General features: G+C 38.7%; 1 protein-coding gene across 1 annotated transcript; it reads right to left on the bottom strand.

Annotated features, from left to right (window-relative positions):
- Positions 1–24731: 24731 nt before the first annotated feature.
- LOC130636083 (selenoprotein S B-like) lies at positions 24732–52141 on the bottom strand. The gene is made up of 8 exons (XM_057445682.1): positions 52060–52141; positions 48907–49001; positions 47145–47288; positions 38014–38120; positions 32522–32608; positions 27795–27861; positions 27613–27672; positions 24732–27058 (listed from the first exon to the last, which is right to left on the bottom strand). Exons 2-8 carry the CDS (start codon positions 48965–48967, stop codon positions 27039–27041), a joined length of 546 nt encoding a protein of 181 aa, XP_057301665.1. The 5' UTR covers positions 48968–49001; positions 52060–52141; the 3' UTR covers positions 24732–27038.
- Between the last annotated feature and the right edge of the window lie 19948 nt (positions 52142–72089).

The following is a 72089-nucleotide window of genomic DNA, read 5'->3' as shown; positions in this document are numbered from 1 at the left end:
ACGGTTATTTTCGCAATCGTCAAAGGGTTTTAGGCAGATATGGCATTTCGATGCCTCGTCATGCTCTCTTTTTAGGACCTCTGTTAGAGGCATCATGGGATGCTGCGGGTAGGTATTGTAGAGACGTTTCACCTAATCCTCCAGATTGTTAACGAAACGGGTGAGGCATTTCTCACCCCTGTAGACTTTTAGGGGATCTGGTACATCCACATAGGCACGGATGGTACTTGCTTGCTCAGCCTTTTCGTCTTTGTGTCCCTGGCATCCTCTACCGGGACTAGCAGACTCTCGAAATCCGCATAGATGGCAAAGGGTACCTTGAATTGTTGCTGGCCATCCCTATAATATAACCATTTTTCGGCCTCTGTTGGCATTGTGATCTAGACTGCCTCATGGTCCCTGCAGTACCTATAATGCTTGTCCCTCGATTCAATTGTGAGAAAACCCTGTAGACAGTTTAGGCAGAAGTGCATTGGGTTCCTATTCTTCGAAGTCTCCTTGCCCAGGAGCCTCGATAGACTTTTGACCGCCGTATATTGGGTCTTTTTATAATCGGTGATAAGCAATAGAGTCACCACCTTGGTACGCCCGTTGTGCACCGATTGACGTAGGATATTGATCCTCTTTCCCGTTATATACAGAACATTCACCGCAATGTCGGGGTTATTCGCCTCAAATTTGTATATACTTTTGATACTTGTTGGGAACTCTATTCCGTCCCAGTTATAAAGGTCCACGTAGGGTTTCATCTGAGATATTCGATTCAGGTTCCTCCCTATCTCCTCATGATGTAAAGATGCTATAACAGCCTATTTGAAACACTCCTCATCCCCATTCACCGGGTTAATAATTGCCTTTTTGGAGGCTATCCATGTGAGTAGTTTGATGTATGATGAGCCTCTTGTTAATCTCAATTTGTGAAAATCTGCATCGAGGTATAGGATTTGAGAGATCGTAAAGCCACTCTGAGGTAGTGCCGGATTTTCCACACCTGTTTTGATTTGGACAAACATCCTACCCAACACATCATCTACATCGCTGCCTTGGAATACCGAGGCCATATTACTGTGAAAGACCTTCTTCACCTCAATGTACTTATCGTTAGCCCCCTCTATATTTGAAGGCTTCTTCCACATAATCCATAGTGACAGCTGTACCTTTGCCGACCCCATATCTTCTACCTGGTCCCCAACCAAGGTTTTCACGTTTGATCGCACCATCCCTATATACCCGTCAACGTCGCCACCCCCCATGCCAGGAATGCAGAAACTTCGGAAGGTCCTGTGGAGTGCATGCTTATGTTCCTGTGGTGTAAAACAAATGATAGTCTTCCCCGGACTCTTCTTCTACCTCATCATTGAGTGTGGGCCTCGTATTGGCTGTCCCATTATAGAAACCCCTAACCCCGCGTTTGAATGCTGCATAGGTGCTCTTGACCCCCTCTTTTATAGGTTTGGGGACAGCATCCACAAGCCAATTATAAAATCCATGCATCTTATAACGGAACGTTTTTTCGACAGTTCCTGTTTCTCGAAGACGTCCATCTTAGATGGGGGCAATACCCAGTTGTACCATTCCCTGATTTTACCCCCGATGGTTGGACGGATCTTGACCATCTCCTGTCTCTGGAAGACGTCCATATCCTCCGATGTTATAGGCCTGACCGGTTTCTGTTGTACATTCTCTAATAGGGCAACCAATTCGGCCTTGTGTAGCCTATAGTATCTGGTTAAGCCACGGGTTTTTGCAATATCGCGTAATTGTTTAACGGTGCGTGTGTTCATTCTTTATTGTACAGATTTTTACTTTCTCGGAGGATTCCATTCTCCTCGACTAACACAGTTATTTTCCTCTTGAATACGATCAGGGAATTCCCTCCTTTCTACTCATTCATGTATGATATGCGTTGATTATTAGGGAATTGTGCTAGAAATTTTTGGACCTCTTATTCTGCCTACTTTGATGACGTCATCACTTATTAGGGACTACCCTTACTCATTGCTGTATAATAAGAAATAACCATGGATATGCATGGCATGGTATTGAATGGTGCTGGATTTGTTGTGACGTCACTGTTGTACACGCACGCGACTGTGCCAGAAGTAACATCTCTCTATCTCTTTTCGATTGACCACTTAATATAATTTTTTGTAACATGTTTTCTTCTAATATTTTTGTGTGTTTATGGTAGGCATCCTTAATATATTATTGTAACTTTTATTTAAAAAAAAACATGATCTGCTTAATTTAACTTTTTTTTTGCATGTCCCATCTTGCTCCGATTGTGGGACAAGATGGGACAACAGCTCCCCTTTAACCCTATTCGGTCCGGGGTTTTTCGAACATACTATGACCGGGGGCGGAATCCGCCCCCCCCCCCACCCCCTCAATAACTTTTCATAGAGTTGTTTAAATTGAATCAAACTTGGCACACTTACAGTACGTAATAAAAGGAACAAAATGGCAGCAATAAATTTTTGCTTGCGTCAGCACATTTTCTGTCACGTCATCAGAAGCTTGAAGTTTGTTAACAATGCCACTATTTGCTTAAAATTTAATTACTTTTGTTCCAGAGCGAATTTTTGCATTCTTTTTGAAGTTTCTGAGTGCTAAATAAAAGTTATTTAACATATTTTCCGGTTTTAACGTGGATCGCATGAAAAATAGCCAAAAATTGCCCGAAAATCCGTTTTTTCCGATTTTCGGGTAAAATCCGACAAAATCACGTGTCCTAATTATGCAAAATGATTCTTCTTAATAAAAGAAAGTTGTGTTGCAAGTTTCAAGTTCTAAGAATAATCCTAACAGGAGTTATTAAATTTTCCCCATTATAAGGACTTCATAGAGATATTTAGGGGTAGTTTTGAGTAATGGCCAATATCAAAGCCTCTGAAAGGTATGGGACCTAAAAATTTGGCATGCAGGTGTGTAATAGATAAATATTGAAACTCAGAAAGTTTCATAACCGTATAACGCATCAATAAAGGGTTATTAAAAAAAACCTTCGGATTCCGCCCACCACGGGCCGAATAGGGCTAAGTCATTTTTCCCAAATTTGATGATAGTTTTTTTGCTGACTATTTTGTGGCACATAAATTGTAATAGGTATAGGTTTATTTCAGGTAAAATTCTAAACTTCTTCGTGTTAACAGCAGGTGTTATTTAGGAAAATATCCTAAGTGTCCCATCTTGCCCTGTATTACGCTAAACCACGTGAATAAAATTACACCAATTGACCATCGCAACGACAACGCCTTTCGTTAATGTGCCGAATTTTAAATGTAAATTAAAAGTCAATAAAAATGTTCAACCAATTCAACAACGACTTAGACGTCAACCATACCAACTTTGTGATGCTATCAAAGCAAAAATTTGTTCTATGGAGAAGAAGGTCTTATTAGTAAAGTCGATTCACCTCAAGAACGGCTTAGTAATATACTTTTTACTTCAAAACCCAAAGGTGATGTTAGGATATGTCTCGACGAGAGATAGCGAAATGTAAGTTCTAGCACAGTCGCGTGCGCATAATATTATATTGAGCTATGGAATTCAAGGAGTTATCCCTAATAATCAGTACAATGGCGTGACGTCATCAAAAATCATACAAATGGGAGTCCAAAATTTTCTAGCACAATTCCCTAAAAGTCTACGCATATCAAGGGTAAGTCCCTATCATACAAAAATGAGTAGAAAGGGGGAATTCCCTAAAAATCAACGCATGCGCAGTAAAGAGGGGAATAACTGTGTTAGTTTTGAGAAGAATGAAATCTTCCGACGACGTTAAAATTCATACAATAAATAAATGGATGCATACACCGTGAAACAATTACGTGATATCGCAAAAGGTCGTGGTTTATGTAGGGGTGTTTGCGGGATGCGGGACATCATAAAACATATTCAAAATGATATTGCCCTTCAGGACATGTGCAATAAGGCTGTTGAAAAGCATACCCAACATATTCTGGTTTATCCCGGACCAGTTCAAGACGCGGGACATGTGTCCAATATGTAGGTGAAATCTTCGGGCCTTGTTGAAATCTGTATATATAAATGAGTTGCTTTAAGACGCAAGACATGTGCAACAGGGCTATTGAAAAGGAGGCCTGGCTGCTGAAGAATGTGCCGGACCGGCTCAAGACGCGAGACATGTGTAACAAAGTTGTTGAGAAAGATCCCTGGATGCTCATGTATATACCGGACCGATTCAAAACGCAGGAAATGTGTAATGAGGTTGTTGAAAAGAATCCTCGCATGCTCGAATATATACCGGATCGGTTCAAGACGCAGGACATGTGTAATAAAGCTGTTGAAAAGAATCCCCCGGTGTACTTTTTTAGGGTTGGTTTGAGACGTTATCTTACAACAAGATTATAACTACTAATAAAATGTGCGTCAACTGTCAATCAAAATTCGATATCATCGAAACTGCGGCATTAATGACCTTTATGGCCAGTATCAGCATCTCCCTAGCCCTCATGGCTCTGGCATTAGTACAGGAATCGAAGAGGGAGAAGGAGAATGAACGGGGGATTTAAGCCCTAGATCATCGTCTTAAAGACTATAGAGTAAATGGAGCATTGTAAGGACTGTGAAAGGGTACTTGACGAGTATGACAGATGTACCTGCGGACGTAGGTTCGTGTTAAATGGTAAAATGTTGTGCTGGTACTGTTATCACGAATATATAACATACAACGGAGGTGGTTGCGTATGTCCAATGACATGCAATTCTCTGAAGTCGTTTGAAAACAATAAAGAAGATGGGAAAGTTGAAGAGGAAATTGTCAACCCTAAACTTTTCTACAACTTTTCTACTACCTTTACAGATATCAACGATATCAATTTAGACTACCTGACAGTGTCGGATCCCATTCCCGCTAATAGGGGTAAGGATCAACGGTATATAGTAGGATACCATACGCGAGACCTTGTGGTAGCCCTCAGGGTAAAAACACCAAAAATCTGGTCCCCACATGGGTCACCCGGTATAACGCCAGTGCAGTACCTGCAATGAGTCTTTATTTTAAAGAGTACCCCGATTGGATTGAGAAGTATCGTCAAATATAGTCCAGGATTGAAGAGCTGATATCTGAGCAATTGACGACAGAGCCTGTGAAAAATGATCGTTATGTGAACGTTAAACTTAAATACTACAAGGACGCGATCACAACTAAACTCTACGGTATGCCAGTACCCTATGTTGAACCCTGGCAAGCCAGTGCCATCCTAGTGTATGTGCAAGGCAAAAACTACTACCCTCATGTACATATTACGGAATGTCGGTATAAAGACTTTAAAAAGGAATGGTTGTTAGGTGAGGATTAGAAACCATATATTTTATAGGCCTTGTGGACTATAAAATATACTAAATTAAGGCCTATACTCAGGTGGAGACTCTAGGTAGCGCTTGCATACTGCACAGACTGAAGTTTTTTTTAAAACATATTTTCTTCCCTCTTCCCTACCCTTACCAACTAGCTGGGCTCTCTCTTGTTCATTGATGGCATTCACGATTCTACTAAACCGTTGTCGCATCTGTTCCTTTAGCAGCATATACCTTTCCTTTTCCCTACTAATCAAGCTGTACTCGTAGTCACTAATCACACCGTTTACCATTGCCTTTGAAAAAAGATCAATACTGGAATTCAGTTTCGATTCCACGAGTAGCCTGATACCCTCATGCTTCTTGCTCTTAACCCCAAGCCTTTTTGAAGCGTTTCTAAGCCCCCCCCCCCCATAGCAATGGCCAGGGGGACTGCTAGACCCGAGGCTATGACCCCAATTCCCAGCCCCGACGTAATCACGCTTATACCAAGCAGCCCATGGTCATAGAAACGTACCCACGTATTATGCATTTTAAACTTCTTGGCAAGCCTATTCCGCTCCTTGATTTCATTTCGTAGATATTGCTCTATTTCCTCAATCTTTTTAAGCCTAAAGACCTGTCCTTCATCCTGCATATTGGAGCCCTGCGCAGGTACACTCGGTAAATTTGGGTACAGCTTAGCTATATCGCTCATCTTTGAGGATCATTCTATGAGGATCTACATCGTGAGGCTAGTGAACGTGACGTTCTTCTCATGATGGTAGACGTCTGTTAACATAAACTCTAGACGGTTCCTAAAGCCCTTCAGCGGAAGGTAAACAGGGGTGTCAAAATCCCATGTCAGCATGTCCTCCAAGCGTTTAGCTCCTTAGTGGGAAGCAATGCCAAAATTTTAGACTTTTTGCCATCAAGCAGGCAGTCGTCCTCATCCAATTGCGGACAAACGAGTTTCAATCTATGGTAAACATCGGTTCTATAGTAGGCATCATGGTCACCACTCGTGTAGTACTTTTTTACAGGGTCCTATGGCAGGTCCAATAGCTCCTGTAGGGTTCTGTTAATCACCACCGTATAGCCATCGCTGACACGGAGCCTACAGAGTCCATTTTTCAGGACAAAAAGCTTAATCTTGTCTTCTGCCTGGCTGTTGACAATAGTCGCGATATCCTCTATCCTGTATAAACCATTCATGATCTCGATCCGATTCACCCTCTGGCTGGGTCCTACCTTGCGAATGGTAAAGTCGTTGTTACTATACAGGTTCAGCCATGCAGGTAGAATACTTATCGATTTCAGAGCTATCCTCGTATCTTGTGCCAGGTGGTCCGCAAATATAGTAGGTTTTTGATATCGGTGATGTACAGTTGTTTCATGCTTTGTTTTAAGAAAGGGTGAACATAAACTCATACAACCCCAAGGCAAAGTACAAAAGTAACAGTGGTGAATGGCCGCTTGGCGTAACCAATTTGGAGCATCAGGGTCTGTACGTGAGTACAGACTCGCAAATTGAGGTGGCATTCCCCGAATTCACGAAATATGCCATTAAGATACCAACCAATCTGCTGAGTGATCCTGTTAGTGTGGGTTGGACAGGGCAGGCGTTGGACTACTGGAATATCCAGGTTAATTTTGCCGCCCATTGCGCATCAACAGCCCTAGGCATATCCGCCAAACATCTGACGGGTTCTGTTCCCCTTGTCAACTCAATCTATAAATTTCATGTCTATTACCACATGCGTCGCATTCTGGCAAGAATTAAGGTCCTCATGACCTATGATGACGGTTTTACTTAGTACAAAAACCCCTACTCAACCTCCGGATACGCCCAAGTATATCGCTAGTATGGTGCGGACGCTAATGCCTTTTACAAATTCAATGCCGTCATGTCGTCATTGACAAATGGGGAATGGTGGCCCCAAGTTGACGGCGATTGGGCGAAGTTTATTATATCGACAAGTCAGGACCTAACATCGGAGGGCCTGACCAAGCTGAGTGAGAGTATCCTGGTTTACGTTGTCCTATTGCTAGGATCTCAAGCAGGGGCTAAAGCATCTCTTTTAGGGTCCGGTTCCGACAACTACACAGCAAGGCAAATCCTATTGCAATAATTCGGAGCCATGGTCCAACGTCAAGAGAACGTAAGCCATGACATTACGGAATTTCAGAAGGTGTTGCAATATGATCGAACTCCAGTAAGTTTTGCTGTCATGCCCGGCGTGTACATGTTACCTTCCGATATGAACCTGCGTATAGGAAAAATTGTAGGGTATAACAACAACATTTTGATCGCACCCGCCAATGTAAATGCAGGTGTACAGGTCGATGTGAATAACAACTCTATTCATACGGGGAGGGCTGCCAAATCACCTCCAAAGCATACTACGCCCCCTAGGCATACTATACCACCCAAGCATACAACTCCTATTACGCCTCCCATACATACTCCCGATCATACCATACAGGCTATACCATGAATACCTCCTAGGCCTACTACATCGCCTCCAATACCCGAACAACCACCACAAAACCAGCATGAGGATACCAAAACTGTCATGATCATAACGGAGGTAGGCCTCATTTGCGCCTAAATATGGCTTAAAAATAAGTTTATTTCCTCACGTATGACACGACAAAAGCAGAGGCTGCCGCGACGGCCATGTACAGGTGCTTGGTTGCATACTCGACGATGGTTGACGCTACTCTCAGAAAGAAGGAGACTACTGTACCGATGATCCTGGGTAATGCAGCACCTGCCTTGCCTCCCAAATATTTAAGGAGCCTTCCAAGCCTTTCAACTTGCTTCTCCACAAAACATTTTTCACCACCGACCGCGGCACTTCTCCCTGCACCTGCCCCTGCACTTTCTCCTGTAACGGCAAGTACAATGGTGAAAACCAGTACACCGATGGCGGAGACGATACTAGCTATGATCAGACCATGCTCCCCGAACAATATCTTCCATTTTTTTAAGCAGGGATGTGTTATCCTCAGAGATTTTCAATAGCGTATCCTTGATATGTCTCAGCTGGCTGTAAATCTCGCACTTGAGTTCTTTCACCTTTTCCTGTAAGGCATTCCTTTCATCCTTCATACCTTTAATTTTTTTATCAAGCTGTTCAATTATTTTTTTATCATTTTCGGAAATTACACCATCGTATCTTCCTGATCCAGCTTCTGTTTTAGCCTGTCTTCTGCATTCTCAATATCGATGTTATACAAAACTATCTTATGTTCTAAGCTTAATGTTACCCATCTAGGTTTGAAGTTCAAGGCTAAGTCCCTTTAATTCGCGTTCGGTGAATTTGGAAAATGAATTTTCTTCTGTAAGGGTTTCCGCATCGTGTACAACCCTCCAGATATTATCTATAGTTTTCATCTGAATGATCTCGCCCGGGTCTCCATTATTAACCATATCATCAACCTCTAGCGCAAGCTTCCGGACCACTTCCATTTTGTTGGGCGTAGTGACATATTTTGTAAAACCAATATCTCGAATATTTTGAGCCGTAAGACCATATTTTTTTATTGTACCTAATGCCAGGAACCCGGTCCCATGCTCCCTTGTAAGCCTTATATCTTTGAAAAAAAGCTGTTCCTCTTCAAGCTTGAAGTTACCATTAATTACGTTTATATCTATCCGAGGTCCCAGGTTCCAGTTATTATTAAGATGTATGTAAAAATCACTTACCTCCTTTTTAGTTTAGTTTTCATCATTCTATCAAGTGAACCTCCCTGCCGTTGTTTTCCTGACGTGGAACCCCCTGGTGTTCCAGGGAGTTGCTGCGTCGATTGCGTATCTCCCTTATCACCCTTATCATTCCTGCCAATGTCATCCTCATGCGAAATAGTGGATTATGAGCCGTTTATTAAATATTTCCTCCTATAAAGAAACATGAGCATATACGGAACTTTACTAGACCCCTATGCGGAGACCAGGCAACTCCTGGGTATACAAGGACACCGTCAACGAGTGCAGATATCGCTTGCCCCCTCAACCATCGATCAAAACGAAGACCTCTATGTGGATATTCCCAACATACCTCAGAACGATGTAATCTTCCCGGGTAGTCTCAAGCTCTTATTTGACCTGAGGCTAACAGGAACCAATACAAAACGTACCATTGTCAGCAACATCGGCAAATCTTTAATTAGGAATTTACGTATTACATTGAATGGCAAAGAGGTCCAGAATATAAGCCACTACAATATCCTAGCAGTGTACCGGGACTTGTGGCTGCCAAAATTTGATAGGGATAATTACCTTATTCTGCAAGGAATTAATCCGAACGACGGACCCATCAGCGCCGTACAGGTGAAGGCCAGTAACCACGCGGGGACCTATGAAGAGAAGGCAATCGTGGCGACCTATGGCAACACGTTTTCCATCCCCCTCGGCAAGATCTTTGAATTGACGAGGGACCTCTCATTCTTCCCAACGGGATTCCACGACAGGTTGCAATTTGTGATACATTTTGCACAATATGGTGACGTCATTAAGGATGCAGGGACGGCAGCCTCGGGAACACGGCAGCCAAGGCGGCCATTGCTGCGTACAAGATCACCAATATCAAGTTGGAGTTCGACAAGATCACTCATGAGGGCCTGGCGAGTGCCATGATGTCCCGGTATGTGAGATTTGCCTGCCCGTAGGAACGCATCTTGAGGATGAAAGTAGTTACCATAAAAAAGCCGATACCAGTTATAATTTACAGATTGACGCTCCTGCTAAGTCCTTCAAGGGTGTCTTGCTATTGTTTATAGACCCGGGAAAAGTGAAGCCGAAAATTGAGAGTATTAATATAACAGTTGAGGGAGAGTCCAATGAGCTCTACTCGCATGCCATGCTTCCCAAGGATCATTTGGAGCAGATTGTCAACATTTTCGGTGCCCACGACAGTAGCGTCACAATTGGGCAGTTTTTTAATGAGAAGTATGCGTTATTCATCGATTTCAGGAGTTGTCCTGACGATATACTACATGGTAGCGGAAGACCATTACAACGTCTGTCCGATGGGATAACCCTGCACATTACCAAAAAGACTGATTGAACCGGGGATTTTAGATGTTATGTATACCTCTTACAGGATGCCCAAATGAACATCTTAGATGGTAGGCTTGATCGTGTGGAGTATTTAATGACTACAACTCGTGTTTGTCCTCCTAGGGCAAAAACGAGTCAACATGGAAGGAAATGTAAGTGTTCAAACTGTAAACACTTTTTATCCTTGGACAATTTTAGAATCAAAGTAAACGTGAAGGCCTTTTAAGGGCAGTCAGATTTGCCTCCATGAGAAATTAAAGTATCAATGCAAGGACTGTAACGCGGGTGGGATTTGCCATCATGAAAGGAAAAGATCCCGTTGTAAGGAGTGTAAGGGTGGTTATATTTGCCGTCATGAAAGGCGAAGATCAATATGTAAAGAATGCGGTGGTGGAAGCATCTGTAAGCATGAAACAGAAAGGCATCAATGCCCTATATGCAATCCTGCTGGGCATCTGGCCGGTGGTGTAAGAAGCCGAACCTACCAGGCCCTGAAGGGAAACAAGGAGCTCAGCTCCCAGGAGTATCTCGGGTGCGATCTGGCTACACTGCGGACCCATATTGAAGCTCAGTTTTCCGAGGGTATGACTTGGGACAATTATAGCAAGGGGTGGCACATTGATCACAAAATCCGGTCCGGTATCGGGAAAATGGGGATGTTCCATCGCTTGTTGAGGTTGGTAGGGGATTGCACTACACCAATACCCAACCTATGTGGGCAAGTGAGAACATGTCAAAAGGCAACTGTTTCGTCTCAGAATAAAGAGACATGGCGACAATAGCTGTTATAGTGGCCGGGGCGGCAATCAACGCAATAGCGCTCAGTGGATCAAATTATCTATTTAGAGAGCTATCGGGGCACGGTAAGGCGGAACGAAGGCGTCATGACGAGGCTGTTGAAAAGCTTAACGAAGCCCAGGCGGAAAGGATACGAAAAAGGCAGGCTAAATTGGATTGGTTCAATGAGCAAAGGGAGATGCAAATAAAGGCCAGTAAAAGCCTTCGGAAGCTGGACGACGTCATGTATCAATATTATATTGCTTCAGACAAGAATGCCCCGCAATTGAAGGATTTTTATATACCTTCCAAATAGCAACAAGATGGGGAACTGACGTTCGTACTTGGCTCCTTATCCCTGCTAAGGTTCGTGACCTACAAGTATCTGTAAAACGTTTTTGACATACAAATAAACATGTCAAAAGCATCACATATCGTTACGGATGAGGAGGCCGAAAAATTAAGCAAAATTTACTATATACCAGAACATCTGTGGACCGGCTGAAAGGCTATTAAATTACTCGCGAAGGAGAGCGGTCTCTCCAAAAAGCTAGCAACTCATTGGTTGAGTAGGCAGCTGCTCTGCCTTAGACATATCAGGGGCCCAAAACCTATTGACCCATTTTACCATTACAGCACCTAAACGAAATGCATCAGTTTGATCTGTTGTACATGCCCCATGATCAGTTGTATGGAAGCACCTATAAGTACATCCTGACAGGTATTGACGTGGCCTCACGTTACAAAGTAGCGAGACCTCTGCGCACCAAGAAAGCCAGCGAAGTCGCGGGCAAGATCCAAGATAGATATCTTGGATCATGTTCGCGACTTCGCAGCACCTCTACACTGCCCCAAAACCTTCTATACCACCATATGTTTACAGCCTTCGTGGAAAGCTACAATAAGGTCCTCGCGGAGAGACTCTTTAAGCCTCAAGATGCTTAAGATTTGGCTTCCGACGAGACTAGTAGCATTTGGGTCAAACACCCATATACTATCGTCAAAAGCCTCAACAACAGCAAGACTGCCATGATAAACATGAAGCCTAGCAAAGCAATTAAGCTGGATGATGTGCCGCTTGCAAAAGGCAAAGAATATCCCGAGGAGAGACCCCTACCTACTTACTACTTGTATCTGCTACAACCAGGAGAGGAGCACGGTGATCAAAAGAGATGCTTTCTTGAGTAGGAAATGCTTTCTGGAGTAGGAAAATGTATAGGTTGGACCGTATTCTAGCGGGTAGCCGTATTTTATATGCTATCTGAAAGACGGTCCTGATCGCAGCTTCGTCTCGGAAGAACTCATGCAGGTACCGGAGGATGCTTAGGTACCGCCAGCGGTTATCAAAGAATGGTAAAATGCTTTCGCGAGTGCCTCTAGGTCATCCAAATCTATTTCGTCATCCTCTTCATTCGGATCTCTTACATAGTCCAAAGGATGTTGGGTGTAGAACGGGTATCCATAGACGATGCCTTTGATGACATTAGGCTCATTCCCAAATCAAAATCGACTAGACGTCTATCTGGTATCGGAAACTTGAGTATATCACCTATTGTTGCGATATCAGCCAAATCCGATAGCTTCAAATCCCTATCCTTGACGATCTGGTAACAAAGTGCCCCATGGTTGTTCTCTTTAGCCGCAACGATATAGAGCCCCAGACGTTCAATATCATTCTCGAGATCCTCGTCGATCTCACTTCTTGCAAATGTTGCCCATGCGTTTTCGCCTGATGCTACCCTGTGTAAAAGATCTTCATCCGTAGGGTATTCAAATCCTTCGTAGTATACCCCACCCAGATACCTAAAATTTTCCAGGCAGGTAGGGCAATATCCAGCCGCCGAACAGCAATGTAGCACAGGTACCTGAATATTGTAGTTAATTGTAAATTGATTCCTTTGTAGATAGGCTTCCATCTTTCTGATATTTCGGTACTTTATATATCGAAGCCAAACCGGTCAATGGGGGAGGGGTTGGAAACCCACCACTAAATGAGGCCTCACTTTTGCTTATAATTTTTACTACCCGCAAGAGTAGTAAAAATTAGTGTATACTTACGACATATCAATGTCAAAAATTCCCTCGTATAGATCCCGTGTATCACCGTCGGGTAACGTGAAATGATTTAGGTAACAATTCTCGGTGCTCAGGGTATCGTCTCTGAATCGGCACCAGGCATGTACGGCATTGGAATCGTCGCATTCCGGTTTCCTTACAGTCATCTCGGGGTACATCTCCCCTAACGTGCTTATCCTTGCACCGAGTTGCCTACGCTCGCATAAAATCATATAGTGCTTATGTATACCTTTTTTCCATGCTCGTGAGGATCGTTTTTATCAACCACACGTAGCACGGTATCATATTGATATCGGTGTGGAACATGCCTATGCCGTAGTTCCGAGTTGTCTTGTTTAAGGGCACTAAATTTTTCATCCCTATCCTCGAGCTCATCCCCGAGTGCCAGGAGTTGGTTGTCCCTATCCTCAATTTCATCGCCGAGTATGGCCAATGCTCCATCCCTGTCCTCTAGCGCTTGTCGCTGTTCTTTAATTACTTCTTGTAATTTTTGGACACCTGCTCTGGCCAGCTATTTGATAACCCTTACAGCCTTAGGCTTTTTTAACCTACGCACAATTTCCAAGACGCTCTCGAGCGTGACAAACACGTCATGCCCATTTTTCCCTCCTCCCTGCATACCTGATCGGGAGCCCATGGGAGATGCCTCACTAGACCCTACTATTTCGGACCTGGTAGATATTTAACCTTTTCAATACCCAGAAACCGTTCCAGATCGGTGCTTTTAAACATAGCTTGATCCTGGTTGTTGGATACTGTCTCGATGGCTCCTGTGTTGAACATAACTTGCAACGACATCTTTCTAATATATCAACGTAGGCCAGAGAATTTCAACGTGGTCATTTTACTACACTTGCGGGTAGTAGAAAAGCGCCCGTTTAGGACCTAGTCCCCTAGGTTAATTTCAGCAAACACATAGCGATAAATCGTGTTAATGATGTAAAAAATGGAGAAGTTGGGGGCATCAGGGTTTTATCGTATAAAGGTGCATCCCAGGGTTTGCTCGATATGTTTTTGTCTCTTTACCTCATAACCTATATCTCTATCAGTATGTCCAAATTCATCACATTCGATAGCTAACCTATACCTCGGGAAGTACAGGTCGATCCTATATCCATCAATATGATGTTGCATCCTCGCCGTCAAAAGAGGCGCGGATGTTGTAAAGGGTGCCTTCCTCCTTGGATAAAAGCTTTATGCTTTGGATTTCTATACCACAACACCTAGCAATTTTAATGGCATCCAAACTTTTACACCGAACCAAGATTTCCGTAACAGCTTCGGCGGAATTAAGTATATCATGCCCATTTTTTGTCTTACCAAGAGGGCATCTCCGAGATGAGGATGATTGGGAAAGTTTATCTCTACATTGCCCCTTAATATTTCTGCATGTGTTAATCGTTACGATACCCAAAAGCCTACCAAGGCCAGCCCTTTTGAACCATGGAGCCTCACAATCGTCATATATGATTTCTACATGTGCGGCAGGCACCGTAACAAGCTTTTGAAATGACATCTTTTTTTTGTCAAATCTTCGGGTAGATTGTTTATATGGACATTCGAGAATCTTCCAAGTCCTAGGATGTTCCAACCTCACATACAGGCACGCATGTTTGGATTTTTTAAGTTCATCCTTGATATCATCCCAATCGGAGATCATGTTCGTTTCTTCATCGATTAGCCTCATGTCGCCGCGTTCATTAGGGTACCACAAAAACAGGGCCTTCTTCTGCCTCCTCAGATTCTTGGGCAAAGCCGTATACGACTGCGTGAGTAGCCACAAGCTGTGCTTCCTATGCCTTCCCGAAATGGCCAATTCAAGTAGTGATTGTCGACGCTTCTCGAGACTTTCATCGGCTATGACGTCGTCCACTATGAAGAGACTGTCCTCACTCGCCAACAATGAGGACAATTTCGTTATCCATTCGGACAGCTCATTTTCAGGATATATAAGGAACACGTAAGGGTCCTTCCAAAGCGATTCCCTCTCGAGGTAGGTACTGTTCCACCGTATAGTAGCGCATAATATCACTATATTATGGAAGTGCTTCCTATACTCATTTTCGAGGAGGTTCAGGACACGTTGTGTTTTGCCGCAAGAAGTAGGGCCTGTAAAAATTGTCGTCCATTTACTAATAGTTGCTCCACTTTTGATCGTGAATTTTCGGGTATAACGCAGCACATGCCTCGCAAATCCATACACCCCCGTGATTGTTCACCAAGGACTCTCGACAGGCAGGGCAGAGCTTGGTATTTTGAGCCTGGTATTTTAGAGGTAGCGGGCGTACATTAATTTTGCCTGTAGGCATCGTAACGCATTGCGGTACCTTTTGACGAGTAGTGCCTTCTCTGGGCTCTCTCCGATGAGTTCAGCGTACCGGGGTATAATGTTGGATGTAAGCAGGGTATAGAGGAGTAGGTAATTCCCATCCTGCTTGAACCCTCTAATTTCACTATTAATGGCAAGAGGGTATACTTCATGTTCAACGTCTTCGATGTCCTTGCATTTAGTACAACGCCTAGCCTTAGCTTTATCAAGGCAGTCTATACAGGTCTTGGTTCGACTATTGCCCCTAATATTGAACCCATCCGAGGGAAGTAGTTTTTTACATCCTCTACAGTGTTTGTCTGTCATTTAATATTGCAGGGTGCGCCCTGTGCAGTTCCTTAGCCACCTCGGCAAGCGTTGGAGATTTAAATGTTTCCTGGTATCTAAAGGATGTCTTATGGTATACGTGTAACTCGAAATTTTCCCAAGTATAACCTTCGAAAAACTTGGCCTAAATATGATCCTGCAGCAGGATTATCAACTCATGTAATGGCTGCATATAGATGCGGCGTCTGGGGCGACCTTTTGACAGCCCCTTAAGATCAAGGCAGGGAATACACGTACTCGTTAGTTAGGGTAAGGGATTTCGAACACTTGGAGCAGTTTTTGGTCTCTTCCATCATATTTCTATATCTCCGGGAGATATAGAAACTTTACTATGCGGTCTATTTTGGAGACATCAATGACTTTTTGTACCACCCTTGTTTTATCGCGTATTCGTCGAACAGGATCGCTGCCGTCATATAGCCGGTAAACTTCAGACCGTCCTCCAGGTCCATCTTGGCCCCAGGTCTAAAACCCCCCCCCCAAAGCCTTCTTTGCTCCCATGGCGATCAGGATTGTGTATGAGACTACTCTGACCGATTCCCAGAGGGAATCAATGACCATCGACTCTTTCAGTCCCATATTGCTATCATCATGCTTGCTTGTCATTTATTAAGTGTCTTTTTTTAGAAAAAATCATTGCACCTTAAAAATATCAATATTTGGCTGAGTTTTTCCTTATTTGCCCTGTTGTCGGGGCTCTGATGTGGTGTTTTGGGATTCATTTTTACCCCTGTTAAACATTTACCAAACCCCGACACCTATTGCCAATATGGCCAAGGTCCCGACTCCATAAAGGTATACACTGTCCATTGACTGTACGGAACTGGTCTCAGAAGAGGTTTTGACTGCAGGCTCTACAGTACCCTCTTGTTGTTTCATTTTTTCCTTCCTCTTCCTCATGAGTGCCGCCAACTTGTGCCCCTGCGCAACCCTTATCGGATGCTTTGGTGGTTTTGTAATGACTCTCTCCTGTTGTTTTTGTTTCTCTTTACTCATTTTATTATAGCACCGTCTCAGCCTCTTCCACCTCATTCTCCGCATCCTTCTTCTTCTTGCTCATATGCCAAGCGGTATGGCCTGCCACGAGGAGCGGGGCTAAACACCTACCGATGGTACAGTATACGAGCATACCTAGATCTGCCATGGAGTCTCGGATTATAGGGTCTTCTTCGATATCCCTGCGCAATTCATCTACACTGTCTATATCTACAAAGTTTCCAATCACGCAAGCATACAATCTGTTAACATGGGTAGACAGTGCCCTAGCTGTTTTCTCCCCTTTCTCTTGGAGTTCTCGCTGTACATACTCGGTATGGACCTTGTCGATTGCTTCCTCCGGAGCCTTGTCAATAAATACCTCTGTGCATTTTTTTGGTCGGAGATGACCCTTGCCTTTCCTCAGGGCCTCTTTCAGGACCCGACGCTTATCGATAGGTTTCTCTATCTGCTCGTATTCTGCAGAGGCATTATCGAATACTTGTTCAAGATCGGACGGCATCTTTATTATACGTCTTTATCGAAAAAGTATATAAGCGATCATGGCATACGGCAGGACTATAGCGATTAGTAAGCATATGTCCATTTTATTCCCCTGTGGACGCTAGGCGGTAATGGCCACGGGCAAGCGCCGCAATCTGGTCCGGTTGTACGATACGTTTGTCATCTGCCCTGTTGAGTGCCAACTTGTTCACCTCTTGGGTGTATACCGCATGGTTCTTGTTTTGTATCAATACCTGGCTGTTGTAGACGTCAACGCCCTCCTCCAGACACCGCCGATAGTCATCGAAGGTTATGGATTTTTTCGTGACACACCTCTTCACGGCCTTGGCTTTGCGATCACCTTCTTGTTCTTGCCTACTGGGAGAGGCCTTCTATCATCCGGATTATACGCACTTATATCGAAGCGTGCTTCAACAGCGATATCCCTATAAGAGTCCTCCGTTCGTATATGGTAAACGAAGCTGTCCGTGTCCATGTAACAGAGCTGTATTTTAGAACCATATTTAGGCTGCATGTAGTCATAATGGAGCTCGTACATGACTAGCTTCGACATATCCAGAATGGCCTGTCCTATATACACCGGCTTGTTCATCTTGACCTCGGTTTTGCCCATTTCAACGCCTACTAGGTTTTTGCTAAACCTGCTTCCGCCCTTGAAATTTGGTTTAATAACAAACTTCGTATACTTATCCTCATTGGTGACCAGTCGGATGTTGCGGTGGTTCCGGATATTTTCCATGGTCTTGGCAAATACGCTTAAATTCATCAGCTTATAAAAGTCCTTCTCGAACTTGTTTTTTGCATTCGTTCTCAGCCTCGTGTTGTAATCTATATAGCCCTTCAGCCACGAATTCTGGTTAAACCGGATGACCCTGCGTACTTTCTTCAATTCAAGCCCATGCTTTATATCCTCGTGAAGGGTCCTGATATGCACCACATATCTACGCTTGTCCTCCAGATTCGGAACTAGTTTCTCTACCCTATGGACCATCGTGCATTCCGGTAGGAACGGCAACTCGTTATGCTTGTCGTGTAGTCTCTCCAGGTAGTCAGTATCTACCTCCAGGATATACCCATGCCTATTTTACTCAACGAGCTTCCCGATCCGCTTTTCTGTAAAGGCCTCGACATTCGACACCCATTTGAAACCATCCGTGGGCAGATCTTGGCGCATCGCCCAGCCGTATAGTTTGTTTGCATCAAGGTACTGGAGGTATGATGACTCCTCGTCCGAGTTATACTGGTCTCCCATGTACTTGTTATTTGGTTTGGCATACCGGTGTACAGCCTGGGTTATATCCCTCTTATGCTATTCTCGAACATCAGGAGCATATCGGGATCTGTAAGGAGCTCTAGCTTGATTCCGGTATACTTGAGTGCTGCCTTCCAGGCTAAGCCAGGTGCGTTGTAGAAGTGTGCAGGATCAAGCTTGTAGTTCGTCAAGCACACGTTTCGAAATGTCTCGAAGACGTCGGCAGTACGTCCGTGCTGAGGTACACATCCTGGTAGTCTCCCATGGTGACGTTATCACCATCTGGGGTAATGACATTCCATGCCTTTTTTGCGTATTGATAATCTTCATCGCTGATACCCTTCATGTTCAGCTTGCTGTAAAAGGCATCCTTGAGAGGTAACTCCGACTCTTCGAATCGCTGCCATCCATCCATATACTCATAAGGATACACGCCTTTTCTGCGCACGAGCTTAAATGTGTCATCCTCATTGAAAAACCAACGGAGATTTTTACACTGTTCATCGTTGAGGTTGTCTGCCAATTTGTCTAGGCTTGATGCCATGAATCGATAGGAATCTATGAACCTGATTTCGATTGTCTTGTACTTTCCCCATCACCATACCCCATACCTCCAAGTAGTACCTTGATTTTAACGTTGAAGCTGATATATTTCTCCGTGTTTTCGGCTATACAACCAATGTCCTGAGTATCATACTTCTCACCCAGTTCCCGGATAACCAGGTGTGCGTCATACCCTGACAAGTTGTGGAATATCACGGGTATATGGCTAGGTATCTTGTATTTGATATTGCAACTTTTATTTGCGACACCTCTATATTGTCCTGTATAGTGACAATGGTCCCTGACTTTGCGGTTATTCTCACAGTCATCGAATGGTTTTAGGCAGATATGACAGTTCGTGGCCTCGTCATGTTGTCTTTTTAGGACCTCTGTTAGAGGCAGCACTTCCCTCTGCGGGTAGGTATAATAGAGACGTTTCACCTCATCCTCCAGATGGTTGACGAACCTCGTCACCCAGTCCTCGCCTCTGTATACCGTTAGTGGGTCCGGCACATCCCTATAGGCAAAGGTGCTATACGTACACCATCCAGATGGTATATGCTTAGCTTTTTAGTCTTTTTGCCTCTTGCATCCTCTACCGGGACTAGCAGGCTTTCGGAGTCCGCATAGATAGCAAAGGGTACCTTGAATTGCTGTTGTCCATCCCTATAAAATAACCATTTTTCGGCCTCTGTTAGCATGGTGATTTTGACCGCCTCATCGTCCTTGCAGTAGCCATGGTGCTTGTCCCTTGATTCAATTGTGGGAAAGGCCTGTAGGCAGTTTAGGCAGAAGTGCATTTTTGCTGTATTTTTCGAGGTATCACTATCCAGGAGTCGCGATAGACTTTTGACCGCTTTATAATGTCTCCTTTTATCATCGGTGATAAGCAACAGATTAACCTGTTTGTTGCGCCTAATATTGTACTCGGATCGACGTAGGATGTTGATCTTCTTCCCCATTACGTACAATACGTTTACTGCAATGTCAGGGTTATTCTTTTCAAACTTGGAAACTCCATACCAACCCAAGTCTACATAGGGTTTCATCTGAGATATTCGATTTGGGTTCCTCCCTATCTCCTCGTGATGTAAGGATGCTATTATACTCCACTTGAAACACTCTTCGTCTTCATTCACCTTCTTCATTCACCTTCATTAATAACGGCCTTTTTTGAAGATATCCATTTAGGCAGTTCAATGTACGATGAACCCCTTGTTAGCCTCAATTTGTGGAAGTCGGCATCAAGGTATAGTGTTCTACTAATTGTAAAACCACTTTGGGGTAGTGCTGAATGTTCCACACCTGTTTTGATTTGAGCAAACATCATATCTAACATATCGTCTACGTCGCTACCTTGGAATACTGAGGCCATATTACTATGGAAGACCTTCTCCACCTCAATATACTCCCCGTCGTTCGCCTGCTCCGGGTTCGTCTTCTTCTTCTTCCACATGATCCACAGGAATAAGTGTATCTTTGCCGACCCCATATCTTCCACCTGGTCCTCAACCAAGGCTTTCACGTTTGGTCGCACAATCCCTATATACCCGTCGACGTCGGCCCCTCCTATGCCAGGAATGCGAAAACTTCGGAAGACCCTGTGGAGAGCATGCTTATGTTCTTGGGGGATATAGTCCTGCACCGGTTGATTGTTTAGAAAATCTTCCTCGGCCTCTTTTTCTACCTCGTCATGAAGTGTAGGCCTCGTATTGGCTGTCCCATTATAGAAACCCATAACCCCGCGTTTGAATGCTGCATAGGTGCTCTTGACTCCCTTTTTCATAGGTTTGGCGACAGCATCCACAAGCCAATTATAAAATCCCTGCATCTTATCCCTTAAATCAAAACGATTTTTCGACAGTTCCTGTTTCTCAAAAATGTCCATCTCAGATGGTGGCAATACCCAATTATACCATTCATTGATTTTACCCCCAATAGTTGGACGGGTCTTGGCCATCTCCTGCGTCTCAAATAAGTCCATATCCTCAGGCGTTATAGGCTTGGCCGGTTTCTGTGATACATCCTCCAATAGAGCAACCAATTCGGCCTTACGTAGCCTATAATACCCCTACATAAACCACGACCTTTTGCGATATCACGAAATTGTTTCAGGTTGTATGCATCCATTTATTTATTGTATGGATTTTAACGTCGTCGGAAGATATCATTCTTCTCAAAACTAACACAGTTATTCCCCTCTTTACTGCGCATGCGTTGATTTTTAGGGAATCCCCCCGTTCTGCTCATTTTTGTATGATAGCGACTTACCCTTGATATGCGTAGACTTTTAGGGAATTGTGCTAGAAAATTTTGGACTCCTTTTTGTATGATTTTTGATGACGTCACGACATTGTACTGATTATTAGGGATAACTCCTTGAATTCCATAGCTCAATATGGTATTATGCGCACGCGACTGTGCTAGAACATACATTTCCCTATTTTTCGACGCTCGTAAAATAAATAAAGCAATCATCCGTACAAAATTTCCCATACCGACGATTGACGCGTTAGTTGACGAAGTGAGTGATTCCAAAGTGTTTAGTAAAATCGACCTTAGGGAAGCATACACTCAAATAGAATTGGACGAAGAGTCGAGAAAATTAACCAATTTTATCACTGAAGGTGTTTATCATTTTAACCGCTTGATTTATGGAATCAACGATGCCGGTGACATTTTCCAACAATGTCTACAATCCAAAATCTGTGACATACGTGGCTTAAAATGTATCAGTGATGACATAGTAGTGTATTCTAAAGACGTAGAGGAACATAAGAAAATTTTGGAGAAATTGTTTAATCGTTTAAAAGAAAATGGTTTTAAAGTTAATGCAGATAAGTGTTTAATTGGGCCAAGCAGTATTTCATTTTTTGGTATCGTCTTATCAGCTAACGGTATCCAGCCCGATCCCAAGAAAGTCGAATGTTTGTCAAATGCTAACCCACCGCAGAACGTAAGCGAATTAAAATCCTTTTTAGGACTGTGCACGTATATAAATCGATTAATTGAAAATTATTCACAGAAAACTACACCTCTTCGACAACTTTTGAAAAAAGACTCTAAATATATTTGGAACGATGAACATCAAAACTCCTTCGATCTATTAAAGTCGGAATTACCTCAAACACCGTCGTATCCTTTTTTTTAATCCTCATAAACCGAGTACTGTTTAAGTAGACGCTAGTAATTACGCCATTGGTGGCATCTTATTACAATCAGACGATTTTGGTAACCCTCGACCTGTTTGTTACACATCAAGGGCCTTATCGACTACCGAGCAAAAATATTCCGTAACAGAGAAAGAAGCCCTGGCTCTAATTCATTGTATTAGTAGATGGCATGTATACTTATACCATGCCTAATTTAACGTCACAATCATTTGAAACTCATCTTCACATCTCGTACTAGAGCTACGCCTAGAATAGAAAGATGGCAAATGAAACTGCAGAGTTATCGTTTCACTATTAATTACAAACAAGGCTCAGAAAATATGAAAGTTACAAACACGAGTTTTGTAAAATCAATGGTGTTATTTTACGTAATAATCGTATTTTTAAACCAAAATCATTATAACACAGAAAATTATGAATATGATACACCGTACATGTCTTGGTATTGTTAAGATGAAAAATATTTTACGCAGCAAAGTTTATTGGTATAGAATAGACAAGGACATCGAAGATCTTGTATTTGCTTATCATGTCAGAAATTAAGCAATACCCGACAAACGCCTCCTGTACACATGACAGTATTACCGAAGTCACCCTGGTCACACATAGTAGCGGGTTTTTATGGCACCTTGCCAACTGATGAGAAGATCCTAGTACTTACAGATTTATATTCGAAATTTTCTATCATCGAAATTATGAAAAATACAACATATCAAACTGTATCGAGCCCTCTTGACGATATAATTTCGTTATTTGGTTATCCTCATAAAATAACAACAGATAATGGACCCCCATGGGACAGTCGCGAAAATGGAGATATTTTTTAAATCACGTGGCATACAACATAAACCGTCTACACCGTATTGGCCCAGAAGTAATGGAAAAGCAGAACGTTTTATGCCAAACCCAATTAAATTAATACGTCACTTCTACGACGCTGGTAAAGATTGGAAAGGCGCATTACGTTCAATGTTACTGAATTACAGAAACTATATTCATCCTGCAACTAATGTAGAACCATCCATATTGTTCTTCAATCGAAAAACCAACACTGGAATACCGTCATTGCAGCCATACACATCAACACAACAAGATGCCGTCAAACAATATCACGATAAATACATCGAAAAGGCTAAGGAATCTTCCAACAAGCACAGTCATCCTGTTACACAGAGACAACACTGGTGATATCGTTTCGTTAAATTCCAAACACATTATTTATCAAACAAATTTACTGTATCGATGTCAATAATTCACATTTCATTTATAAGGCCAGTACCTAAGAACAATAGTAAACATCAAACTTTAACCGAACCAAATATTGTCTCACGAAAAAAGTATTTATTGCGATCCCAGAGTAAAATTTAGACAATGGGGAGATGTTATGTCGCTATATAACATAATGTTCTGTAAAATACACACTATATTTCTTGTATGAAACAGACTTGTTTTTGTTCGAAAAGATTATTCTCGTTCTCTGTTTATCACCAGCAATCCAAGATATGCTCTTCAGGGCACAGTGTGCCGATATGTTCTGGAAAAGTAAGCCTAGTGTCAAATTTAATACCAAGAAGCTTTACACATTTGGATGCAGATAAATTTGCTCCATTCAAATTTAAGTTCATAAAGCTGGTGACCTAAAAAGTTGTTCAACATATATTTTACTTCGTGAAGGGTTTCATCCGATGCACAAAAAGTATTAACGTCAACATAGTAGAATTTCAGAGTGTTATGTATTTAATTATAACAAACGGAGAGAAGAAGAGCACACAGTAGTTATATTATATGTGACATTCATAGCATCGGATTTGAATTATTGTCCTTCAGTCTGAGGATTTAATAGCAGAAAATCTATTGCGAAGGTGGATAGAGTTTTAAAAAGGGCAACGTCTCAATCTAAAGTGGAATCCATATTCATGCGCAACATTGTAGACAATTACTAAAACACACGAAATTGAATTCTTCTTACATGGAAAGTGTGTTACAGTTTAGAAATGATAGTGGATATAATTAAAGTTGCTTTAGTTAGATCTAGATTACATCCTTGAAAATATGGGCTGCAAACATTTGGACACATAGCCTCCCAATTATGGAATTCTCTTCCAAATAAAATCAAGTCTGCAGAGTCTTCAAACACGATTTACTTATTCCATGTTTTCATAAAACCTTGTGCTTCGATCGCCATTATTGCAGCATTAAAAACACGCTTCAAATGTTGAAAAAAAACATCAGGATACCTCCTGACGTCTCAAGAGCCAAAACCACATGTTTCTTTTTATATTGTAAACATGGTTTGGTGGGCAGCACTAGGATGTAAAAGTTACAAAGCAAAAAATCAAAACTTATCTTTAAAACAATCGGATCAGAATCCTCGTGATTGACAATACATTTTATTTCCAAAGAATATATTTTTAAAAACTCAATAATCAGCATGGGCAAATATGTTACGTACATCCCGCTAAAAAGTACACACCTTGTAGGCTATATATATGTCTTGATTCCAGTTCGTGACAGCAAAAACATTCAGTTTCAGTGCTCATTTGACGGCAATTGTTGCATTTACACCACGACGCAGCGTCAAGGTTAATCCTTAATTCTGCTATGTCCCCATCGCTATCACTGTCATATGTCACCCACGATGAGTCCGATAAATCCTCGCTACGTTTAGGCTCAAACTGGAAGACCAGTACATCGTTAGAACATTTTGATTCCGACTCATCCGAAGAAGACATAATTATTACAGTACTTAACATATGGAGTTATATGTGGGACAATATTCGTGTATGGTTTTCGTCGCGTCGTAATGCTTTTCGTCGTGTCGTATTTTTTTTCGTGGCGTGGTTTTTTTGGACTCGTAATAGTTTTCGTCGCGTCGTATATTTCTTCGTGGTGTGGTTTTCTTCGCATAGTAATGGTTTTCGTCGTGGCGTATTACTCATGTTGTGATGTGATCTCATGTTTCGTCGTGTCGTATGTCACTTCGTGGGGTATTTCAGTTTGTGGCGAAATGGTTATGCTTTTTTTACACGGAATTATTAATTTTGTTAAGCTTTTACACAATATATTTCACTTTCTTTCTAGTGGCTTTGGTGTTCCTACTGGCTAGCTATTCTTATTGTCATTTTGTTTTAATAAACGATACATTCTTAGCCATAGATTTACCTAGCTATACATTTTTAGCATGCTACACTGTACAATCTATTATCAAGTAAACTAACTACATAAACATAAATTATTACATAAAATTCTTACACAATACATGATATTTCTTTATAATCACAAATGTAAAACTACTTAAAAATAGAATATAATTTTTAGCACCAAACATTTTGTTTATTTTACCGCACTTTATTCATGTGACTTGAATTTCTTGTAAGCGCTACACAAATTTCGTAATTTCGTGTTAAAAAAGCATAAAAATTTTCGCTACGAAGTAAAATACGCCACAAAGTAAAATACGCCGCGAAGTGAAATACGCCATGAAGTGAAATACGCCGCAAAGTGAAATACCCCGCAAAGTGAAATACCCCGCAAAGTGAAATACGCCGCGACGAAAACAAATACGACTCGACGAAACGTAAAACCACCCCACAAAGAAAAATACGACGCGACAAAAACCACACCACGAAGAAAGATACGACACGACGAAAAGCATTTACGACGCGACGAAAACCATACACAAATATTGTCCCATATATAACTCCATACTTAACAAACGTGTTGATTTTCAAACGCTGAATCATCTATATACCATAAATATTTAATACTTCGAAACATGCCATGAACATATCAAGGGATTCTAAACACAATTTAGTCAGTAGAATATCACCGTAGGAGGCATCCTATAATTCTTTGGTCTCTGTAACGTCAATTGTGCAACCATTATGAATTTCAAAGTTCGAGAAGAAGCGTGAGCATGATAAAACGGCTTTATCTTCATTCACGAAACTTTACTTTCTATATCTTTGCTCACAAAGTAAATTTCACAGTACGTTCAGTAGTTTAAAATAATAAAAATGTTCTTTACATGTTGTTCAACATTTTTTTGCTATTTTGATCTTTAACTTTTTTTAATTCATTATTTTGTGCGTATTGATCCGTGACTATCACAATAAGGAGAAATATAATCCATTGTTTTTTAATTAGCCACCCGTTTGGCATGTATAAAAATACTGAATTATAAAAAAAATCCGCACTCACAAATTTAACCAAAAGAAGGACTTTGTTTATGCAAACATATTTCTAAAGGGTCATTCAGAAAGTACGTTTGCTCAAAAATTCGCCATTTTGCAATAATGCTACTGCGAGAAGACATGATTACTTTCTAAACACCTTAAACAAAACAGAACGAAAAACAATCGTTATAGCCAACCACTACCGAAATCAACCAACACGGTAGCACATGACCGTATTAAAGGAAAATAGAAAAAAATCTAGATTCCAACCCTTGTTCTTATTTGTTACATGACATTCTTCACCCTTCCCTTTAAGTCAAACGTACTTCTTGAATGCCCCAAATATTTAATGTACAAAATAAACAAAAGCAGCGTATACGTCAGATATAAGATCAATTAGGGACGTCGCCATAACAACGATTTCATCTCCAAATGTCACAAGTAGTAGATAAACACTACAATTTCAACTGCGTATACGCATGTTGGCACAGAGACTTTTACACTCTGTGTGAACTTAACCTCATCCACCACCAGACACATCTGCAAAAAAGAAAAAAAATACAATAAAGAAATATGTATAGTTTTATAAAAAATAACGCTACTTATTTTTATACGTTATACGTTCTTTAACTCTATCTCAATTTTTTTCTTACCCTACATGTTTGGTTGGAATGAATTACTTTTTAGCAAAGAAAATTTGGCTAAAGGAGGATTTTCAGCGTGGATTAAATTTGACGAATTGAACATTAATTTGGTGGGTGGTTAAAAAAGTTATCAGTTTTCTGGGAAACATTTTTTGGCGTTACTTTGCTATGTAAACGTGGAAATGATATTTCTCTCTAAACTGGTACTTTGGACTATCTGGATCGCTCTAAAAAACTGTGTGTACAAGGCTTTTGAATAATCAACATAATATGTTTAATGATTTACAAATTTTAAATGAAAAATTTCAGGTAAAGCTAAGTCGCTTATAGATATACAAATGTAAATCGTTTTATTTTTTACTGAATGTTAATAAAACAACATTGTGAAAATTGCCTAGTCCTTGGGTAACACCTATCGGTAGAAGATAACAAAGTAAAACAGTCGCTTACTTCTACGGCCCGGACGATAGGTGCAAGAACCTCCATCCCCTACCATTAGTGGGTTGTAATCTAAACGATAAAATAATGAGTTAAACTAAATAACAGCGTGAAAAAAAAGTTAAAAAGTTAAACATTAAATTGAAGCAAGATTGTAAAGAATACAAAGAGTCAGGTCATTAGAATTACGTCACCTGCAGGACGCAGTTGGTGTTTTTTCTTAGGTTTTAAATTTTCGTTCGCAGTTTCAGACTTGACCTCCTATAACAAAATAATCAAATCTTAAAACAAAGGATATTTCTGCGAGAGTACATTGCGTGTTATCATTATAGATTAAGTTACATATGTGAAACTTAAACACTGGTTTCGGAAAAATAATTACTCCCGAAATTACTAAAAGATGCTTTGTGAAAAGAACCCTTGTTTTTTGTGTGGCCGCATCACGTTATATTTGCCTCCCAAAGCGTAAAATTTAATTGAAGTACTTTCATGTCAGTGAACCTATGCCAGTATGCCTACTTCGTAGAAATTCATACTCGCAAAAGACAATTAATTTCGATATATATTACAACCAAATCTCGGTATAGGTTACGGGAGGCACGGTATTTTTTGTTGCGCGGTGTCATTCGTGAAGAGTTGATCAATGGCACAAATTTTTCGGATCTATGTATGAAAAACGTACACGTACATATACAGAAATGCCAGCACCAGAGAATGTTTGCAAAAGAAAACAACTTCGACGTTGTTTGATGTCGTTCATAAACAGGTAGCTTAGCCATCCTATAGCTACCATTTATTTATTAAATTATTAGTTAATACAAGTAAAATGGGTCAAGTTTGAATATTAAACTTTTTTTGCTATAGCTAGCTAAAGTAACTATGAAAGGAGAAAGCTGAGATTTTTAGCTGGGTCAAAAGTCAAAACTTAAGAGGAAAATTACATCACAGTTTCTTGCCTTACACTGCGGAAATTTCTTGTTACTCCTTATGGGCAAAATAAAAAGAACTTGTACTTTATCGAAAAAAAAATTAGGAGAAATACTAAATTTTTATCTAAGATTAAAAATTTTCGCAAGATAAACTTTTGCAATTTTTTGATTTATAATTTTAGGTTTGAAACCAATGTCCTAAAGAGGGTGGAGTTTTTCGTTTTTACACTGTAGTCACAATAAGCTATGCAAAGGTTTGCCGAAAAATAAAAGATTTTTATCAAAATATTACACTAGTCGGTGAGGCCCGTGGAAAAAACCACTTAGGCAGAAGGACAATGGAAAAGATCCGTCCTATAAATATTAATGATGTCAGCAAATATTTTAGTATATTGCACACTGCCCTTTACCAAAGAAATAATGTCAAAAAGTACGTTCGGAAGGTGTAATTCCAAGTAACAAAAATGTTCTTAAAATGTCAAATCGGATTAAATCCTCCACACAAAACTTAAACAAAATATGAAAAAACACAGGTTGCCAGGAGTAAAATCTAGTTGATAGAAAGTTAAAACAACGACAGTCACAATTTACATATAGTTAAATATAATTAAACTGGGGAGACTTAGCCAGCTAGGAATATAGCTAGCTAGCAATTTATGCTTAGTAAAACACATTAAAAAAGAGATAGAAGCTATCTATTTAATAATACGCCAGTTCCGTGTGTCTGTCTGTCACTTTTGCAAAGTGGAATACATTCTTCAATATTTTCTTTAACAAATTCTATAAAACATCGCCTATAAAATTGTTCTGTAATTTACCAAACTTTACCGATAAAATAGTATTGACGTCAAAGGAAAGTTAATTAAGATTAGTGAAGCCATTACAATGCACTCAAAACTTTGAGGCCAAATAACTTGGAAACGAGGTGGTGACGTCAATGTTTTTTCACCGCGTGGGTAACTAGGGACAACCTGGGACCAATTTGGGTAAGTTTTCCAAACCTGGGTCCCCGAATCCGTTTCGGAATGAACGGTTTGATGACGTCATCAAAAAACCTTTAAACCTTGATATCTCTGCAACCGTTTGTCAAAGATACATGATCATATACATTTTCTTGACCAGCGTTTCAAGATATATACGATGAAGGCAACAGGCATACACATTTCTGAAAAAAACATTTTGTGTTCTGACATGTCTCTGCTGGCATCATCAAAATTTAAATGACGGTTGTTTTTCTCTGTTATCCTGCCTAAGTGGATTTTTCCACGGGCCTTATCGACTAGTCTCTTATAATAATACGAAGAGTGTGTCTGTTTGTGTGTCTGTAACAGGCAAAGTGGATGTCTTCATTTTCCTTTGATGTTGCCGAAAAATGCATCTCTAATATGTCAAATTTTCTGACGTTACGGCGCGACGTCAATAACACTACTTTAACGTCAATATCCTATATTAAATTAATGAAGCCATTACAGTGCACCTAAAACTTTGAGGCCAAATAACTTGGAAACGAGGTGGTGACGTCAATGATTTTTCACCGCGTGGATAACTAGGGACCACCTAGGACCAATTTGGGTTATTTTCCCAAACCTGGGTCGCCGAATCCGTTTCGGAATGGACGGGTTGATGACGTCATCAAAAAACCTTTAAACCCTAATATCTCTGCAACCATTTATCAAAAGTACATGATCCTATACATTTTCTTGCTCAGCGTTTCAAGATCTATACGATGAAGGCAACAGATATACAAATTTTCTAAAAAAAAATTTTAAGGTCTTGACGGGCCATTGCTGACATCAGCAAAATGTTAAAACCCTTATGTCTCATTAACTGCTTATCAAAAAGATATGATCATATACATTTTCTTGGTCAGCGTTTTAACATCTGCATAGTACAGGCAACGAATAAACTAAATTTCGCCAAATATTTTTGTAATTGCACTGCTGACGTCAGCAAAAAATCTAAAACAACCTACTTTTCCATTGTCCTTCTGCCTAAGTGGATTTTTCCACGGGCCTTATCGACTAGTGGCTATATAAATTAGGATTAAAAGTTATCTGATACAACAGAACAGTAATGTAAGAATTATTAGATCAGTTTAACAAACTAGAGGTTTCCGTTTGGCCAGCATATTTGTTTAAATGCTACGGCTTAGCGTAGAATTTTGAATTTTAGCAAAAACATTAGTCACGCACAACAATTGTGCAAAAAAAGTAAACAAATATGCTAGCTCCTAAAGCTTTAAGAATTTGAGGAGTGGCTTTTTATGGGTATGCAAGTCTGTTTGACAATTTAAAGCGTACCTCCAGCTTACATAAAAACTAAACGTCTAAATAATATTAAAGTTTTTACTTTTTTGAATTCTAACCCACTTTTTAAACTCTTGCCTTCAACTTCTACTTCAAATAGCTTCTAACTTCACTTTTCTACTTTTAACCTTTTTAATATGCTTTTTAACTTCACTCTACTTCTCCGTTTTGACTTTACTTGCTTTTACTATCTGCAATTTTTTATGACTAAGGGATCGTCGAAAATAAACCATCTTTTATCCGCTTCTTTAGTTCGCTTTTTGTCGAGAACTTTGTCGAAAAGTTTTTATGTTTGTTTGTTTTTACGTCAAGGTAACTTTCTATTCGAATGCCGTCCCGTTCGAGAGTACGTATTTGAGCGAATCATACTGCTTACTTTTTATCACGTGGTTTCTAACAACGACACTCACAACACCGATACTCATAACACCGATACTCACAAAACCGACAGCAAGATTCTTGTGATTAAAATGAGTGAGATGGATAAAATATGTCTTAGGTTTAGGACCAAATGCTTAATCCAGCCCAGAGAAAGTTGGGATGTGCTTTTAAAGCATAGTGTCAATAATCCAATCTAAATTTTATGGCGTAGTTGTGAGGAAGTTATTTTTTGTGTTCACTTGGATCTGCAACATGGTTTACCTGCACTAATCGCGTAACCTAGCGCCACACTCACAATTATCTTTTGAATATCCACAGGAACTTATTCTGCAAAAAACAACTGTATTTGTTTTACCAGTGTAACAATAGGTTTCCTCATAAGTCCTGTGAATGTTAGTTTTAATAAAGATATTACACCTTTAATTGTATTGCTATAAGCGCCCCACTGGATTTGTGACACATTATATACTAAGTCTTCAACCTTTAATGAGACTTGAGATCTTCTAGCTACAACAATAGAACAACAATGCCTAATCATTGCAAGAACCTCATAATAAACATCACTTTTTACTATAGCTCCCCAAAAAAATTTATTTTATAAAAGAAACCTGAAAATCTGCAGAATTTATTTATGAAAAATAGGTTTCTGTTCGCTGTGACAACATATTCGACCATATACCACAACCATCTAGCTATATACTTACTTATACTACATACCACGACCATCTAGCTATATACTCAAGTCTTGACTGTTTACTGTTATGGGAAGATAATAAAAGAAGATACGCGAAGGTCCAAATAGCTAGCTACCCTTAATTAAAACGACAGAATCCGTTAAAAACTATGCTAGCTAGCTACCTACACAAAAAAAATGTATATATCTACTTGTACTTTGAACCATTAATTTAAAATAAATGTACCTCTCGAGTGCTGGCATGGTACTAGGTAGGTGGCCCAGAATCTCAAAATAATATTATCTAGATGTGACCATCCACCATCATCAGACATCATAAATCGTTTTTTGTCTCAAAATTTTGTAAATCCAATTAAAAAAATTGTTCAAAACTTCCTCTAAAAGTTCAGTGATCACTTTCACAAGTTTCAGGGCTAGCCAATACCATGGTCACGTCGCCAAACCCTTGGCAATTGTGAAATAAATGTGGTTTGGCCTTATGATTTTCAGATTGCTGAAACAACATATTTTAGCTTTCGATTCCTAAACATAAATATCAACAAAAAAAGGTCCTGCAATTATTTTCAACCTCGCGAAAAATTAATATTCATGAAAATTATGTAGAAACAAACCTGAGTTTTGCGTTTTAAATGGTATCCCTTTCCTTGCTTGTGTTTCTCCCATTCTTCTATTTTCTGCCGTCGCTTTTCTTCTTCAAGCTAAATAAAAAAATAAAGAAATAAAAAATAATTTAATGAAATAAACTATTCCCTAAAAAAACTTTTCGATCTGTCACTTATACATTTTAAAATTAAAAGTTTCTGCCTTTTGAAAAGTTGATATTTTCTTGTCTTTTCAGAGTTGTGGAATTTTTCCGGACAAAAAGAGATAACAATAATAGTGTGAACCGTGAATGAAGTGGACTTTAAAATTTGGTTTAATATCAGGATCCAAAAAAAGCCATAAACTTAAAAAAGCTAGACAAAAACAGAAAAGTGAGCTAAATTGTACTATTCCTCTATGTAAAATACCAACGATAATAACAATCCCAGTAAAAACACAGTTTTTTCGTTTCTTAATTCTGCACAAAAAACAATTTATAGAACAGTGATTTTTTGCAGATGTTCGTTAATTGGAGCGCTAATTTCTTTTCCGCTCTATAGGAAGTGTTTTATGAGACTTTAACTAGAATTCTTCCGGTGTAATGAAATCTGTTGGTTAATCAGAGGTGTTCAATTTTTGGAGTGTCTGTTAATTGGAGGAATGACTGTATTCTCTAATTTTTGACAAAAGAAATATGAATATTGACGAAAAAATATGAATTTTGACGGAAAAAGTGCTGAGGAAAATGGTTCTACTATATTATTTCTATTACTTAATAAAAGTTTGAGTTACTTTGAGTTTGAGAGTAATGCTGAGTGTATTCATTTTAAAACTATAGAAAGAAACCACCAGAGGTCAAATTAACGAGACTTCTAATGCCGCATCTAACTCAAATGAATCAATGATTTAAGTTTGGAGTAAGTACAGCTGTTTAACTTTAGCTTTTTGTTGAACTCGGCCTTATTATATAAGTCTGGCAAAATTTGCAGACACACAAAACACACTGAAGCCTATTGTTTTCCGATCAAAAAGCACGTCTTCGCGAAAAAAAATCAATCTACATAAGTGAGCACGAGGAAGTTGCAAGTCTTCTTCTCGTTTTTTGAGGTATTGAAGAAAATTGTAAAGGTTAAAAATTGTTTTAACACATTTGTTAAATGAAAGAACTTAATTTATATATTCCATATTTCTCACGATCTCACAACTTTTGTTTAAAGGATTATGGTTACGAAGACGAACAAACAGAGGGTGAGGATGAGGATTTGAACACAAAGGTTTTTGATACACAACAGCCATAGAAAAAGAAAGGGAGAAGACGTCAGAAACTCTAGTCGAAGATTTTGTGAATGTATTTCTAGAGAACGACAAAATTAAAGAGAAACTCCGGATGACAAATGTCAAGAACAACCATCATGTTAAATTTATTGAGAAAATCAAACAAAGGTGGAAGGAAAGAAATGTAGAGTACGATTTTGATGTAACACCAACCAGGGGGAAATTCAAACAACGCATCACTACTTGTAAAAATTATGCAATGAAAGTGACAACTGCATCTAGAATCAAAAGATTCCAAGAGGATAAAGAACTTTTGTTTCGTGTGGATTTTCCATGCCCAATCAGTGTGAAATATTTGTGCATCGGATGTGGTAATTTTCTGTGCAAACAGTCATATACAATTTGACAGCATCTTCTTTTGATTAATGTAATGATTGGAGTTAATGATATGTCCAAGTTCTTTTTTCCTGCTTTGATGATGTTCTTGGCTCTTCGAACGACTCTGTCAAGTATTTCTAACTTTGTTCGATTCATCTTTACATCAACTATGCCACAATAGGTAGATGCTGGCGATACGATGGTTGAAAATACAATTTTTGCTGCATCTGCTGTCAGATTTGGTCTTAATTTAACAGTAATCCAACTCTACCATATAATTTTCTGTATTTCATTAAAAAGTTGTAGTTTAGGTTTAAGGTTGGGTCTAATAGCACTCCAAGGTATTTGTACGTCTTGGTGAAGTTGATTATTTTATTGTAAATATACTTGTAATGAATGACAATTTTGAAGTATATTCTTAGTTCCAAATAGCATTGTCTCGGTTTTTCCCACTTTCAAGTTAAGCAAAAGATCGTTTTTTCGTAGCCATGAAGCTACAACAGATACATCATCGTTAGGTTTGTTTTCTATAGTAATTTGATCTTTGCCAGAAACGTAGAGTACAGTATCGTCAGCGTACTTAATGATACTACAGTGGCGTAAAACATTCTTAATGTCGTTTATTTGCAGAAGAAATAAAAATGGACCTAGAATAGAGCCCTGCGGTACTCCTCGTAATACATAAAACTCATTTAATAGTGTACCATTATAATCAGCTATCTGGCGTCTGTTGAATAAATAGCTATTAAGACAAGCAAGTTCGGTACCAGTTATACCATACGATGGGAATTTCGTTAGCAAAGATGAATGGCTAACATTATCGAATGCTTTGCTTAGGTCTAAAAATATAGCACCAGTGAGAAGTCCTGAGTCCAGGTTTTTACGAAGATCGTCGATAAGTAGTGTTGCAGCCATCTTAGTAGAACTTTTTTTATCTGAATCCGAATTGAGACATAGATAGAAGATTGTTATTTTCAAGATAACCCATCAACTGACGACGAACAAATTTTTCCAGAATTTTTGATATGCATGGTAACATGGATATCGGTCTGTAATTGTTCAAATCATCTGTTACTCCAGATTTCAAAATTAGTTTTGTTTTTGATATTTTCCAAATAGCTGGAACTTCGCTTGATACTAGAAAACGGTTAACTATAAAGAAATTGATGATGTCACATCTTTTAACAGGTTAGGTGGCAAGTTGTCAAGGCCACATGACTTTTTGCGTTGTAGTTTCGATAGTCCTTTTTCGACTTCATTTGGAGATACAGATTTATAGGAAAATTTTTGAGTAGTTTGGAGCACAATTCTTTCGGGCATCTTCCATATAAAATTGTTAAACGTTTTCAACTTGGTCACTAATTTATGTGCTGAAAAATTTGGCAAATTATGACTGGGTCTTGTGTTTGATCACCATTTATTGAGAAAGTTTTCACATTTCTACTCCCTTTTGATTTAGATGGATAAATTTCTTTAGGGATTTCCAGAACATATCTGGATTGTTAGCATTGTCAGACAATAAGGTACAATTGTAGCTCCTTCTAGCCGACTGATCAAGTTATTTACTTTATTTTGCTGTCTTTTGTAATTTAGTTGATCTTCATTTTGATTTTCGATATTTTCAAAGTAAAGTGTCTCTGAAGCTCATCTCTTGTCTCAGAGACGAAGTTAACCATGGACAGACTTTACTTGATACCTGTTTGATGATAAATGGTACATGTTTATCAAATACAGCACTTATAATGTCATTAAAGGCATCAGTAGAAGATTCAACATTATTGGCAAGATACACGTCAGACCAATCGGAATTTTCTAAATCGTTTTTACTTTATTGACATCATAGTTTTTAAAATTTCTGACTTTCATTGTTTTGGAAGCGTTTTTAATTCGCTGTGTGTTTCGTACAAAACCAATTTACTCATGATCGGTGAAGTCTTTAGAAAATACTTTAGTTGAAACAATATTACAAGGAACATTACTGAACATCAATTATTGTTTAACAAAGGTCGGTGTTTCTCGTGGGTGTTTTTACAAGTTGCTTTACAGAATAAGCTAAAAATTGATTTGAGATCTCTATTGTCATTTCGTACATTATAATTACAGGTAAAATCTCTTGTTAATATTGTTTCCTCTTCTTCGCTCGACACTTTTGCTAACATGTTCTTAAATAGATCGTTAAAATTTTGAGGTAAATGGTTCGAGCCGGACCATTTACCTTAACACAAATCAGCAAACCCCTGGTATGTGGAAATAATATCTTAAGCCATAAACATTCCAGGTCATCTGATTCCAAATCTATTCGCCTAATGGGAACCGTCTATAGCAGCAAATGTTTATGGAAATTGGCACTTTACCAAGCTTTTTTCACAATGTTCCTTTCTGGTTAGGAAGTATTTTGCAACTGTATCATCCCACAACATATCGATTATTGCACAACAGGTTTCTGTTACAACCACGCAGTAGATTTTACTAAACTAGAAATTTCTCCAACAGTATAAATGCAATCACTGTGGGCAAGTTTATGAATCATAATTGCAAGCCTAAACTCTGCTGGCAGTGGCTCTCCTATTACTGTTTTCTTCACTAATTTATCATGGATATGCTGTAAAATGTAGGTGAATTTCCGGCGGCACATTCTAAATGTTTCAAAAAACCTTTCAGGGCTGTACGTCTACCGTACTGTTTCCCATCATTCTTTGTTACGCAAGAATCTTTAGCATGAACGTTCTTGCTTTCTTCTAGTTCTTGTACCAACAACATTGTTTCTACACGAAGTAAACATTAACTAAAAAAATTTTTTCTCTTTTTTTTGTAATTTCAAAATTGCCTTTGTTTATCAAATATACACCATTTTCCGCTTTTCCGCATTGGTGTTTTCATGTTTACAAAACACGAAAATTTCGACCGAAATTTTCATAACAGTAGACCATTCGTGTATGTTTACACTGTTAAGGTAAAATGGGGTTACACTGTGCAGTGAGAAATTGCTCTAATGGTAGCTACAAGTGAAAAAAAAATTAAAGAAAAGTTTTTGTAAAGTGCATCAGCCAACAAAAAAAGAATGTTTGTAAAAGTTATTTTTATGATACTGTTTCCAACTATCAAGAAAGATCCAGCTTCCAGAAAGATCTGGATCAACCTTGTAAATCGTTTAAAACCAGGCTCAAAAACTAATTTATTTGAACCTGGAAAAGATTCAAGAATATGTTCAGCACACTTTAAAGATTTAAAACCAACTAAAGCTAACCCTTATCCTACTTAAAACCTTGGTTATGATGCCACTAAGATCTTCAGTAAAAAAAATACTTAATCCTTTATGTTCTTCTGAAAATCATGAAGTCAAAGAAATGGATATTTATGTAAGCAATCACGGTACTAATCCAGCCACTGATGAGAAAGACCTTTCCCATTGTGGTGTTGATGCTAATGGGGCATCTTCTGTTGTAAAGATCGTATTTTTCACAATCACAACCTTGTTGTGGCCATGCTGATATCATAACAAATTAAAAAAGGATAACGTTAAACTAAAAAAAAAATGGGTGATTTAATGACTTAAGTGTCCACCTTGAGGAGAGGGCAATTAAAAACAAAAAGTTGAAAAAGTTAAGGAACAGTATATAACAGAAACATTGTTGACATCTGACAAAAAGTGTAATTTTTACACTAACATTAATTCTTTGCAATTATTTCATGAACTTCAAAAAATATTTTTCTACTATTAGGTTTGAGTAACTTTGTGTATAAACCAAAAAATGTCCACAATTTTGCCGAACCTAACTATTTGAGATCGACAGGGCATAAGATCGGCCCTATACACTATGCCTCAATAATCTAAATAACTCTTGGAAGACTTGTAAAGCTTTGTAACCTGTTCTTGTTTCAACTTCTTCTTATGTGAATCAATTCCAACTTGCTGTTGCAGCTTTTGCCGAGATTTCTCAACAGCGACCTGGATTTGGTAAGTTTTGTCAGGGTCTGAAAAAAAAAGTTAAAATATTAATTGTAAAATAATAAATCACTTTGAAAAGACAATTTCGTTAAATGTGACAGTTTGACACCACATACCATATTTATAAAACAGGCTCAATAGGCGACCTTTTACAGTTTTGCAATGTTATATATCTGATATAATTATTGCGTTTTGATAATTTTGATTTTGCAACATAAATTATTGCGATTTTATTAATTTTTATTGACATTTTAGACAATTTTTCTCAATAAAAATGTTTTTATGACTACCCTGCATTTTTTGCAAAGAATTTTCACGCTTTAATAGATGGGTCATTCTCATGTGGCGTATGCGTCACTTGAAGTGTGACAAAAGGGGTAAAATTTGAGTAAATAGTTATAACTTACCAGAAATCACTGACCATATACACTTTTGGTAAAACCTCTCTTGGTCAGAGGCATGCAAACTTTTGTGACATAAGAGATATTGCACAAATTCCAATATCCTACTAAATGTTTTTCCCTTGAAATTCCTCTGATTTTCTAGATGCTGGTGAGCACCAGAGTGAAGTTGTCTCAATAGACGAAGTTTTATATAATCTAAGCGTTTTATTTTTAATTTATCATTGTTTAAAAAATTTAATAAAATAATCTGTGACGTATGTGACGCCTTATAACAGCTTAATCCAGCAGAGCATCCTAGTGAAAATCTATATTGTTAGGCGACTCCACCTTAATTAGTTGTTCTATGGGAGAAGTTGATAGTACCTGGTCGGCGAAATAAAAATAATTTTATCGAGAATGCACGGTCGGAACAACCGAAAAAAATTAAACAACGGGGGAGGGTGTTATGACAAGCATACTTTTCTATGTATTTTCGCATCACGCACGCAGTTTATATTTTTCAGTTGCGAAGAAAAAATAATAATAATTTGTTTCACTAAAAAAATGTAACAATCTGTCAAGGTGAAAAGAAAAAAATACTTGCATGCTCAAAATATTGTTTTTAAAAGTTATGCAGCAAGAACTTTTCTTGTGTTCTTTTAAAAGTTATACAGCAAGAATTCTTCTTGTGCTGTTTTGAAAGCTATACAGCAAGAACTTTTCTTGTGCTGTTTTGAAAGCTATACAGCAAGAATTCTTCTTGTGCTGTTTTGAAAGCTATACAGCAAGAACTTTTCTTGTGCTGTTTTGAAAGCTATACAGCAAGAATTCTTCTTGTGCTGTTTTGAAAGCTATACAGCAAGAACTTTTCTTGTGCTGTTTTGAAAGCTATACAGCAAGAACTTTTCTTGTGCTGTTTTGAAAGTTATGCAGCAAGAACTTTTCTTGTGCTGTTTTGAAAAGCTATACAGCAAGAATTCTTCTTGTGCTGTTTTGAAAGCTATACAGCAAGAATTCTTCTTGTGCTGTTTTGAAAGCTATACAGCAAGAACTTTTCTTGTGCTGTTTTGAAAGTTATGCAGCAAGAATTATTCTTGTGCTGTTTTGAAAGCTATACAGCAAGAATTATTCTTGTGCTGTTTTGAAAGCTATACAGCAAGAACTTTTCTTGTGCTGTTTTGAAAGCTATACAGCTAGAATTCTTCTTGTGCTGTTTTGAAAGCTATACAGCAAGAACTTTTCTTGTGCTGTTTTGAAAGTTATGCAGCAAGAATTCTTCTTGTGCTGTTTTGAAAGCTATACAGCTAGAATTCTTCTTGTGCTGTTTTGAAAGCTATACAGCAAGAACTTTTCTTGTGCTGTTTTGAAAGTTATGCAGCAAGAACTTTTCTTGTGCTGTTTTGAAAAGCTATACAGCAAGAATTCTTCTTGTGCTGTTTTGAAAGCTATACAGCAAGAACTTTTCTTGTGCTGTTTTGAAAGTTATGCAGCAAGAATTCTTCTTGTGCTGTTTTGAAAGCTATACAGCTAGAATTCTTCTTGTGCTGTTTTGAAAGCTATACAGCAAGAACTTTTCTTGTGCTGTTTTGAAAGTTATGCAGCAAGAACTTTTCTTGTGCTGTTTTGAAAGCTATACAGCAAGAATTCTTCTTGTGCTGTTTTGAAAGTTATGCAGCAAGAATTCTTCTTGTGCTGTTTTGAAAGCTATACAGCAAGAATTCTTCTTGTGCTGTTTTGAAAGCTATACAGCAAGAACTTTTCTTGTGCTGTTTTGAAAGCTATACAGCAAGAATTCTTCTTGTGCTGTTTTGAAAGTTATGCAGCAAGAATTCTTCTTGTGCTGTTTTGAAAGCTATACAGCAAGAATTCTTCTTGCGCTGTTTTGAAAGCTATACAGCAAGAATTCTTCTTGTGCTGTTTTGAAAGTTATGCAGCAAGAATTCTTCTTGTGCTGTTTTGAAAGCTATACAGCAAGAATTCTTCTTGCGCTGTTTTGAAAGCTATACAGCAAGAATTCTTCTTGCGCTGTTTTGAAAGCTATACAGCAAGAATTCTTCTTGTGCTGTTTTGAAAGTTATGCAGCAAGAACTTTTCTTGTGCTGTTTTGAAAGCTATGCAGCAAGTTATACTTGGGCTGTTTCGAAATTTATACAGTGGGTTATTTTGATAAAAAAATTTAGTGTTCTTTTAATGTTTTTTGCGCAGTCTTATAAGAAAATCTAAATTTAAGTGCGAAATCTTTTCACAGACTATAGTTTAGTTGATAATATTTAACAACATAACAAAATGGCAGCACAGAAAGCAGCAGCGTTTGTGGCTGCTCTATTATTTGTTGTATTATTGCTGCAAAAACGTTTTTACTTATGCTCAAATGAAAACTATTCGCTTTATTTTAAAAGTGGTATGGATATTGTCGAGAGTAGTGGTATTTGTAACATTGAATCGTGCTTTTTTACAAGTCTTAACAAAACGCGAGTATATTTCTCTAGACAAAGCAGATGGTTGTTTGTGTTGTTGCTTTTAAGCGGTGATGTTGAAAAGTGTCCTGGACCTTATGCCACAGATGAAATCCGTGAATTTACTAATGCAAAGGGTATGAATATGTTTCACCTGAACGTTAGAGGTCTATGGGCAAATTTTGCTGAGATTTCGAACATTCTTATAAACAACAGAAAAATCGACATTTTTTCTCTTACGGAAATACATACGGGAGATGAACCGGAGGATATGTTTTCAATTAATGGATACACATTAATACACAAATCTAGTAAATTTGGAAAAGGAGGCGGAGTAGCATTTTATGTTGCTGATCATGTTATTTATAAAAGGCGACACGATCTAGAAATAAATGAAATTGAAGGTATTTGGTTAGAAATATGCCCAAAAAATGCGAAATCGTATTTACTTTCCGTAATTTATAGACCCCCAGATAATTCAAAGTATCTTAATAAAGATTTTTTATCTCTTCTATCTGATGTACTGTCATTAACATTAGACGGTATCAAAGAAGTTATAATCTTAGGGGACCTTAATGTCGATTTTCTGAAAAAGAACGATCATGTTGGGATTAAAACAGCTTTAACGTTACACGGTTTTAAACAAGTCATTAAATCACCAACCCGAATAGCGGAAACGTCACAAACTCTTATCGACATTATCGCTACAACTAATTGCACAGTTATAGCGGATACCAAAGTCATCCCCATTTCTTTTAGTGACCATGACCTTATATGTTGTATTAGAAAACAACATCACACCCGTTTCGTTAGCAAAACAATAAATTGTCGAAACTATCGAAATTATGACAAAGATAAATTTTGTCAAACACTTTCATCACAGAATTTTCAAGATGTTTATAATTCAACGAACGTCAATAAAGCATGGTCTTTGTTAAAGGAAATTATATATCGCACCTACGATTCCATGGCTCCATTAATTCGTAAAAAAGTTCGCGGTAAGCCATGTGATTGGATGACTGTTGATCTCAAGGAGGAGATGAACTCATGCGACAATTTGTTACGAAAATCGCGTAAAACCAAATCAGAAGCAGATATCACCGCTTATAAAAAATAAGAAACAAGGTTAATAATAAAGTTCGTAAAGCAAAGAATACGTATCAGCGACAGTTATTTGAGGAGAACACCGGAAATCCAGAATCCTTCTAGCGGTTGATAAAAAAAAGTATTTCCACTTAAATCGAACTCTCAAGTGAATACTACTATACAAATCGACGAGAAATTGGTAACCGATCAACATTCTATTGCTAATGCGTTTTGTAGATTTTTTTCTAATGTTGTAAATTCACTTAAAAGATCTGCTTTTGTGTTGACAAACTCCGTCTGGAAATAACATAAAGAAATACCGAGTAAATCTAACCCAAAATTTCGACTTAAACCAATCACTGTTAATGAAACCATGAAACATCTACAATCATTAAAACGTAAAAAGTCTGTTGGGCTAGATGATCTACCATCCTGGTTACTCAAAGACTGCATGGAGGTAATCGCTTCACCACTGACATATATTATTAACATGTCTTTTGAAACTTCAACTTTTCCAAGTGACTGGAAACGCACCAAAGTGTTACCACTTTTCAAATCTGGAGCAAAGTCATCTGTTAATAACTATAGACCAATATCTGTTATTCCAGCTATATCCAAGGTGATTGAAAAAGTTGTGCATGAACAATTGACTGCATATCTGGAAAGTAACAATTTAATAAACAACAACCAGTTCGGTTTCAGGCCTCGTCGCTCAACTGAACTGGCTGCAACAATCTTTATCGACACTGTGAAATTGAAGGTTAACGATGGCAAAATGGTCAGTGCCGTATTTTTAGACCTCACAAAAGCATTCGACATGTTAAGTCATGGTAAACTACTGTCAAAATTAGGAAGTTTTGGAATTGTTGGAGACGAACACGAGTGGTTCACAGACTATTTGTTTGGTAGATTTCAGCAAGTTCAATACAAAAATTCTTTGTCTGATGAACATTTAGGCAATAGTGGAGTACCACAAGGGTCAATTTTGGGCCCACTACTATTTATTATGTTTTTCAATGATCTTTGTACCGTAGTGAAACACTCTGAAGTAGTCAGACGATACTGTTTTATTTGTTGCTGGTAAGGACTTAGAGATCATAGAAACCCGTCTTTTATCTGACATGAATTGTGTACTTGCATGGTGTTTGGAAAATGAATTAATTTTAAATCTCGGAGCAGGAAAAACTGAAGCAATGTTATTTGGTTCGAAAAATAACCTCTCTAAACAAAACAGCTCATTAAACGTAACTTACGGCTACCAAACTGTGAGGGTAACATCCACGTATAAATATCTTGGTGTACTTATCGAACCATCATTGAATTTGAGCAGCAACTTTGATTTAACGTATCAAATAGCTTCCGGTAGATTACGTTTACTATATCGCATTCGACCGCTGATTACAGATAAAGCTGCATTGGCAATTTTTCAAACAATGATTCAACCAGTATTAACATATTGCGGATTTGTTCACCTTAAGAATTCTCAGACACAACTACTCAAACTCCAATCTTTACATAGACGAGCAACTTCAATTATTGGAAATCAATTCTTGACACCACCTGATACTGTCAATATGATAGAAATGCGAGCTTGTAATTTCATTCGCCGTTGCTTGGACAACGATGTGTGTGAAAATTTTAAAAATTACTTCACAAAAACAAACCACACAAGAAACACACGTAACAACAGAAATAGCTTGAAATTACCTAATCTTCGTTTGGAGTATGCTCGTGGATCTTTCTGTTACACTGGAGCACATATTTACAATACACTCCCGTTGGACATTAGAAAATGTGAATCATACAATATTTTTAAGTCGCAACTGAGAGAATATTATCTGCGTATTTAGTCCTTTTTATGGCTTTTTGTTTGTTTTTTGTTTTTCGTCTTGATCAACTCATTTTCTAGTGTGGTATTTTCATTTTTAGCCTTTTGTCTGTGTGTTTTTTGCAGTTTATATATTTTATACTCACCGTTTTTATTGTACATTTACATTTTCTTGTTTTATTGTTACTAATTTTTTTTTTATCCTATTTATTCCAAGGACCCATGTTGATAACAGACTTTATAATGTCTGAAATGGCCATCCTTGTAAAACATTCGTGAAATAAAATAAACGTCTTTCAAGGCATTAAATTATTTAATTCATAACGGCGGAGGGTGTTACGACAAGCGAATTCTACCTTGTTTTTATTATTTTTCCTAGACGGTATCGACTAAAAGTCTTGCAGTATTAGACTTTAGCAATCGTAATCTTAAACATAATCATAATGATAACGAAGAAGGGTGTTACAACAATAATAAAAAATCTGTTTTGTGTTTTACTTGTATTATAACTTTTTTAGCAAAAGTAGCTAATTTCTGTTATAAATCACTTTTGTAAACACAAAATTATCGCATTGCGCATTTTAGTTTCACCTTTTTTGCTTTAAAACTTTTTCGCTTGATATTATCATTTTTTTGTTTTCTTGAAAATTGGTGTCGGTCGGGCCCGTAGAACAACTAATTAAGTTGGAGTCGGCTTATGTCAGAAAACAGTTGCAAGATTTTAGGCAATGATACAAAGGAATTATACCTATTTTTTCTTGGAGTATATTGGCAAAGCTAAATTATACCCATTTCCACATTTAGTGTTACTTTATCCAGTTATAAATGATTTGCAACATAAAATAACTTTGGTTCAGAATGAGTAACTACTGATATACGTATCTATTACAAGAAGAACAAAAAATGTAAACTTTGACTGATTGGAAGAATTTTATGCCACCCAAGAACCTTTGTAGAACAGCAAATTATCAGTGATTGGGCAAGTAGCGAGTTTAAAAACAAGTATATGATGAAACTAATCCTAAAATTGGAAAACGTCATTTAATTGAAAAGTTTCATTAATTTTTTTTGCTACATGGCAAAGGCGTTTGTATGGAATTGTTTTTACAGATTACTATTGTGTACTGGCATGTTTTCAATAATTTTGTGACATTAATTATGATGTATTGGCATGTTTTCAATAATTTTGTGACATTAATTATGATGTATTGGCATGCTTTCGATAATTTTGTGACATTATTATTGCGTATTGGCAGGCTTTCGATAATTTTTTGACTTCAATTATTGTTTATTGGCATGTTTTCAATAATTTTTTGACGTTAATTATTGCGTATTGGCATGTTTTCGATAATTTTGTGACATTATTATGTATTGTAAAACTTTGTGAAAAATTTTGAGCAAAAACCACAATAATTTATTATGCTCACAATAATTTATGTCCTTAATCCTGTGTATCTCTTATAATAATACGGAGAGTGTGTCTGTCTATGTGTCTGTAACAGGCAAAGTGGATATGCTTATTTTCCTATGATGTAGCCGAAAAAGTTATGTCTCAAATGTTAAAAATTCTGATGTTACGGCGCGACGTCAATAACACTACTTTAACGTCAATATCTTATACTAAATTAATGAAACCATTAAAGTGCACCTAAAACTTTGAGGCCAAATAACTTGGAAACGAGGTGAAAACGTCAATGATTTTTCATCGCGTGGGTAACTAGGGACCACCTAGGATCAATTTGGGTAATTTTCCCAAACCTGGGTCACCAAATCCGTTTCGGAATGGACAGATTGATGACGTCACCAAAAAAACCTTTAAACCCCAATATCTCTGCAACTGCTTGCCAAAGGTACATCATCCTATACATTTTTTTCATCAGCGTTCCAAGATCTACACAATAAAGGCCACGGGTATACAAATTTTTGGTACTTTTGGGGGGACTTAACTGACGTCATCAAAATTTATTAAACTCTTATATCTCCTCAGGTGTTACACGAAAACATATGATCCTATACATTATTTTGACCAGCGTTTCAACTTCTACATATTTCAGACAAAGAATAAACAAATTTCGCTAATTTTTTTTTTATCTGCACTGCACTGCTGACGTCAGCAAGTCCTTCTGCCTAAGTGGATTTTTCCACGGACCTTTTTCGACTAGTAATAAATATTACAGCCACACTTAGTAATTGGAGACACATGATATATATGCCAGCAACATCACTTATTTTGATATATTGCTTACAATTTCACATTTTGTTGATTAAAACGAGTTAACTCATTATCAAATTCAAAGCAATATCAGCAATCAATTGGCAAAAAATAATAAAGCAACAACTTATAACAAGAAAGTTCAGTACCCAAAAGATGCATATTGTTACCAAATATTTATAAGTAGACTCTATGACAAACTAATTAGCTAAATAGTGCAAGTAAACAAAGGATATGTACTTAGCTGGAAAGTTAAAAGTAGCAAATAACTACTTGATTATTTTATGTTATTCTGTGCATGCGTATTTATAAAGCTTTGGACGTTCTCAAGTTACTTTAATTGTTTAAGCCACAAAATTTTGTATTAAAAACCCACTTTGTTTTACGCAAATACAATTTTCCACATCTAATAAGAAAGTCTAAAAATATTTTAGCCTATACCAATTGAGAGCATAAATTAGCAAAATAAACTAATGGGGGACCAAAGAAAAGAAAAGAGGGTTATGACAACCATAGTTTCATCCTGCTTTTTCCCAGTTGGACATTACAGAAGAAAGTCCTTGAACTCCTCCATTAATGGAAACAACCATTTTACTTTACACATTAAACAGTACAAGTACAAGGAAAAAGTACGGGCAGAGACCTGTAATGGAGAACTTGTATATAGAAAGAATCCTATAAATAAAAAACAAATGTCCTCTGTGTGTAAATTATAAATGAAACACATAGCAAAAAAGTGGACCTTTTAAAATACTTTTACAGTGTTTTTGTGTCCCCCCAAAATAGGATGCTTTTTTCCAACTTTTTTTCAAAATCACAGTGGGATTGGCATGAAACAGTGGGTATTTCAGGGGAATTTGTTCTAAGATCAGCATAGCTTATTTAAAATACAATTCTTAAAATGTGTAAATAAAAACTTTCAGAGCTGCAAAATTGTCAACTTTGAAGGTAAGGGCCGATTTTTAGCTTTTTTTAATATTTGATATTGCTTGTTTCAAGAAACCAATGCTAAATACCATAATAATATTATTGTTTTAAACACCACAAGCTTTAAAGGGATGCCAACAATCATAAAAAAGACTAACGTTTCTTCGCCTCCTGTTGTGCACTGAATTCTTCTTTCATCTTTCGCCATTGTTTATACGAAGGATTATATTTCTGGTACAAGAAGAAGACAATGAAACCACCAATGAGTATAAACCAGCCATATGTTTCAATTGTTAAAACAGCTAAAGGCACAAAAGTGGAGTAATTGAGATAACTGATTATTTACAATTTATGTGGGAAACGAGTGTAGTAGAAAAATGAAAAAACATATACTTGATATTAGCAAAATAAAAATAAAAATCAACAACCTGCTATATAATTCTAACATCAGGGTGGCCTCTCAATTTTACAAAAAAATTCAAGGACATTTAGAAGTTTTTCAAGGACCAAAACAAGCAATTTAAAATTTAGAGAGGCAATGTTTGACATATTTTTTTTGTGTGTTAATTTAATTTATCCCAAAAATATTAGAATCATATGCATTAAAATAAAGTTTAGAGCAGGGTGTTTAATCTGCAATGTTTTGATCAAATCTTGTATCAAATCAAAATCATAATTTAGATCTCCTTTTTTATAAAACTTTAAATATCTTAGCATAATCTTTCAAACAAAGAAAACTAATTTCTAACAGTATACTATATTATTATCACAACACATCAATAATAACATATTGGTGCTAGCTAGAATACTAGTACCACTGGCTAATCCAGAAAGTTATTTTGGGCTTCAATAGCCCGGGTAGCACCGCAGGCGAAATTTTATTTTGAGGCTTTGTGGGGGGTCTCTAGATTTTTGTATGTAATAACATCATACAAATACAAAAATAAAATAACTTATTTCCTTTCTTGTAACCAGGTTCTCTAAAATGTTAATTTAATTGGAAAATTTCCTAAATATGGTAAAAGAACCAATGTTGTAAAATAAAATAAATATAGATGTGATATCTGAAAAAACGAATTTTTGTACCATTATTATGCTAAACAGGTAAACATTCAGAACTATACTTTGATTACACAATTCTGTGAATAAGCAGAACCAAATAAAACTATTCAAGAACCAATTCAACAATTCAAGGAACTCAAGGATTTCAAGGACCAGTGGCCACCCCCAATCGGACCTCTGATCATGATGGGCAAATATAATCCATGTATATCATAGGTCTGATTGGGGTAACATTCTCTGTTGGGAATAAACATACGGATGTGCAATGATTAAAAACCACCTATATACACCATCTTGATAAAATATCTGTGTGAATCAGTAACATATTACTGCACATAGTTTAGTGGGCTCGTCTGAAGCTCCCAGTTCTGGGGACCACAGATCGAATTTTTCTCACTGCAAGGCAGTATGTTCATGATGCACAAAGTAGCTTTTCTTCAATATAAAAAAAATTAATTAAAAATAATTTTTTTGTTCTTTTGAAACAATATATAGCAAGCAGGGCTTATGTCGTGATGACATAAAAAGCGCTGAGTAAGCTTTTGTATGGCATTCAAAAGGTTAGCCAGGAAGGAGCTTAGAAAGAAAGCTTGATGACCAGTACTCCAATAATTAGTGAATGTAGCAAAAATATTATTTTGCTTGATAAAAACAGTATTCTGCATCATTTTAGCTAATATTATTTATGCTCACAATAACCTTCAGAAAAACAACCAAGCGTTATAAACATATACTTTGATAGTTGAATTAACATTTAATGTAATATTAAGTAATAAAAGTAATATTACTATTAAAAAACCAATAATATTAATATTAACATAACGTGATGAATTAAGAAAAATCTAAATATTTATATACCTGTAGTTAATGAAGCTACAATGGCATCTGGTGTTGTATTTTCCAATGTTGTATCAGTCATTCTGTTGAATATTTGTTTAGTTTTGTTTATTATTCTAGAAAATCAATTTACCAAATCAAAAAAACTGAACTCATTCTAGGTTTCTCACAAGTCAACGTATATATACAGAGTGTCCACCCTCCAACCAATTTAGCAACCAAACACTCCAGTTTAGTAAACTTAAAAATCAAATCAAATCACTCCTTTCTTAATGTTTATAAATTCTGAATTTTTGTTAAATTAAAACAAGAATGACAATGGCTTTAACAAATCTGCAATGGGTTAGATATCTTTATACAGAATAACTTAACATGAAGTCCAGAATATTTTGCTCACGCACAATGAGACGTTTCTCAAGAAAATATGTACAGCTTTGTGAAAAAAAATTGTTATTAGGAGTAAAACTTTAGTACAGTATAAACTCAAAGAACTAAATAAGATAAATGAATAAAAACCTAACATAGAAATTGCTTTCCTTTTGCAGTATTCTCAAGCTAATTAGTCAGGGAGAAAATTAACATTCATAAAAAATCTGTGCACAAGGCTGCAAATAAGATTAGGTGTTGCTGCATAATATAGCCAGCATAAACCGTCCTAATTACGTGACTACCTAAACAAACAGCTGTAAAGACAATCTGGCAACTCCACTCATCACATAATTTTATGGTTTTGACTATAAGCCATCCCTAGAAACAACTATGCAAAAATGCCAGTGAACAAGGTGGCCGTTTGTGCAGGCTTTTGCACAAAAGAAATTGACTAAACGTCCTATTTTCGTTCTATGATGTGCTTTTTTTGATTTGGGATCCACTGGAATTATTTCTAAAGTCTAAATACTTGGTGACTTGTCTTAGTAGCTCACAGACGGACAGACAGGCAGGCAGGCAGGCAGACAGACAGACAGACAATATATTTTTAATGAGACCAGTTACAATCATATAATTTAGTATATAATTTCTAATTATTCTTGAGGGAAGACTGTAGAAATAGCAACAGCTAGAAAAAAACAACAATCACCATTGAAAATAATACAAGACTACAAATATGCATACACAGGTTATATGTACACACAAACATCAAACAGGAAAAGACTAAAACAACACATTGACGCACAAATAGAGACCTGAGCACCATAGTTCGATGTGATAGTTTGTAGTAATTAAAGGGAACCCAAGGTATAAAATGATGTTGGACTTATATTATAGAGCTTAAAAAGTTGGTTAACAAGTCTTTTTAAATTTTTTAAAAAGCTCTTTTCGTTCTAAGATATTCGCATTTAAAGAATTTCAGACTTAATTATGCTGCATAAATTATGATGTCATATTTAAGTATTGCAAAGTTTGACATTTTCTATCATCAGTAATTTTAGACCTTTTAACCCTATTTGGTCCAGGGTTTTTCGAAGATGTTATGACCGGGGGCCCATCTCAATAACTTTTCATAGGCATGTTCAAATTGAATCAAGCTTAGCATTTTCTGTGACGTCATCAAAAGCTTGAAATTTGTTCAAAATGCCACTGTCTGCCTAAAATTCAATTCCTTTAGTTCTAGGGCGAATTTTTACATTCTGTTTGAAGTTTCTGAAAGCTACATAAACGTTATTCACCATATTTTCCAGTTTTTACATAGATCGCATGAAAAGTTGCCAAAAAGCAAATGAGTGTCATTTTGTCAGATAAATTTTTGGATCAATATCTTTAGCTGCTTTAAGCATCGCCATGTACCTTTTTCTGATGCTCAAAAAACAGACATGGCATTAGGAAAATGAATTACTAAAGGGGAACTGTGGAGGAGAGCCTGATGTTGTAATAAAATTTTTTTCTTAAAGGGGCTACGGAACGGCTGTTAATAATAATAATAATAATAAATATTTAAAGTGGCTAGCCCAGAAAATCACAAAAACCTATAGTTAGTGGATAGGCGAGACCCTTTTAGTCTTCCAACATTTAGGTACATAACCAGTAAATAAAGATTTGTTGAAAAGACTTGATAAATAAATACTTAAAACTGACGAACCTGCTTTTAGCAGTCGTGAACCAATTCCATCCAAGCCTGTAGCTTTATTAAGTTTTAGTGAACTAATTATTTTTTCGACACGTTTGGTCTCAATACGAGCCCACCGAAAATCGTGTCCGCTAACAGGTGGATTAACATTAGTAGTGTCAGAAGAAAATTTAGAGGCTAGTTTGGCACCAACACTGACAAAAAATGAATTGAATGTGTTGGAAATTTCTTTTGGGTGAGAATTTTCTGTACCATCGTTTTGGACTACTCGTTTTATCGAGGTAGTATTGCCTGACTTATCAGGAACCAGTTTTTTTAAGGTTTTCCAAAGTTGTTTTGGCCGTTTTTGAAAGTCCTGCAAAACGTCATTATAGTACTCGTTTTTAAGTCGATTTTTGAGACCTATTACCTGGTTCCTTTTTTGTTTGAAAGCTTGGTTTTCAACTTTAGTGACTTACACGAAAGTCGAGCTGATGGCGGCGAAAAACAAACTGGCTATTTTTTCGGCATGTATGTAGTTTACAGACTTAAACATGTAATCTAACATTTTTAACTTCTCCAGCTTTGGTCATGTTTCCATCAAGAATGAGTCTCGATGAAATATTTCTTTGTAATATACTTGCTATAACATCCGCAAAAAATTTAAAACACATCTTTAATAGTAAAAAAATAACCATCATGACAAAAATATCTTCCCTACAATCATACGTTGAACCTATCTTCCTCTACAAATCAGAAATATGGACAATAACATATCAATGAAGAAATAGACATATTTCACAGAAAATTAATTCAAGAATTTGTTCTAAACATAAATGGCCAAATACCATAAGCAATGAAGATCTATATGCTAAAACACACATTACAAAATGGTCTAATAACATAGCCAAGAGACGATTAAAGTGGTTTGGAAAAGTGTCTAGAATGTGAAAAAATACACCACTACAAGAAGCCATGACATACTCAATGCAACCTTACGACAAACCAAAAGGAAGACCGAAAATAACTTGGTTAAAAATGATGGATCAGCAACTGAAAGACACGCTGAACATTAACATCGCAGAAGTACTTGAAATTGCAAGAAACAAAGAGACATGGAAACAACTTACAAAATAGACCTGTCTCAAATTGTAAATATATGCACGGCAATGTAAACTCATTCACGAATAAACCGTTAACAAAAAATAAAATACACCATTCTCCGATTTCAGCGCGATCATAATTTTAAAATGACGTAATCTAATAATGGCGGATTTCGTATGTAAACAAACCCTTAACGTGATCGAACACAGTAAGCGTTACTATTTCTTATGGTAAAAAATTAATTAAATAGACCTTTAAATTATTTTAAAATAGTTTTTTAGTAACATATTAACTTTATTTATATGAAAAGATGCAATATGTGTTTAACGAGTCAAGTTGATGTGCTAAATGCCATCAATTTCTCAGCGTTATTTTTGTAAAAATAGTTTTACTACGCTTCTTAATATCAATATAGAAAGGGTTGCGGAGAGGTTGCCAAGGCAAAGGCATTAAGCACGGCAAACTTTTCGAAAGCGCTGTTTCCGACGTTCTGCGATAAGTCGGGAACGAAGTTTCTTTTCGGATTCTGCACTACAATGTAACCCGATTTTTCGGGTTATGCGCATGCGCATGAGAATAGTATAAATGCACGTGTTGTATCCTCGGCTAAGCCTCGGTCTTTGGTCGCGTAGAAAGCATCGCAAACTATAAACAGCATGTCGAATCCTGAAGAACTCGATACACGTATCCAACAGCTGGTGGAAGATACACTTCAACGTTACCAAGAGCAAACATTGGCAGCTGCTACCTCTGTTGCTGAAACAATTGCTTCACGTTTCTTAGACAGCCAACAGTCAAAGATTGATAAAGCGTTGGAATCTCAAAATAAATTGGCCAGCGTCAATCTAAAAGGCAAAGGAAATCAACACCAATTTAACTTTTGCCAAAACGTTATGGACAAATTCGACAAGGCAGCGGACAGTTTGGCGGATAAGGACATCGAAAAAGCGCAAAAATTGTTGTCTGAAGGTAAGACCTTAGTTGAGAAACGTATTAAACTCATTAAGTTGGCAGACAGAGAAGATTGGGCAACGGTTAATGAATATTTAAGTGACGACTTAGCGTCTGATTCAGAAGACGAAAAACTTATAAATCGAGCAATCCGTTCATCCAATGCTAAAAGCGAAAAGCGTAGAAAATTAAAGCAACGCACTTTTCCCCAACGAATGAACTTTGATCGTAGTAGACCAGCATCCCAATTTCAAACGTATTTTGGCCCAAGGTATTCTGGAACAAGAGAAAGTCCTCGCCTAAGCGAAAACATTGTATGTTGGGGCTGTGGTAGACTGGGTCATTATTCCGCACGTTTCCTTTTTCACGAAGCAACAATACGATGGTGCCACGAGTCACTCAGAACGAATTGAAAAGAGACAAACAATTTTAGTTTTTGAATCTACTTTTTGAGTTTAACACGTTTTTAATTTAATGTAATTCTTGGCGTTTTTACTTGTTTTAGAACATTCTGTAGTGGGAAAACTTATACAAAATTTAAGATTCTGGCAGGATGAGCTTGATACGTCACCTTTCGTTTTAAGTATGATAAAGCATGGCTATCGCCTACCTTTTAACCTTTAACCGCGATCGTTTGCCGCTAAGAACAATGCCTCGAGTCTAAAACATAAAGAGTTTGTAGCGCATAGTATTAAGCAACTTTTAAAAGACGGCTGTATCGAAGAGGTTTCCAACGTTCCATATTGTTGCAATCCGCTTACGGTAGCAGAAGGAAATAAATTACGATTGGTTTTAGATTTAAGACATGTGAACGATTACTTAACCTTTCCAAAATTTAAATACGAAGATTTAAAAATCGTATCACAGCATCTTGAAACAGATTATTACTTCTCAACGTTTAATTTAAAACATGGCTACCATCACATTCCCATTCATGAGCATGATCGAAAGTATTTAGGATTTTCCTGGACTTTTCCAGATAACACGGTCAAATATTATCAATTTCTCGTTTTACCATTCGGTCTGGCTAGCGCTTGTTACGCATTTACAAAGCTGACAAGACCTTTGTTAACAAAATGATGGTATTTTTGGTTCAAAATTATTAGAGACAACAAAAAAGCATTCTGCGATTATTCAAAACGATTTAGCAAGAGCAGGACTCACCATTATTCTAGAAAATTCAAAGTTTAAACCTCGTAAAACTGGAAAATGGCTCGGCTTTAGCATCGATACCCGCACTAGCAAATTTTACGTTCCATCTGAAAAACTAAGTAAACTTTTCTCACTTGTGAAATTAGCATTAAACAGCGATCGTGTAAGCGCAAAATTTTTTTAAAAAATTGCCGGACGAATTATCTCAATGACTTTAGCTATTGGCCCTTTAACAAGACTTTTTACAAGGCACATGTACCGCTTTATAGAATCTCGTATAACTTGGCAAAAATTAGAAACGTTAGATGAATTTTTAAAGTCAGATCTTCTTTTTGGTACAGAAACCTCTTCAACACAAACGGTTATCCAATAAAAAAGAACACCTTAACAACCAAGGTTATTTACTCCGACGCCAGTGACAGTGGTTATGGGGGTTATGTTGTGCAACGGTTGGGAGATATTATCGCCAGGGGAAATTTTACTGCGGAAGAAAGACGTACAAGTTCTACTTACCGGGAACTTTTAGCTGTTAAACTTATTCTGCAAGCGGTAGGCCCACGTGTAAAAAATGAATCAGTTCAATGGTTTTCCGATAATGTTAATGTCACTCGAATTATAGAAGTAGGCAGCAGGAGACCGCATTTACAAAAACTCGCTTTAGAAATTTTTGATGCTTCAATGATTTATAATATCAAATTACAATCGTCATGGATCCCGAGGGAGGCAAATAACAAAGCAGATTTTTTATCAAAAATAATTGATTCCGACAACTGGGGGATAGATTACGAATCATTTAATTACATTCAACAGAAGTTTGGCATTTTTACAGTCGATCGTTTCGCCGATGACATAAATAAGAAAATTAACAACTTTAACTCAAAATATTTTTGTCCGAATTCGCGTGGTGTTAACGCGTTCCGAGAGATAGGAAAATGCGGATCCTAGGACAGCGATTAATATATTCTGTGCCACTCCACGTCAATTTATAGATCATCCACGTCAAAGCAACGATAGAAGAGTCCATAAAATCCATGTGCACTTTACCACTTTACGTCAAATAAGCGGGCATGCTCTATAATATCTGTCCAAAACCCCCTCCCCGGCCGTGTCCCCCGGGCCCCCTCCCCTCCCAATGGGTCCCTACCCACCCTCATCTGTCGTGTCCCCCAATTATAGTGTTATGTGTGTCTATAATGTCCTCTTGCCAGTGTGGTAATACCATCTTCCAAAATTATGCGTTTATCATCATCCGCATTGAGAGCGAGTTTATTTGTTTTTATGGTATGAACATCATGCTTAATCGATCGAAATGTCATTTGGGTTCTGTAAATGTTCTCACCCTCAAACAGACATCTCTTATAATCGGCAAAACCTATGGTCTCCCTCACCACACATTTCTTCACCCCCTTACATCTCTTACCCTCCCTACCACATAGCTGTTTGTATGCGTATGTCTTAGCTCTTAGGGCGATGAACTCAGTCATCACCTTACCACCCAACTCGTCCTTCATCAGCCCAATGATCTTTTTATTCAAACCTAATGGTAGAGGTCTACCATCTTTCTCATCGTACCCTGATGTGTCAAATCTCAAAGCTATATCGTCGGCGATATCTTTGTAGAAGTCGTCGGTTTTTATGTGGTAGACGAATGAATCCGTATCCATGTAGCAAAGCTTTACATCCACACCATATTTTGGTCTCATATAATCATGGTGGAACTCATACATAACCATCTTGGATAGATGGAGGATTGTGGGGCCTAGGTAGATCGGTTTGTTCATTTTGATCTTGATCTTGGACATCTCTATCCCCATCAGTGTTTCCGAGAAACGGATTGCACCCCTGAAGTTTGGCTTCATCACCATTTTCTCATAATTCTTTTGGTTGGTGGCCAAACGTATATCCTTCTGTCTTCGCTGATTCTCCATTGTCTTACCAAAGACAGAATTGTTCATCAGCTTGAAGAAATCCTTTTCAAAGTCATTCTTCGACTCCGTGCGCAGCTGTGTATTGAAGTCGATGTAAGGTTTCAACCATGCGCTCTGATCAAACCTCAGTACCCTATGAACCTTATCCAGAACAAGACCGTGATTCAAAGCTTGAGCAAGCGCACGGATATGAATCACATAGTTCCTCTTGTCCGAAAGACATGGTGTCAGCTTCTCGACACCATTGATAACCTTCCTCTCAGGCATGAAAGGAAGATTGTTATGTGTGTCATGAAGATTATGTGGATATCTAACATCAACCTCAAGCATGTACCCCTTTTCACCGTTTTCCACAGCCAACTCTGAAATGAGTTCGGGTGTAAATTTACCGGAACCATCCCACTCAAACCCCCCGGTGGGCATCTTCTGTATCATAGCCCATCCATACAGATTGTTAGCATCAAGATACTGTAGATAGGTTGTATCTTCCGAAGTATTATACATATCACCCATATATGGATTATTTGCCTTCGCGTGTCTGTGAACGGCCTGACAGAGACCGCCCCTAATACCCATCTCCACAAACAGTAACATATCCATATCTGACAACAAATCCAGCTTAAAATCTGTCTTTTTCAGGCATGCCTGCCAAGCTAATCCGGGGGCCGTGTAAAAATGAGCGGGATCTAGTTTATAGTTTTTCAAACATGTCTCTCTGAATGTCTCAAACACATCACTCAGAAGCAGAACATCCGTCTTGAGATAGATATCATGATAAATGCCCATATTTTCAACTTTCATGTCCTTCCACACCTTCTGGGCATGCGCATAATCAGCATCGCTGATACCATTCATGTTCAACTTGCTATAAAAGTCATCTTTCGAAGGAAGCCTGGTTTCATTAAACCTATCGAATGAATCAACATACTCATATGGGTATACACCCTTCCTTCTCATTATGTTGAATTGCTCATCATTGAAGAATTTTCTAAGGTTTTTACACTGATCATCGGATAGATTGTCAGCCAAGGAACCTAATCCTCTTGATATAAATCTAAATGAATCGATGAATCTCAGCTTTATCTTTTTGTCTTTGGTCTCACCATTTTTGTTGGTGTATTCACCAACCTTAACATCGGTCGAGAAAGAGATATATTTCTCTTTATTTTCAGCGATTACACTCATACCACCTTCTCCATACTTCTTCGCAAGCTCTTTGATAAATAGATGCGCATCATATCCGCTCAGATTATGGAAGACAACCGGAATATAATTAGGCACCTTGTAACGGAGATTACATTCCATGTGTGCCGATCCACGAAACTTTCCGGTAAAATGACAGTGATCCCTAACCTTGATGTCATCATCACCAAATTCTCTCATACAGATGTGGCAGTTGGTGGAATTTTCATATCCATCAAGTTCTTCATCGGTTAGATCTTGCATACCAAGTTGTGGAAACATGTTGTATAACCTTTTCGCCTCGGAAACCACATGATCCACAAAGCGCGGAACACAGTCATCACCACGGTAAAGCTTCAGAGGGTCCAAAACTTCACCATGAGCATATTTACTATAACAACAGAATCCGGTGGGGATATGTTTACCAACTTTCTCGGTGGACGATCCACACTCTATCTCTTCAGGTTTTGTAAAAGCTTCAAAATCGGCATACATGATGAATGGGGCTTTGAGCTGGTACTGACCGTGGGTGAAGGTTAAGGTGCTACCCTCCTTAGGGAGTTGAATATTAACGGCATCGTTATTCTTACAATACTCAAAGTGCTCATCCCTTTTCATCTCACTCGGGAAACCAGAGAGACAATTCAAGCAATAATGCTCTTTATTTTTATGCTTTGAGTTGACCTTGCTCAGGACACCACTCAGGTTCCTAACAGCGATATAATGCCTCTTATCCCCTTCACACAGTAAAAACAAAACAACCGTCTCATCCCGGTCAAGATGCTTCGACTTTCGACACATATAGACACCCTCTATGTCATCTTTTGTCAAAACATGCACGGCGATATCAGGGTTCCTTCTCTCAAACAAATCTATCTTGTTTAGTGCCATAGGGAAAGTTATACCATCCCAATTGCACTTGTCTTCAAACTTCTTAAGGTTTGAGATTCGTTCAGGATGATTATCAATCTTATCATGATATAAGGCAGCTAAAACGGCCCATTTGAAGCATTCATCATCTTCATTTTTGGGATTGATCACGGAGAACTTACCGCTGAAATTCTTGGGTAGTGGCAAGTAAGAACTACCTCTAGTTAATTTTAGTTTGTGAAAGTCCACATGCATATGTAGGATTTTATCGATTGTGAATCCGCTGGCGGGAAGCGCAGGGTTTTCAATCTGCTCGATTATCTTATTACACATCCGATCGAAAACATCAGAAATGTCATCGTGGGCGTGCAGTATCTCCATATAGCTATTGAAAGCTTTATCGACATGTACACACGGGGCATCGGTCGAGCTGGTGTCCTCCTTTACCCATTTCACCCACAGGGTCGACTGAGTCTTCAGCGACTTCTTCTGCCTGAGCACGTCCTTCATCAACCTCTTAACGATAGGTTGAACCTGTTTGAGAAAGACCTTGACATTCTTCTTCTTACCATCTGAGTTTATCTTGAACCTTTTGTATGAACCTACAAACGCTTCTTCAATAGGAGTATAAGGATTTTCCTCTTTCAACTCTTCCTCCTCTTTCACCTCTTCCTCTCCACTGCCCTTTTTATAAAAACCCATGATCTTATCCTTCATGGTTTTGAAAGCTTTTGTTGTTTTATCCTTAATAGCCTTAGGTACATGATTTATCAACCAGTCTCTCCATTCAATCAACTTGCTTTTCACAATAGGTCTGGTTTTAGCAATTTCTTCCTGCTCAAAAATATCCATGTCAGAGCCAGATCTAAATGGTCTAGGTCTAGGTCTCGGTGCTGGTATGGGTACAGATCCGTCGGATCCTAGAAAACCCCCCAGAGATTTGATTGATGTCGGTGGTACATGTATGGTGGGTCTAGATGTTGGTAAAGGGCTGTAGAGTCTAGGCGGTCCGGTGTATCTAGGTGCCGGTATCGGTCTCGACACCGGTCTAGGTGCCGGTCTCGGTCTCGGTCTAGGTCTCGACACCGGTACGGGTCTCGAGGGTCTCGGCATGGGTACCGGTCTAACCGGTGCTGAAACGGTAGTTGGTCCCAATAATTCGATAATCTCGGCCTTTCTGAGCTTTGCGTAGCCATGTAGGCCGCGTTCCTTAGCGAGTTTTCCTTAATTCAGCAAAGGTATTTCTCGAAGTCATGCTTGCGTATGATATACGAATACAGAATCTTTAACCCTTTTTTTTAAAAAAAATCGTAAACCGTGTTGCCACACCGTGCTAAAATTGTAGTAAAACACGCTAAAACACACAGAGCATCGATGGACCGTGGGTACCCACCCACCAGCACCTCGAGGGTCGTGAATCACATTTGTTACCCGCTCGAGTAACAAAAAGATACCCAATCACTTGGATCTTTTGTCGTTATAACGTTTTTGAGCTTTTAGATATGCCTCCCTGTTTTTCGTCCTCCACCTTGAATAGTATCCGTACCGTTGCCGTTTGGTATCCGGATCGATGGTGTAGGATGGGTCGAGATCATTCTTCTCAATCACCTCAACCAGTTTAGCCTTTCTCATACCCACGATATACTTAATTCCGCGGGATTTAGCAACCTCTTGCAACTCTCGCAGTTTCATCAATTTGTAGTCTGGTGTGGTATTCATGTCCGACATATACGCATATACATATACATATAAAAACTTTAAGCACTTTTATCGTACCACATCATAACAAAAAGGAGATAAATAAAAGTGTGCATAAATAAAACATGTCAAACTCTAAACTTCAAGAGACTTACTATCAACCTCAAAATTTATGGAAAGGACAAAAGGCTGCTCAGAATTTAAGAGGATTCGGTTTCAAGCCAAAGGAGATTAAGAAGTGGCTATCAAAACAAGCATTTTGGCAAGTACATTTACCTGCTCCAAAACATGTTGAAAGACCACATTATGAAGTTACCACCCCTAATGATTTACATCAATTCGATTTATTGTACATGCCCGGTGACATACTGTATGGTAATAAATATAAGTACATTTTGTCGGGAATCGATGCTGCTTCCAGATACAAAGTAGCCCGACCTTTGAGGACTAAGAAAGCCAAAGAGGTTGCCGCTATGATTGAAGACATCTACAAGGCCGGACCATTAACTTATCCGAAAACTTTCCAATGTGATAACGGTTCAGAATTCAAAGCAGATGTGACAAAGCTGTTGGAGAAGCATAAGGTTGAAATTAAAAGGGCGACTACAAAATATAAGCATACGCACACAGCTTTTGTTGAGGCGTTGAACAAGATACTTGCGGAAAATTTATTCAAAATACAAGATGCTCAAGAACTGAATGATTCGGAAAAGGTATCATCCACATGGGTTAAGCATCTGTATAAACTGATTGATAGGCTAAACGATACAAAGACGCAGATGATTGATATGAAGCCAAAAGATGCTATTATAATGAAAGAGGTGCCTCTTGTTAATCAAGAGAGCTATCCACCTGAAGTAGAATTACCTAAGGATGGCCTGTATAGATATCTACTACAACCTGGTGAAGAGCATGATGATGGGCGGAGACGGGCAACCGATAGAATATGGTCGAAAAACACATATAGATTGCGTGAGGTAATAGCGCAACCTGGTAACCGTGTAATGTACTATGTTCAAGACGGACCCGGACGGGCTTTTGTAAAAGAGGAATTGATGTTAATACCTGAAGATACAGATTTACCTCCTGATTATGTGCAAGGTTGGTGAAAAAGGGGACGATATCTTTACCTGTTTCTGGTAAAGATGATGCCGGGGATCGCGCAGGGTGGTCGGCAGATAGGGCCGCTATGACTCAGTCTTGGGTATCCATCGACACCTCGGGATTTTTGTTACTCGGGCGGGTAACAAAGGCCGGGAATTCGCGTTCAATATTGTCTAATGACAAAATCTATTGGCGCTCGACACACGGGACAATTATCTTCCCCCTTTTCCAATTTATATGCGCACGATAAACAGCAGCAGCAATGTCCCGTTCTACCATGAACAAAGGTTGCGCTCTTTCTTTTAGAAAGACAAATTATGCATTTGTCCTCGTCCTCTAGGTCATCATCGTCATCACTAAAAAAATCACGATCAATCAGCGCTCTTGTCCTCGTCGTCCTCTTCTCATCGTCGTACTCCTCTTCCTCTTCTTCCTCCTCTTCCTTCTCATCGTCGTACTCCTCTTCCTCTTCCTCCTCTTCCTCCTCTTCCTCCTCATCGTCGTACTCCTCGACATCATCTATGTCCATATATGTCCATATTTCATACGGACCCGTGGCGACTGCATAGACGCGCGCTTCTATTATGGGAGTTCCATAGTATCCGAGTCCGACTCCTCCGGTGCGTAAGACACTTCGAGCTTTTACGTGTTCTATAATATCATCATAGGATTCATGATCAGAGTCCGGACCGATCCCCTCAAAGTCATCATATTGTAGTTCCAATATTTCGACCATGTTCAGTAATTCTTCGCAACAAGATCTGCTGGATGCGGAATTCAGGCATGGGTCTATTGTGCGGCCGAAATATTCGTCCGCCCAGGAGCCGAATCTTTCGGAGAACTGTCGGTTTTCGTCATCTGTAAATCTCGACGTCATGCTTGGATATGATATACGATATAGGAATCTTTAACCCAATTTTTATAGATCGTATTTGAGGTTAGCGATTCGCACGCCATGGATATCTCCACCCACCGATATTTGTTACCCGTCCGAGTAACAAAAATGCGCACAATCACTTAGATCTCTTGTCGTTATAACGTTTTTGACATTTCAGATACGCCTCCCTGTTTTTCTCCCTCCAGCCGGTACAGTATCCATACCATCCCCGCTTGGTATCCAGATCTATAGTGTATGACGAATCCAGATCATTCTTCTCAATCACCTCAATCAGCTTGGCCTTTTTCATCGCGCAAATATACTTCACCCCACGAGCTTTGGCAATCTCTCGCAACTCTCGCAGTTTCATCAATTTGTAGTCCGGCGTGGTATTCATGTCCGACATATTATGGCATATACATGTACGGCTAAAAACTTTAAGCACTTTTATCGTACCACACGAAATATGCGAGCGGTGTACATGCGCACATCACTAACCTTGATTTACGGTCCTTCTGAGGCTTTGAACCTCGTCCATTAGACTTTTTTCAAACTGGCTGCGAGTTTCGCTCTCCATCTTTCTGTCGGTTTTCGTCATCTTGTCCAGAGCTTCGTAGTATATACCGCTCAGGGTTTGAAATTCAATGTGACTAATGTCGTCATTATTCAGAGCCCGCGAGACGGAGTTTTCAAACACGGCGATGGCGGACGTCGCAACATCATATAATTTCATGACCTTGTCAAGCTTGCTCCGATATCTTTTAATCAGAGCCATGATGGAGCCCGTGAAAATGGTTCCCGACAGTGCTACGGCTCCCAATCCGACGGAAGCGGGGATTCCGATGAGCGTGGCACCGGTTACCACCGAACCTATGCCCGAAGCGACGGTTAGGGCCGTGGCGCTGGCATTTAAAAGTACCAGTCTGTGCAGCGTCTTGTTATATTTCTCATATTTTGTATTGAACTTATCACGTAATTTTCTAAGTTCCCCAAGTTGAGAGTTCACAGTATTAGTATTAAACTTGTCCTGCTCGCTCGAATACTCGGGAGCCGTGGGTAGCTTCGGATAAATCTCTGCCATTGTGTGGTTACTACAAAGAAAAAAAACTTTACTCTAAATAACCTATATCCAGTTTATCCAGATCCTTGAGAGTTCTATGATACGTATCACACAAATTCTCAAAATCGGCTCTACAGGTCCGAGTGTGCCAGAGTAGCGTTTTATCGAAAACATCGATGGCATTTTGCACAACGCGATATGCGGCTCTTAATTTGATAAGTTTCTCCCGATATGTCCTAACATATTGGGCGGTAACCGCATAGGAAGCCGAGCCCAATAGACACATACCCGAATTCCACATGTAATTTCCATGGGTACCGCCCAAATTTCTAATAATGGTCACCGCGGTCGCTATCGAGCCGGTAATTGCTGCGGTTCCGGATAATCCCTCCAGAATCGACCATATGATCAGAGATCCTCCGTGTTCGTGTGTCCTGTCTTGGAACTTGCCTCGTAATTTCACCAGCTCCTTAAGTTGGGAATTGGATATATCCGTTTTAAACACTTCTTCTCTGGTACTAGAACTCTCTGCCATTTCTATTATATTAGGAAAAAACTATCCTTTAAATAAAATAATGGCGGACATTGATATTGATCCGTTTGGTGACCACGACCAACCCGACGAGGGTACCGATGACTCCACACCTCTGGTACCGAGGGAACGCACACGAGTACAGATACATACTCCCGATGAGGAGACATCATTCGGTGGAGAAACCTCTCTGCGCTCCAGAGTTACCAGTGAGCTGGTTAAATCGCTCTATGAGAAGCTACTAACTATATATCCAAACGAGAACCCGAGCGTGATACATACCGATCTGTTTGAGTCTCGTGGTCGTGAATTATACTACAAGGGTGATAACAGACCTCTGACAAATGGTGGATCTCTAAGGTCTACCGGTACCATTGCAGATCTATTGGGCAAGAAAAGGCTGCGCGGTTTGGGGTTCGATATACCGAAAGGTAGTATAACCCCCCGACAGGCCGCTAGGCTAAACAAAATAGAAGAGAGACTACCGTCACCGGATAAAATAGAGAATGCGACCGATATAGAATTAGAAACCATGTCTGGAGATGTTGTGAACAGTGCGGCAGATTTAATTTCATTGGTCAAACAACAATCTGTAGACCATGAAGCAACCCAGACCGGTGATCTATTTGAATATCCTATGCGTGAATTGCTAGGATTGGATAGATCATTGAGAAACATAAGAGGAAGTCTTCAGGATGAAGTTGCAAAAAAGGTTCAGCTCGAACAGCATATTGACAGAGAAAAAAACAAGTTGGAAGAGATGGAAAACACACCAAATATGACCGAGGAACAACAAAATGAAGCGAAAGAAAGGTTGAAAGGTTTGCAAAATGAGTTGAAAGGCCGGCAAGAGATTATCGATATTCTAAAAGGTAAACTTAACAGTCAAATAAAAAGCATCAGGGAGACGATTACCAAAGTACTTGACAAAGAAACTACATTGGGTGAAAAGATACGAACGCTATTCCGTGAGCAGGGTATCACCATCGTCAGTGTACTAACGGCATTTGGTATGGTTATCGGCCTTCTAGTTGAAACTTTGACACCAGGGGGTGGGGGGTCATCCACCGGTAATACAAAAAATCATGAAAAAACCGAAGGTGGTGCGAGGGAATGGATAAAGAACAAGCTGAACGCGCTGGGATCTCTCCTGGGTAGATTAGCCGGTGCCGCAGCCGCATCACTGCCCGGTATAATTGGATCCATCGTATCATGGATCCTAAATAGAGCAAAGGAAGCCGTCGGTTGGTTGAGTCAAAACCTGTGGGCTTTGATAGTTGGAATCGGAGGTCTGATATACACCTACATGGTGACAAAGCGTTAGCTATTCCGAATATATGTTACATGACACATGTAACATAATACCCGCGGCATAGTACTATTTTTCGAAATACCACACGGCACCCCCGACACCGATCATGCTTAGCGCGATAAATGCCAATTCCCGTTCATGCTGGCCATTGCTGGGTGTATAAAAGTCGCTCAATACGGGCCTGCGCGGAATATCTGTGAGAGGTGATCCTCCAAATACTTTTTTATATTCCCGCATCGCGTCATCCAGCTCCGTGAATTTACCCTCGGCCTTCTTCTCGAGTCTGAGCTGCTTATTGATAAAGTCAACCCTCTCTTGTCTTTTACGTTGCCATATAACCTGAGCCTTCTGCAGTTGTTCTATGGCTAGATCATGCCGCTTCCGTTCCTTATCTATCCTATCCTTTGATAAACTTGAAAAGAGGTAGCTTGATCCGGTGAAGGCCAAAGCGTTCGCGAAGGCACCTCCCAACATCATTGCAATTGAAGCCATGTTTATATAATCCGGTATAATATAGTGGCGTTATTTTAATACGATAGCCTCGGAGTCTATGACATCAGAGTCGTCTATGACCTCGGTATCGATGTATTCCACCTTGGGTAAAATCCTCTCAACTTTCTTGCGCTGGCATAAAACCCAGACCAACCATTCCAGTATTCGCAACATTATATATTTATAGTTTCAGGTATAATTTTTTGCTTAACTAGATATTCTCTTGTCATTTCACTTGCGGCGACTATGGCTACAAGCTTTCCAGTATCTTCCAGGTCAAACTTCTGAATTGAGGGTGGTGTCATTTTTAATACCTTTTTCCCGAGCATTGAATAGCCTACAGCGAAAACGCATACGACCGATGCTTTATAAATATCGTTGACTATACTTTTCTTATCCATGTCTTATATTTACTTCAAGATTATAGTATCGCGATATTATCCCTTTATCCCTTTATTCCATTTCAAGCTTACTTATTCTCATAGTTTTTTTATTACCTGAGTTACTTGGTGGGGTACCCTTCACCTTAATATTTTTGTCCTTATTTTTATAGACGAAATAAGCACCAATTAAGACAAGTACTATCACCCCACCACCACCCATTATTGTGTAGTTCACTCCGCCGTGTTTGGGGCCATCTGTCACGGAATCCTCGATGACAATATCCTTAGGATCCTCCAACTGTGTCTGAGGTGCTGAGTGTGTCTGAGGTGCTGAGTGTGTCTGAGGTGCCGGCCGGGTTTGTGTCTGAAGTGCCGACTGTACCTCCGTCTGTGCCATGAGCAATCTTTTATATTCTTCCCTATTTTTACGATTGAATTCAGCCAGCCTCTTACCGGCCTCAACCTTTTTAGGGTTCTTCGTTGTCACCTGAACTGGAGTATCCGACATCTTTAGTATCCGTATCGATATTGTTTAAATTTTTTCCCGCGATATAATGCCTACCTGTTATTAAACCTACACTGATTGGTGATAGTAGTGATCCGAACTTATAATATAGATCACATGTGAACCTTTGGAGTGCCGAGTTTAGGAATGGATCATTCTCCAGGTCATCACTCAGAGCTTTTTGATTTTTTATACCGAGAGCTGTACAGGCGCCCATGGAGTACATGTGGATTATTGACTGTCCCAAAGACTTTACCATTTGACCGGATAGTTTAGCCTCGTATATGGTGAACAGTTTATCCACCTCATCATTCTTGAGCTTCTGGATCTCCGCCTCCGTATACATCTTACCGAGATATAACTTACTATTTCCGGTCAGCACACACTCGAGCAATTTTTGTCTCTTCCCATCATCCCGGGCATCCTGTTCATCGATAAAAATTATGTTGCCAATTGCGTTTTCAGCCATTTTCAATAGCGATAGGTATTTTTTAATACAAAAAAGGCAAAAACTAACCAATACCAGCAATAGCACTACAGCTATCACCAGTAATATGAAATTTATATATTCTATCATGGTACTACAGTACTACAGTACTATGCTGTAGTTTTCCTATAGATTTGTTACAAGAGTCTTGTAACAAAAAAATGTCCATTCTAGCAAATCACGTGAGTTCTTGGATGTTCCATCCTCATGACTAAATGTGTATATTTGCCATCTTTCAGCCTTTCCTTAACCTTCTGGATCTCCGATGATTCAATGACATCATTCTCTTCGTGGATGGTTGCGAGATCATGTCTGTCCTTCGGATACCACACATATAACATTTTTGCCTGCCTTCGTAAGTTCTTCGGTATCGCGGTGTATGATTGTGTGAGTAGCCACATGGTGTGGTTTCGATGCCGACCGCTGATGGCCAGCTCCAGAAGCGGTTGCCTCTTTTTGTCCAGTTTCTCATCTGCGATTATATCGTCGATCAGGAATAATGTTTTGTATCCGGCACAGAAATCCGTCATCTTTTGAATCCATTCATACAACATACCTCTGGGCTCAATTAGAATCACATATCTATCCCTCCAGAACCAGTTACTCCCCATATATGTCTTGTTCCATCTTAATGTTGGACATATAATCACAATGAAATCGAAGTGATCAAAGTATTCACTCTCCAGCAGTGTTACTACGCGTTTGGATTTTCCGCAGCCCGTTGGACCGACGAATAGTGCCGTGTGAGGATCTTTCATGTAGTCCATCTTAATATAGTACATCCATAATTTCACCGTTTTGAATATTTAATTGAGCATCCATGATTAGATATATGTAGGCGTTTAAGGATCCCGCGGTTTCGGCCGTCTTTTCAACTTGCAGTGTGATCCCCTCGCTCGCATTTTCAATCCGTCGGCCGGTCCCGTGCAGTGAGTTTTCATCTATGGTTCTGAAATCCAGCCATAGAGCATATTTCGTGGTTAGGTAGTCCGCGACCTTTACATCATGTAGTTGCAGATGTTTCTGTATTTCACCGGCGTTGCTGTCCTTTTGCTTGCCCTCTGCGAAATACTTGCATATTTCACCATAATGCTCAAACGGTTGCATCCCCTGAGCGAAAAGTTGGTTAGGCTTACCCTCAACTATGGCGGATACCTTTTTGATCTTAGGATTGTAGAACCTACCGATATCTCGTTTGTAAGCTTTCTCTTCCTCAAACAGAACCAATATACCCTTCAGGGACTTGCACGGTGTATTGAATGACCAATTCCACGTTGTGTCCGACTTATCCACCCTAATTTGTCTATGTCTCAGAAATCTGTCATAGAGTACGGCCATGTTTTGGTATTCATTTGAAATGAATCTGGCGAGTGTGGGTTGTGTCACAATCTCATATTCGAGAGATATGTTGGAGATTGTGTATTTAGCATCCGGCGCGGGTGCCGATGTGGCACCGGAAGGTTTGGTTGGTGTTGATAATACTACCCTGTCATAATTGTTGAATGTTATCTCATAACACAGCCTATTACCTAATCCAGCCTGATAATATGGGATCGTGCTATCTAACATTTCAAAATCTAGTGGTATGGTGAACTTGTTTTTGTATGCATCATAAATAGATTTGTCCGCTACCTCTGATGCGTCTTTATCCGCGGCTCCAACTCTCAGTTTCATACAGTTTTCTGTACACCCTTCATCAAAGATGATACCTTGTCTTATTGCATTTCTTTTTTCGGACTTGGTTAGCCATAAATCTCTGTAGCACCTGAAAAGATCAAAGTCATCAATGCTCAGAATCTCGGTACCCTCGAACTTGATAGCTAGCTTTTTAACAATTGCCCTCCCTATGTTAGAGACCAATGTTCTCTTCGTGTCGACTTTTGACTCGAGTTCAACGTCGAAACTTATTTTCGAAGTACCAGGAACAATGACATCATCGTTACCTAAATTAGGGAACCTAATCAGGAGTAACTGGTTCTGATCAATCTCACTTGGGTTGTGAGTGACAATTACTTTTTGATGCGTTCCTTTTACGCCATGTGCGATCCTAAGTGAACGCTCTGGGTTTAACTTTTTCCCGTATTCCATGCTATTCCATATTACTTTTATTTTATTTTACTTTAATTCGGTTAATGCTATTGTATCATCTGTCCGCCGTATCTCTTATGTGTAGGGTAACTGCTGTCTTCATACCACCCCATAGCACCTTACCATCCTGACCTGTGACTCTCATGGTAAGTGATTGAAGTAAACCTTTCTTTAGTTTCTTATATTGCGGATTTTTCGGTTCAATATATGTAAAATCACCACCATACTCGGATATATGATATGTCATCAGGTTGTTGCTATATTCACCATCTTTAAGATTTAACGAGTTATCCAATTCATTAAGATTAAAATGTAGTTCCGTTACACCCTCCATATTGAATATTTTACTCAACTTAGAGTTTCTAGCTAGTTGTGTTGATTTTACATCACCTCTCACGATTGAATTCAACTCCCTACCCGTGTAGTGCTGACCCTGTTGTAACCTAACCGTGGTAACTCCATCGGCCAAGGGTATATCTATTGGAGCTGTAGCTACATATGTGACATTATCTGAAAACGTCTCCACGATCGCAACCTCCTTTGTACCATGTGAGTTGTCTATCGGTTGATACAAATAGATTTTCTTCTCGCTATTTACGTCCTTTATTGTGATATACATTATTATATTAGAGATTGTGAATATATTTAAATCAAAGAATGGATGATATTTTCAGATATAATCCGAATGCGGCATATAAGCCAAATGGAGGGCGGGATCTTCAAATATTGGGCGCTAGGGATCTGTACAAACAGGCCATTATTGTGTCTGAAAGTGGCTCTTTCCCCGCTTCCTTTCCTAATATTTTTACCAATTATGAACTTAGTCATAACGCGCAACGTATGAGAATTTGGAATGAGCAACCTTTTAGATTATGGCAAACCCAGCTAAATTTCGCCACTTGGTGCGCTTCAAGTGCCTGTGGGGTAAGTTCGGAACACCTGAAGGATGGTAGATCTATGGTCAGGTCAATATATCGTTTTCATGTGTATTATCACATTAGACGAATCATTAAGCGCCTACAGACACCTCTACCCTTTGAAGATAGTTTTAATCAATATGATAATCCTTATTCAAATGAGGAATTTCTAAAAATCTGTGGTGAGTATGATGTTGATTCCAAATACAGAGGTCAGTACTTTTTCACTTCATATCAAAAAAGACGTAAAGACTATCCAACTCCCGGGTTGAGTTATTTCACTAACGACTCCATGACGCGGTGGATTGTGAAAAAATCCGATGGATTTACAAAAACGGGCCTTGTGAAGATCTCAAGCAGTGTTAGGGCCTATGCCTATCTTGTTCTTAGTTCTCAGGCCTCGGCACGCTCCTCCATCCTTGGTAATGATTCAAGTGCTCTGACCGCCCAAAGAGTTTTTATGAATAACCTTGAAGACATTGTTAACCGTAGGGTTGATATTCAGGAGGACATTAAACGTTATCAGGATACGTTAAACTACGCTTCAAGTAAGGTTGATTATTCGGTTGGACAAGGTATTTATATGTTACCTAGTGACATGAATCTCAGAATTAAGACAGGGGTGGTAGGTTACAACAACAAGATTTTGATATCGGGTGAAGATCTTACCATTGGTATCAATCGAAAGGTCAATGTTACCGAATCGCATAAGATAACTAAAAAGAAGCCTGTAACACCCGATCATCCTGATAAACACATCACCGTACACCACGTGGATACTACTACAGATAAACACATTACTGCACCTTACCACAAAGATACTCCTCCTACACACGAAGATGAGAAGATCGCTCTTGTGATTGTTATGACAACAGGTTATTTCATATGGTATTTGTTTAGATAAAGAATGACGTAAATTAAATGTCAATCAAGCCAGAATAACAATAGAGAAACAATGCATTCCTTACATACCAAATATCCTTAGCAACGGCTACTTTCGTTTTAACTTTTTTCTTATGTAAACAACTTTCTGGTATGTAAAATATGTAAAATCCTATTGTTATAAGCGTTTGATTGACAGATGGTAGATAACAAAAACTGCTTTCCGATAGAATCTATAAAGTGGTATAAAGAGATGTAATCGTGAATATAAACACAATGGCTTTTCCAACAGTTGAAGAATTTGAACAAAACATAGAACAAGTTACTCCAATCATAAAGTGGAGAGAGCTGCCTAAAAACGATATTTACCTTGTTAAATATGTGAAAGAGATGGAAATATCAAGACCCGGTGCTCTTTCTGAAAAATCTATGTATGCGGAGGTTCAAGATAGAATGGGAAATAAATATAAGACATGGTTGCCTGCAAAACTTTGTGATGAATTGAAGGATTATGGTTGGAAGGGTGATGCCTTTGTCAGATCAAATGGTCTCAAGCAATCTCAAAAGAATCATGAAAATCAATTCTTCAGTTATGACATTATGTGGCGCTAAACCTTGCAATGTTGCAATCATCTTTACTTGTTTCTGGTAAAGATAGACACACACACATAACACTATAATTGGGGGACACGACAGATGAGGGTGGGTAGGGACCCATTGGGAGGGGAGGGGGCCCGGGGGACACGGCCGGGGAGGGGGTTTTGGACAGATATTATAGAGCATGCCCGCTTATTTGACGTAAAGTGGTAAAGTGCACATGGATTTTATGGACTCTTCTATCGTTGATTTGACGTGGATGATCTGTAAATTGACGTGGAGTGGCACAGAATATATTAATCGCTGTCCTAGGATCCGCATTTTCCTATCTCTCCCCCCTATTTCGTTAGTGGGCGATGTTCTAAATCATCTAAAACTTTGTAACGGTCGAGGCGTTCTATTAGTCCCTATGTGGCAATCATCATATTTCTGGCCATTGTTAACTCCGAAAGGAATCTATTTTTACGAATTTGTAAAAGATTACTTGTTCTTAGATCCTTATTTTTATAATTATACCGCCAGTAAAACCGTATTTGAAGGCTTTGCTAAGTTTAAATCTTTAGCTTTGTTAGTAGAATTTAATACAGATTAAAAAATCAACTTTTGTTATTTTCTCTATAACGAATTTGACACAAGGACAACTGCCGCACAGGTGAAAAACGCCTTAGCAGACTTATGTATATTACTTAACCGCCGAACGGGCGTATGTCTTAAATCGCCGGGCGGGCGTATGTGAGTAACCGCCGGACGGGCGTATGTCTTAAATCGCCGGACAGGCGTGTGCATTAAATTAGCCAGAACCACTAAAGGTTAGGTTTTCTAAAAAATCCTATATAGGAGGCTTATTTACATTCTTTTATTCTTAACAGATCACATCAATGTTGGTATTTGGGAAAAACTAGACGCGATACGAAACACTGCACTTAAGTCAAAAGCAGCAAATTTACCAAACTTTTACAAGCGGCTTACGCGAAGGAAACGATTATTAAATACAAAAGAGCTTGGCAAAAGTGGGTAGATTGGAGCTCTAAATATACTG

The sequence above is a fragment of the Hydractinia symbiolongicarpus genome, chromosome 3, assembly GCF_029227915.1.
Source record: "Hydractinia symbiolongicarpus strain clone_291-10 chromosome 3, HSymV2.1, whole genome shotgun sequence".
NCBI classification, from domain to species: domain Eukaryota; kingdom Metazoa; phylum Cnidaria; class Hydrozoa; order Anthoathecata; family Hydractiniidae; genus Hydractinia; species Hydractinia symbiolongicarpus.
The sequence above is the reverse complement of the archived record's forward strand: the minus strand, read 5'-3'. Positions and strand labels throughout refer to the sequence as shown.

What these genes read in the sequence shown, in the direction of transcription:
- LOC130636083 (XM_057445682.1), bottom strand. Translation starts at nt 48,967, where the DNA reads ATGACTGATACAACATTGGAAAATACAACACCAGATGCCATTGTAGCT. An exon ending in ATTTAAAACGCAAAACTCAG is followed by an intron (nt 27,862 to 32,521) that starts GTTTGTTTCTAC and finishes ATTTTGTTATAG; the next exon opens with GAGGTCAAGTCTGAAACTGC. An exon ending in ACACCAACTGCGTCCTGCAG is followed by an intron (nt 27,673 to 27,794) that starts GTGACGTAATTC and finishes TTTATCGTTTAG; the next exon opens with ATTACAACCCACTAATGGTA.